The sequence below is a fragment of the Oncorhynchus keta genome, chromosome 15, assembly GCF_023373465.1.
Source record: "Oncorhynchus keta strain PuntledgeMale-10-30-2019 chromosome 15, Oket_V2, whole genome shotgun sequence".
Taxonomy (NCBI): Eukaryota; Metazoa; Chordata; class Actinopteri; order Salmoniformes; family Salmonidae; genus Oncorhynchus; species Oncorhynchus keta.
The window spans coordinates 25848640-25920728 of record NC_068435.1 but is presented as its reverse complement, the minus strand read 5'-3'; the positions used below and the strand labels follow the sequence as shown (position 1 = coordinate 25920728).

General features: G+C 45.9%; 2 protein-coding genes across 3 annotated transcripts; one reads left to right on the top strand and one right to left on the bottom strand.

Moving 5' to 3' along the window:
- Positions 1–7173: 7173 nt before the first annotated feature.
- LOC118394667 (uroporphyrinogen decarboxylase) lies at positions 7174–14832 on the top strand. Its single transcript, XM_035788106.2, has 10 exons — positions 7174–7522; positions 8130–8242; positions 9753–9832; positions 9924–9986; positions 10207–10404; positions 10630–10791; positions 11095–11229; positions 11648–11748; positions 11992–12058; positions 14063–14832. The coding sequence occupies exons 1-10, from the start codon at positions 7500–7502 to the stop codon at positions 14225–14227; spliced, it is 1107 nt and encodes a 368-aa protein (XP_035643999.1). The 5' UTR covers positions 7174–7499; the 3' UTR covers positions 14228–14832.
- A 4213-nt stretch (positions 14833–19045) lies between these two features.
- LOC118394666 (zinc finger SWIM domain-containing protein 5-like) lies at positions 19046–70400 on the bottom strand. Of its 2 annotated transcripts, none has more exons than XM_052463760.1 (13): positions 69874–70400; positions 35137–35493; positions 33498–33646; positions 31049–31199; positions 29420–29545; positions 28929–29105; positions 28385–28531; positions 28064–28201; positions 26648–26905; positions 25841–25976; positions 24791–24948; positions 24458–24621; positions 19046–24310 (listed from the first exon to the last, which is right to left on the bottom strand). In XM_052463760.1, exons 1-13 carry the CDS (start codon positions 70361–70363, stop codon positions 23366–23368), a joined length of 3396 nt encoding a protein of 1131 aa, XP_052319720.1. In that variant the 5' UTR covers positions 70364–70400; the 3' UTR covers positions 19046–23365. The 2 variants fall into 2 exon arrangements, with proteins under 2 accessions (XP_052319720.1, XP_052319719.1); XM_052463759.1 differs by having other exon boundaries at positions 29369–29545; positions 69874–70399.
- Between the last annotated feature and the right edge of the window lie 1689 nt (positions 70401–72089).

The following is a 72089-nucleotide window of genomic DNA, read 5'->3' as shown; positions in this document are numbered from 1 at the left end:
GAGATCATATCAGTCAGTTAACATGACCTTTATGAATTATGAAGACTGTGCGCTTTGTGTGCTTGTTTTGATTACATAAATGAAGATCATTTCATAGAACAAAATATATAAGATTTCCTAAGCCTGTCTTTACCACAGACCTTTTTTCCTGAGTTTAAATGAAACCATGCAACAAAAAACATTTCCCCATAGGCTTTGGCCAACGAGCCATGGCGAAGTCAGCTTCTGTTAGTGCCCACAAAAAGACGCCATTTCTATTGCTCTCTCTAGAGGCCATCTTCATTTTTAAGAAGTCAATGTTATTTTCTACTGCTTCTATGAGTTGGTAAACAAACTGAAAGGTTGTATACTGCCCCCTGGAGTGTGTTGTTTGAACAGGTATAAAGCCAAGGTCGGAGATTTACTGCCCCCTGGAGTGTGTTGTTTGAACAGGTATAAAGCCAAGGTCGGAGATTTACTGCCACCTGCAGTTATGGAATGTTTGCTCAAACTAGTATAATTAATTGTCGGATTCCTCCTGATGACCTGGATGGAATCATGTGTTCCTTCCATAACCCATAGGAAGTCCCACCCAGTTGACTACTTCAAAATGGTCAAAGTCCTTAATGGTGCTGCCCATGCTAAAATAGGCTTTTGGGCAATAATGCCCTCTATTATTCTCTATGGGAAAAAAAGTAGGGTGAATTCGGAATAAGGGGGACACTTTTGCATTTTCTTTTGTAGTCTCTTGACATCTAACCAACATATTAGTCAAACACATGATACATTTCTGAAATCGTCAAGATGTTTTCCTAATCACACACAAAACATTTATATCATATTCACAGGAGGCATGACATGTCCACTGAGTCAAAACCAGATTTTCAGTTTGCATTTGGTAGACTGGGACAGCAGGTTAGATAAACTGGAACACCATTATTACAGTCCTAATTGTACCCCAATGACAATTATATTCAATTTTGTGTGATTAGGAAACATCTGAGAATTTCAGAATTGTATCATGTGTTGGGCTAATATGTTGGATAGATGTCTGAAGAGGTTACAGGAGACCGAAATATAAAGAGTGTCCCACTTTTTCTGAATTCACTCCAATAACAGTACTACGATCACAAATGTATGGGATATAGTACTACAATAACCAGAGCCCTGTCTTACCTAAGAGGAGAGGGAGGGCCCCTATTGTAAACTGGATCTCTTTCCTCCACTGGAAAAGCCTCTAAGACTGTCCCATTTTAGCTGCTCCATGCTGTCCTACTTTAGCTATCAGCTTTGGTTGGTAAAGCGGGACAAACAAAAAGAAACTGAATTTCAAAATTGAAACATAATATTGGCAACTTTTTAGGTATTTTGATGCACCAGTACATAGTATGCACATTTACATCACATTATTTATGACAGTTTCATAACCTCAACCACAGATGTTCCATTATACTGACCAGATATTCCATTGGCCACTATGACAATGAAAATCAATGTTTTCAAAAAGGCAGTTGGGGGGTGCAAGATCAGCTGGGACCATTCTAGCCAACGAGAAGCCAGAGACGCGTGTGAACAATCACAACGGTCAATGGTATCCGGGATCCTTTGGACTTCTCTACCCCCATTAAGGCTGACATTTAAAATGGTTAGCCAGTTAAGGTGACAACCGCTTTGCACTGGACCGTTTGTTTCCGTTTGTTTCCGATACCTGGAGGGGGTCGTAAGAAGAGCGGACCGGGCTCTCTTCCAGGTATGCTGACAGCGGCAGACGAACATCTGGGCCGAGGGTATGCTGACTTCCTCTTGCTCAGGGAAGAGCAGAGGCTCGTAACCCAGGGAACACTCAAAAGGGCAAGAGACCAGTGGCCGAGCAAGGAAGTGTGTTGCGGGTGTACTCCACCCACACGAGTTGCTGGCTCCAGGTGGTGGGGGTTGGCAGAGACAAGGCAACGAATAGTCATCTCCAGGTCCTGATTGGCTCGCTCCGACTGGCCGTTAGATTGGGTATGAAATCCGGAGGACAGGCTGGCCGATGACCCAATGAGGGTGCAGAACGCCTTCCAGAATTGGGACGTGAACTGAAGACCACGATCGGAGACCATGTTGACCGGAAGTCCATGGATCCGGTAGACATGCTGTACCATGAACTGGACCGTTTCCTTGGCTGAGGGTAACTTGGGAAGGGGAATGAAAAGGGCGGCTTTGGAAAACCTATCCACTCCGTAAGGATGGTGGTGTTGCTATCGGACGGAGGGAGACCAGTGACAAAGTTCAGGTATATATGGGACCAAGGGTGGAACAGAGAGTGGTTGAAGGAGGCCTGCTGCAACTTGCTGCAGAGTCTTACTCTGTGAGCACACAGTGCAGGCGGCGATGAACGTGGAGATATCAGGAACCATAATGGGCCACTAAAACAGTTGTCGGAGGAAAGCCACGGTCTGGTGGGAGCCGGGATGGCAGATAAGGATAGAGGAATGAGCCCATTCCAGGACCGGGGACCGGGCAGATTCTGGGACAACCGGTTAGCAGCCCCCCTCCCCCCCGGTGCCCAGTCGATCAGGGGGTTGTGACTTTGGAGCCATGACAATCCCAAAACCACAAGACTCAATGAGCAGAAACTTAATTGATTCACTGTGCTTACCTGACACTCACTGGGGTTACCTGACACTCGCAGGTTGATGGGAACCGTATTGTGACCCTACCAATAGATTGTCCGTCCAATGCTCTGGCATCCATGTGAATGGAGAGGGGTTGTGTGGAGATGCCCAGCTCCGGCACCAGGGTAGCATCCATAAAGCTCCCATTGGCCCCAGAGTCCATGAGCACCCAGAGAGATTTAAACAGGTCACCCCACAGCAGGATAGCATGGAGAGGAGTGTGAGTAATAGGAGATGGGAGCCTGGTATTTTACTGGACAGGTGGATATGTAATGTCCTGAAGTACCACAATACAGACAACTTTTGGAGCTCAGTTTGCGTAAACGTTCCTCAGGAGATAATCTAGCCCTGCATGGGCTCCGGAAAAGGCGAGGCGACAGTCTTCAATGATTCCCGGGGGAACTCGGGTGACATCAGATTCTCTCTGGAGTGCAGGCGCCGGGGACTTCCTGGATTCTTTGGAGGCGAGGGGGAACCTGTGGACGAGTGCGTGTCTCCGGGAACAGACCTCTCTCTCCCTGCTGCGTTCCCGTAACCGCCGATCGATCCTTATGGTCAGGGCTATGAGGGAGTCGAGGTCCACGTTCAGCTCCCGGGCTGCGAGCTCATCTTTAATTTCCTCAGATAATCGATGAAGGAAGGTGTCAAACACTAATTGAGTTGTTTAAATGTAATGTTGAGCGCTCTTTGTGTTTTTGTGCATACCCATTAACAAGAGTTATGTCCGTGGTGCTGAATGCACAGTGTACTTTTCCCTCCGTGTAGTTCATTGAATGTTTAATAATGAAAATACCTACCAAAATGAGAACATGGATGTGGTTTATTTCTGTGCATCTTAAAAAAAGTAAAATAAGTATCATATCTGGACATGATTTACAGTAGATATATCTGTCGCTCATACACATGATGTATAATCCTGTAATATGATTCTGGCCCGCGAAGGAAAATATATATTCTAACGTGGTCCACCATGGAAAATAATTGCCCAGGCCTGCTATAGAAGAACAGACTTATCGCCATGCACCTTTCTTTGCATTATAAATTACTTTCCTAGCCAGCACTGTTATGCTTACCAATTCTTCAAAGTTTTAAAAACATTATCACGATCATTCATGGCCTTATTACATGCTTCAGTCCACCAAGGAACTATCCCTCACTGGAGTAGCCAATAAGGCAGCATCTAACATAAATGAATTCACAGTCAGCACAGTCTTCTACTGACACCTCGATTGACAATTTATGATTCTCCTTCTCACACAAAGTGTAAAAAGTTTCCCAGTATGCCTGGTCAAATCACCAATTTATAATCAGTTCCCTTTTCTGAAAACATACGTCAAGATCTATGTTGCACATGACTGGGAAATGATCACTACCTATTGTGGATTCTATCTTCACATTCCACTCACATATTCCAGCAATGGAGGAGGACACTAACGTAAAAATCTAAAAATGACGAAGTACCTCTAGTCACATTTAACCTTAATTTATACTAGCTAGTCCCCTTCGCTCCATAAAACTTTCAACCACTAAACCATTGGCATCTGTGGTATTGCTGCTCCAAAAGCTGAAATCCCCACACCATATCTCCTCATCACCTTCACTGAATTTCACAACTATATCTAATTCAGATACAGAGTTGGGTTTACAAGGATTATAGTAAAAAACAATGTGATATTACCCCGTTCTCTCCACTGCCACACGCTTATGTTCTTTGAAACCATGTCCTACACCTTCTTTGATAAATGTAGCACACCCACACCCAGAGATAAAACCAGGAATAATATAATCCAATTTAGTTTAAGCATTTTTCTTGTATACACACCACGTCCGGTAAAACATCTAAATCACGTTTAAACTTCTTATATTCTTGTCAATTGGCTATCAAACTCCTAGCATTCAATTTAAGTGATAATGCCCTTGAATTGACCCAAAACAAATCTAGGGTTGCTACCCAAGCCGGCTAGTCGTTTGTTCTATCGGTTCGGTTGCCAGAGTCGTTCAGTCTTTTTATTCTGCATCTATGTACGCGACACGTTCCATTGCCATACTGCCTGGCAACTGTGTGTGTGTGTGTGTGTGTGTGTGTGTGTGTGTGTTTGCGTGCGTGCGTGCGTGCGTGTGTGTGTGTGTATATATCTAAAAAATGCCAGGTGATTTATGATTTTGACTAGCTGAGAAACACTGCCTGCCTGTCTGTCTCATCTCGACACGTTCATTATGGGAGAGATGGAGATCAAATTGTAATATTGAAACAATGTTTCAAATGTCAGACAGCAAGGTATATTCAAATCTCTGCTGTTGAAAACTACATTTCATTCTAAAAGCTATGTGAGATCATGTCTAGATGCTTCTTATAGTGGAGATCAAGTTTCTAAATTACCTGGCTGGGCTGATGCCACAGATTGTAGTCAGATGGAACAGAGTAAATAGGCATCTTAACATCATAGATTCAGCCGGTGGTAACTTGTGGCATGGCAGAATGCATTTATTTAGTAAAACAACATTTTTAATTTAGATGTGTAGTTCCTTGCCTTACTGTGTTGGTAACCGGTTTATAAAATAAACAAGTCACCTCGGGGTTAGTGGTATATGGCCCATATAAATGAGATGTTCTTAACGCACAACCCTTAGCGAGGTATATTGGCCATATACCACAGCCCCTCGGGCCTTATTGCTTAAACACGGAACACCATAATACTATTTATTATCCTGATCATCATGTAAACTTTGGTTCAGCATCCAATGTATTAATTCTACTGTAACTTCAGAAATCTCCAGAATGTCTTTGGCTGCCTTCACTACTTATTATATTTGTGCAGCCCTGCTCTTATCCGGAGCAGTCATATTGATTGCCCTACACATGAAGGCCAAGAAGTCTACATGATCTACTACCATGGTTCTCTCTAATCAAGCATTTATGCTCGCATATCACATTAACAATCGGCTGAGGTTCCACTGCCATCCTCTGAGCAGCCACTAAGTTGTCTGGAGTATTTTGTATACTTGTTATTCACTTTCCGAACAGCCTCAGCATAGCATACATTGTCATTTTGTACTTCTGCACTTCCGTGGCTTTGTTGTACTTCACACCCTCCATACGCAGCACTACATTTACATTTACATTTAAGTCATTTAGCAGACGCTCTTATCCAGAGCGACTTACAAATGTTCTCAGTCACAACATTTAACTTTAGAGTCAGTCCCACAACTCCCATACTCATGATCCCCACCACACTCTGCACATCTCATTTTACCTTTGCACACATTAGCAACATGCCCCATCCGTTGGCACTTAAAGCACCGAAGTGGAGGCGGCACGTAATCTCTAACCTGATAAGTGAGTGACCCGAGCTGCACCCTATTCGGTCGATTCACCTCAAATTGTAAGAACACAGTTTTAGTGTCCACTTGGACTGCCACTCTTCTTGCTTTTCATCCTCTTCACATCGATAACTTTTCCTCCTTTAGGGCAAGCCTTAACGTCTTCCATGGTAATTTCTAATGGCATCCAATCAATTACTCCTGTCATTTTAATCATAGCACCTTGATTGTGACATTTCACCCGACCCCCATTTAGTGTGTTCAATTTCAAGACATTCTCCTGCTGAATTGTACTATTTGCAATGATCAGGACCTTCCCATGATCCATTGGTTTGGCATCCTTAGATCAACCCAATCTCTTCCCTAATTGCTTTTGTCAAATGCAAAGGATGGAAGTTACTTACTGGTTCTGGGAACACTACCATGACTGTATAACCATCTTCTCCAACCTCTTTGTCAAAGAGTGGTCCTGTTCTTTACTGGTCTAGTCTCAACACTACTCATGGTTTCCCCAGAAGTATTCATCAGGAGCACAACTTTCACTTGGGCCTTTCTGAAATTACATTTTAATTTCCACCCACTTTTATAATTGGAATGTGATACAAAATGGGGCAACTGTGTGCTTTAGGACCATGCGGGGGTAGGCTGTTTGGAGTGTTTATCCAACTGAAGAAAAAAATAAAAAAGTTCCCAAACCAAAGTTGCGCCCCTGGTATTAATTTCTCTGTCATGTCATTGCGATCTCTTACTCATGTTACTCCTATTTACAACATATGTAAATAGCTGATCGTCACTGGTTTTATCATTATCAATAACCCTAATGCTACCATCTGCCTTTTTTAAAACCTTTATTTAACTAAGCAAATCAGTTAAGAACAAATTGTTATTTTCAATGACGGCCTCGGAGCAAGTAACTGCCTTGTTCAGGGGCAGAACGACACATTTTTACCTTGTCAGCTCAGGGATTCGATCTTTCGGTTACTAGTCTAACGCTCTAACCACCTGTCGTCCCGAACCAAGTACAGTTATGCCAAATAACTAACTAACTAACGAACTAACAAACAAACAAACAAATTACAACTTCTTCACACTTTCGGGATACAACACCCGGCTGAGGAACGCTCCGCTGTCCTTTAAATATGTCACTCATTGCTTCAAGCCACACCCGGCCACACCCAGCAAACGAACCTCAATGTCTGTTCAAGAACGTTGAAGAACGTTTTGGGGTAACGTGTCGTTCAGAACAATCCGTCACTCAACGTTGCAGACGTTTAATCGAATATAACGCACCCCAGGATGACCGATGACATTGCGCAAAATATGAACGCGAGTTGAGAAGACTACCTGCTCTGGAACGTACCAAAAGTATAGCTGTCAGTGGTCGGTCACATGACTTTCTGAAGCTGGCCGCGCCCTGTAGGGGGCTCGTACAACATTCTGGATGACAGTCAATAAGGAACCAGGCAGCAGTGTGCCACTGACGTCTAGGACAAGTGAACAGCATCTCTGAACTTATTCTTCCATTATAACATCAGCCCCATCATGGACAAGGACGATTTAATACTGTATGTATATTATCTGACTGTATACCTCGCTAGCTACTACTGTCTATGTAGCTAACGTTAAACCGACTAGCTAGCTAACTATTTAGTTCGTAACGTTACAAAAAAATGTAATCTACCATGAGGACGCGTGTATTGTGTTGTTTGTGAATATCATGCTTGATATGTGATATGAGCTAGTTAGTTACCTACCAATGACCACGAGCAGCGGCATTTCTGTCAAATTAAAGTATTGACAAGTGATGAAGATTATGTCAGGGTTCATAAATGGAAGCTACTACATAAAGCATTTATGTGACTGGCACCATGATGTTGCTTGAGAAAGATCTCACGATCATTTCACCAGCATCTCATTCAACCGTTGTTCCACTGTGTGCAGCTGATAACAGAAAGAGGGACTTATCTTCTGTGATCACCTGCTCCTGTACAGAACACTGTAGTGTGCCCAACATGATACCGTGGGAGGGGAGGAGTAGCCCTACCCCTGATAAGAACTAATTGTTAAAATTAGGAAGAATGTTACCTACTTAATGTGTCATTATGTGGGTTATGGCTTTTGTTTATATCAATTTCTAAAACATCAATCTTTACCATTTCATTTCAATTTTAGCCCTAAAGACTTCCCCAAGCTGAAGAATGATGCATTCCTTCTTGCATGCCGAGGACAAGAAACCCCTCATGTGCCTGTGTGGTGTATGAGACAGGCTGGACGTTACCTGCCAGGTGGGCCTCACACTCTCATTAGTCTCTGTAGACACCCGGGTTGCCTCCCACCATTTTCAAATGGTCTGGCTTAATAAGTCTGTATGTAATAGAATGTCAGTTTGGCATACAGGAACTACATCACTGCCTGGTTTTCTATGTTTACCAATGACCTGCCACTGGCATTAAACAAAGCATGTGTGTCCATGTATGCTGATGATTCAACCATATATACATCAACAACCACAGATAATGAAGTCACTGAAACCCTTAACAAAGAGTTTCAGTCTGTTTAGGAATGGGTGGCCAGTAATAAACCGTCCCTGAACATCTCTAAAACTAGTAGCATTGTATTTGGTTCAAATCATTCCATAAATTCTAGGCCTCAGTTGAATCTGGTAATGAATGGTGTGGCTGTTGAACAAGTTGAGGAGACTAAATTACTTGGTGTTACCTTAGACTGTAAACTGTCATGGTCAAAATATATAGATGAAATGGTTGGAAATATGGGAAGAGGTCTCTAAGTTCTGCAGGTTCTAGTTCTGTCTAATCTTGATTATTGTCCAGTCGTGTGGTCCAGTGCTGCAAGGAAAGACCTAGTTAAGCTGCAACTGGCCCAGAACAGAGCGGCATGTCTTGCTCTTCATTGTAATCAGAGGGCTGATATAAATACTATGCCTGCCAGTCTCTCTTGGCTTAGAATTGAGGAGAGACTGACTGCATCACTTCTTCTTTTTATAGGAAACGTGTTGAAAATCCCAAATTGCTCACCAGACATGCCATCAGGTGTCTTTTCACATTCCCCAATGTACAGTATTATATAGAGCCATTATTGCATGGAACTCCGTTCCACCTCACATTTCTCAAATGAACAGCAAACCTGGTTTCAAAAACAGATAAAGCAACACCTCACGGCACAACGCCTCTCCCCTATTTGACCTAGATATTGTGTGTATGTATTGATATGTAGGCTACGTGTGCCTTTCCATTTTTTTGAAAAATGTAGTTCTGTTCTTGTCTTAATGTTCTGTATTATGTCCTGTTTCATGTTGTTTGGACCCCAGGAAGAGTAGCTGCTGCTTTTGCAAAAGCTAATGTGGATCCTAATAAAATACCAAATCCGTCTTTATCCGCTTCAATAAAATACATAATTGTAGCTAGCGAGATGGAGATCAGAGGTTGTTTTTGCATTAGTTAGTTTGCATCAACTACCTTGACTTAAACCACTTTGAATTGGAATTGCAACATTCTGGCATGTCTGCCTCGTGAGTCGTCTGTCTGAGGTGGACCCACCCCTGATTTATTTATATTTTTTATTGAAGTTGCCGAAAGGGTTTGTCATAGAAACCGGATCCTCGTCACTACTGTTGCCTAGGGTCGTATCTTCGAGATTACACTCATGTACTTCACAGGCCTAAGAAACACACATTGAACTAACACTACAAATATCAGTAGGTTTTTGTTGTTGAATGGACCTATCCATCTCTTCGTCTGTTGGTATTCACATGTAAGCTAACCTATTTGTTTGTAGAGTTCCGTGAGTCCAGAGCGGGAAAGGACTTCTTTGCAACATGTCGATCACCTTCAGCCTGCTGTGAACTCACTCTCCAGGTAATCATTGCCTATGTTAAACCAGCGCGTTTTACTACTAAACATCTTAGCATAGATTGAGAACACTCACTTCATTTTTTTCTCCTTACAGCCATTGAGACGTTTCCCATTTGATGCTGCCATCATCTTCTCAGACATCCTGGTTATCCCACAGGTAAGAGATGTCCTGTCTGAGGCAGATCTTTCTTTGCCTTTAGTTCAATCACAAGTGTTGTGCTTCCTCTCTGCATACTAAACAAAGAGATAACCTGCTGGCAAGAAGGTCATCTATTTGTGTAGTATATTGATAGGAGGAAGCACATAACTCAGAGACCGTATACGTTATGCTTTTAACCGGTTAATGACTCTGTGTGTGTGTGTGTACCTGCTCCCAGGCCATGGGTATGGATGTCCAGATGGTGGCAGGAAAGGGCCCTACTTTCCCAGAGCCCTTAAAGGAGCCAGAGGACCTGCTGCTCCTGCAGTCCAAGGTGGATGTCAACAAGGAGCTGGATTACGTCTTCAAGGCCATTACACTGACGCGCCACAAACTGGAAGGCAAGGTCCCTCTCATCGGCTTCACTGGTGCCCCGGTGAGATGGAACACACACACACACACACACACACACACACACACACACACACACACACACACACACACACACACACATGGTGAGAGAGAACACTTTTCAATACAGATTGTATTGGTTACTTCAATAGTCAAAATACACTTTTTTTCGGCCTTGTGTCATATCTTGGTGTTCTTAGACTAGAGGCTTCAGTAAAGTGACCCATATCATCATCTGTTTCTCCTGTAGTGGACCCTGATGGCCTATATGATTGAGGGGGGAGGCTCGACAACCCAATCCAAGGCTAAGCGCTGGCTGTACCGTCACCCTGAAGCCAGCCACCAGCTGTTAAAGATGCTGACTGACATCATAGTGGAGTACCTGCTGGGACAGGTGGCTGCTGGAGCACAGGTAAGCAAGGCACCATGGGAGATTGTGTTCCAGCTGTATCTTACTGCTAGCCCAGAGTGCTTGCTCATGGGGAAATGATCAGGTGAATAGAGGGTAGATCAGTTTATTTACAGCACTTAATTGGACAAGGAGAAGATGTTCATGAATGGCATGAATGATCTAGGAACTGCTAGAATGTTGATTTATTCATGTAGGTATCTTTTAGGGCCCCTATCATAGACACATTATACAGGAGACACAGTCCTGTCTAGATACATGGCACATTATTGTCCAGTCTGTTCCACCTTCCCTGTGTTTCCCCAGGCCTTGCAGGTGTTTGAGTCCCATGCTGGCTGTCTGGGCCCAGCGGAGTTCCAGGAGTTCTCACTGCCCTACCTTCGAGACATCGCCCGTAAGGTCAAGGACCAGCTGAAGGAGTCAGGCCAGGATGTCCCCATGGTGAGCCCACATAGACTGTCCCTTCTTCATGTTCACACAACACCGACATCCTCATCCTTTTGTTTGTGGATTTCATGTCACTAGATTTTCAAGACAAGCTTTTGTTCATCATTATGCTTAAAAAAAGCTTACTTGTCTTGTGGTGTGATAACATGTGGCCAGTGTATTGTGATATTTTTCACCAGTAGATGGCACTATACTGTCAAATATTTTCCTCTACAGACTTGTCATCTGGAGTAGTCAGAAATACATTTGAGGTTTTTTTTTATGCCTTGAATCATTGTATGGCGTGTCATCGGTCTCCAATGTTGACATCGGTCAATATTTAACAATTGTTTTGTAATTAGTTTTTCACTGCAGCGTGTCTTTAAAGTTCCCTGGACTGTATCTCCCTCATGTCCTTTATGCTCTGTCACAGATTGTGTTTGCCAAGGACGGCCACTATGGTCTGGAGGACCTCTCTCAGTCCCACTATGAGGTTGTTGGTTTGGATTGGACCATTGACCCTCGCTCAGCGCGGTAACGAACATTAACCCTTTTCACAGAAATCAGATCATGAGCCATTTCCCTAGACAGTCAGTGACCGAGCCAACATTTGCTAAAGGTATTGTGTCATATGTTGAAATTGGATTGGATTCACACTCTTTTGTGAAAGGTTATATTTATCTTGTCAACAATAAAAACAGGTGGTTCGGTCCACTGTTGATTGAACTCCAGGTTAATACACCTTTGGGAATAAAGCCCTTGTCTCTGTGGTTTCAGGGAGCGAACTGGAGGAAAGGTTAGCCTCCAGGGGAACATGGACCCCTGTGCGCTATATGCCCCCAAAGTACGTTTTTTTTGCGATCCAAGAAATAAATATTATATATATATATATATATATATAATGTTTCAGTACAAAGGTACTGTACAGTAAAAGCACATTAACCAGCAACTGTTGTTGTTGTGCCAGGCACTTGCTGCTATAACTTACACACGATACAGTGCCTTCAGAAAGTATTCAGACCACTTGACCTCTTCCACAATTTGTTATGTTACAGACTTATTCTAAATTGGATTAAATAAAACAATTTCCTTAGCAATCTACACACAGTACCCCATAATGACAAAGCGAAAATCGGCTTTTAGAAATGTTTGCAAATGTATTAGAAATACAAAACAGATACCTTATTGATATAAGTATTCAGACCCTTTGCTATGAGACTTGAAATTGAGCTCAGATGCATCCTGTTTCCATTGATCATCCTTGGGATGTTTCTACAACTTGATTGGAGTCTACCTGTGGTCAATTCAATTGATTGGACATGATTTGGAAAGGCACACACCTGTCTATATAAGGTCCCACAGTTGACAGTGCATATCAGAGCAAAAACCAAGCCATGAGGTTGGAGGAATTGTCCGTCGAGCTCCGAGACAAGATGGTGACGAGGCACAGATCTGGGGAAGAGTACCAAAAAATGTCCACAGCCTTGAAGGTCCCCAAGAACACAGTGGCCTCCATCATTCTTAAATGGAAGAAGTTTGGTACCACCAACACAATTCCAAGAGCTGGCCGCCCGGCCAAACTGAACAGTCGTGGCGAGAAGAGCCTTGATCAGGGAGGTGAACAAGAACCTGATGGTCACTTTGACAGAGCTCTATTGTTCCTCTGTGGAGATGGGAGAACCTTCCAGAAGGACAACCATCTCTGCAGCACTCCACCAATCAGGCCTTCATGGTAGAGTGGCCAGACGGAAGCCACTCCTCTGTAAAATGCACATGACAGCCCGCTTGGAGTTTGCCAAAAGGCACCTAAAGACTCTCATACCATGAGAAACAAGATTCTCTGGTCTGATGAAACCAAGATTCAACTCTTTGGCATGAATGCCAAGCGGGACGTCTCGAGGAAACCTGGCACCATCCCTACGGTGAAGCATGGTGGTGGCAGCATCATGCTGTGGGGATGTTTTTCAGTGGCATGGACTGGGAGACTAGTCAGGATCGAGGCAAGAGATGAGCGGAGCAAAGTACAGAGAGATCCTTGAAAACCTGCTCCAGAGTGCTTAGGACCTCAGACTGGGGTGAAGGTTCACCTTCCAACAAGACAACGACCCTAAGCACACAGCCAAGACAACACATGAGTGGCTTCGGGCAAGTCTCTGAATTTCCTTGAGTGGCCCAGCCAGAGCCAGGACTTGAACCCGATCGAACATCTCTGGAGACCTGAAAATAGCTGTGCAGCGACGCTCCACATCCAACCTGACAGAGTTTGAGTGGATCTGCAGAGAAGAATGAGAGAAACTCCCCAAATACAGGTGTGCCAAGCTTGTAGCGTCATACCCAAGAAGACTCAATGCTGTTATTTTTACCTTTATTTAACCAGGCAAGTCAGTTAAGAACAAATTCTTATTTTCAATGACGGCCTAGGAACAGTGGGTTAACTATATTGCTGCCTGTTCAGGGGCAGAACCACAGATTTGTACCTTGTCAGCTCTGGGATTTGAACTTGCAACCTTTCGGTTACTAGTCCAACACTCTAACCACTAGGCTACTCTGCCACCCCATTGCCGCCCTATTGATGCCAAAGGTGCTTCAACAAAGTACTGAGTAAAGACTGAATACCTATCAAAATATGTTATTTCAGGATTATTTTGTTGATAAATTAGTGTTTTTGTCTTATCATTATGGGGTATTGTGTGTTGATTAATGAGGGAAAACATCTATTTAATCAATTTTGGAATAAGGCTGTAACATAACAAAATGTGTAAAAAGTCAAGGGGTCTGAATACTTTCCGAAGGCACCATACTTTCAAAAGTGATGCTTATTTGTCTCTGTCTATCTCTACCTATGCAGGAGCGTATATATGAGATAGTGAAAAAGATGCTGGAAGGCTTTGGCACCAGAGGGTACATTGCCAACCTGGGCCACGGGCTGTACCCTGACATGGACCCGGAGAACGTGGGTGCCTTCGTAGAAGCTGTCCACGCTCACTCTCGCCAACTCCTCAACCTCAAGTAACACCCCCGTCATCTGGAAACATTGACCACAATCATCAAACTAGCAGCGAAGCAGCACCCAAAAACCAAAGCAACATTGGCTTGGATTGTAGAGACTATATAATGTATTCACAGTAATCTGATAAACCACCAGGTCTTATCAAGTATGGAATCCCAGGACAGATGAAGACGGATCTTGTCCAATTCTGGATGTTTTTCTCTTTCTGAAGAGAATACTTCATGATGTTCTATAGATAATCCTAAAACAAACAAAACACATTGCCACAGTGCAAGACCTTGTAATATTTCATATTATTCATGTGTACCACTGATCTGTTTTATTCAGATGTAATGCACCTAAAATTGAAGAAACAAGTGTACCTTATCAAAACAACACTAGTGAAGGAGATTCAATGTGATTATCCTCAATGGTTGTGAGATAGCCTCAGTCCAATCGTTGTTGTTTAGGCTGTTGTACTGCAATTATGACTGTGACTGATGTACTAAAGCCTAAGCATTAGTGTGTATATTTTGCTCTTAGTTTTTTATTCAGTCAAATAAAAATACAAATATATTTTAGTTGGACCTGTATTTCAAATTAATAAAATAAATTATATTGGATTTCTATTGGATGTGTTTTGCCTCTAACACACCCTAATCGGGAACTATTGGCTCATCTTATTGTGCCCTCTAGATATTGCGCTCTGCAGTTCACTCCAGGTTTTCTCTAACCAGCAATCTTCCATCTACACATCGACGGCAATACCACTGGTGCTTGCGATTACTATGGAAACCCTTCAATTACAAATGAGATGTAGTGAGGGAGTGAGGGTCAGGTGTGGCTGGCATACTGTACATGATTTTGTTCAAACCAGTTTAGTGCCAGAACTAATCTGTCCGGACTTAATTTGTTTCCACGTTGAACAAACACATAGTTGAAATTGGGAAAAGGCTCTATTTTATTACTGCTTTTGGCTTAAAGGGAAGTGATTATCATTACAGACTGCATTTTACACAAGGCATAAAAGTAGTTAATCCCCATGGGTGTTTTTCTATGAAAGGCAGCTAAGTAGTAGAGAGAAGTAGATCCGTACAAATCCATTTGTTTTTGTTGTTGGAATGGTGGGAATAGGATTCCACAAAAACATTTCGTCACGTGATGTTTTGAGTATTGGACTGTTTTTCTCCTTGTACGTATGCTCCTCTGTGGTAGGTTGAATTTAGCATTTTCCCTACGTATGGTTAAGGTCAGGATTGGGAGAAGGGAAGCTGATCCTCCATCTGAACCTAGAGGAAACTTGTGTGAAACATGGCTTGGGGAAGCGGTTCAGGAGGCTCCTGGTTGGAAGGACGACACTCAGCAGCTGTCGTGGCGGCGGTGCTCTCCTTCTCATTTGGACACAGACGACACGTTGTTTTCAAAAATGCAGGATTAGACTGACTTTGATTGTGTTGTGAGGGGCTGTTGCCTGTAAACCGCTGGGAAAGTAAAGACAAATAAAATATATATTAAGGCCATAGGACTCGAGATGCTGTCACTCAACGCTTCGTTGTTTAAGGACAAATAGCAAGGCTATGGTTTCTTGTTTCTTCTAGAAGTGTGTATATGTTTTGTATGTATTTGTATAAAGGTGTGTATATGTTTTTGTGTGTGTGTTACCTCATGGGGTTTTCAGGCATTATTTTTAATTGCAACAATGAATCTTGTGCTCAAAAAAAAAAGCTCAATCCCCCAAGGTCTCCTTACGAAGAGGACCGGGGGGATGGGTTGAGGTGGGGGGACTCAGGCTCAATCTCACAGCAAATCAGCAGACCTGAAAATCCAATCTTCTCCTGGAGACAGCTGGCTTTACATCATTTGTCAGGGACTGGTACTATCAGAGCTTTATCAGATGGGAGGGTATGGGCTGCCTTTGTGATTGATTTGAAATATTAACATAAGGCAATGGAGAAACTCAAACCAGACTTCTGACTGTATGTAGGTGAGGAGTCGCAGGCTGGCACCAATGTTACTGTAGCCGCTGTAGAAAAAGTGAAGACAGCATTTCGTGGCAATGCAATGGGATGGTGACACTGCCTCTGTACTGCCCTGTGGATTCCATCTTGGGACCAGTGCTTTTGAAAATCCACTGACATGTATAGTTCATTGTGTCAAGGTCACTGTGCCTTGTAAACGGTAGACTAATGAGTAATATACCAAGCAGTGTCAGAGGAAGCCCCCAAAAATTGTCAAAGACTTCAGCCACCCAAGTCATAGACTGTTCTCTCTGCTACCGCAAGCGGTACCGGAGCGCCAAGTATGGGACCAAAAGGATCCTGAACAGCTTCTACGCCCAAGTCATAAGAATGCTGAACAATTCATCAAATGGCCACCCGGACTATTTACATTGACACCCTTTTGTTGTTGTTGCACCCACCCTATACACACTCACTGGACTGATACCCCAACACACACAACAGTCACACACACACACAAAACACACACATGCATATTGATGCCAGACACACACACTTTCACTCTTCACACATGCTGCTGTTAGTCTGTTTATTATATATCCTCATTGCCTAGTTACTTTTACCCCTACCCACATGTACATACTGAATTACCTCGACTACCTCGTACCCCTGCACATTGACTCCTTACTGGTACTCCTTGTATACAGCCTCGTTGTTACCTCGACTACCTCGTACCCCTGCACATTGACTCCTTACTGGTACTCCTTGTATACAGCCTCGTTGTTACCTCGACTACCTCGGACCCCTGCACATTGACTCCTTACTGGTACTCCTTGTATACAGCCTCGTTATTGTTTTTATTGTGTCACTATTTCCTTTTTTATTTCTATTTTTCTTACTTTTTAACTCTGCATAGTTGGGAAAGGGCTCGTAAGTCTACACCTGTTGTATTCAATGACAAATATAATCCGATTTGAATAGATCCACACTGTTTGAATCGTGCCGTTACACAAAGTGGGTGATGAAAAAAAATATGCTTGTCAGTCAGTCACCCTAGCTTTAGAGACCAGAAAGCCCGAAATAGGTCAGAGTGTATATGTGCTGTTTGCTCCAGTCACATTATCAGTACATGGAGGTAGATGTGTCTGTGGAATCCATCTCCACTATCACAGGGAGCCTAACTCCCTGTGCTCCAGCCTTGACTCATCCATCACCATCATCTCTATTGTTCGGAAGACACATTTCAGTTGAATGAATTCAGTTGAACAACTGACTAGGTAACCCTCATTCCCTTTCCACAGCTGAGACCACAGGGATCTCCCCCCACACCCCGACATTTCTCATTATAGAATTCAATCCAATCCAAAATGATGCAAAGAATAGTCTGGAATGGATGGAATCACAGGGCTATTGCAGTTCCTCCCCCCTTTCTGTTAGCTCTCCCCCAAACTCCCCCCAAACCTTTCCTCACCCCACTAATCCTCCCTGCCCAGCTCCTCACACACCCAAATGACTGAGGGATTCTGGGAAGTCAGAGTGGCAGAACAAAGCTCTCCAAATCAGCTCCCTGAAGAACGAGATGTCTGATAACGCTGACAGCACAACCTGCCATCCAAGGTGCAGAGAGATAACTTTTTAACAGACAACTGCCAACCAGTTGGTACACAGAGTGCTCTCAGGGCATGAGTTTGTGCATATTTGGAGGTGGACTTGACCATCGGGGCAATTTCCTCACCCTGTCGGTCCTTGCTGGGGTCGACCAATTGTCTACTAATGAACATACAGCTCAGCCCTATTGTTCGAACGAAGCACCTGCCTTCAGGACCACATAAGCAATCTGGTGCTCTGTCTGTGCAGTCCAGTGTTCGTCTCACCTCAATGCCTGCTCTCTCTCTCCCCCAGCTGACAGCCTCAGCAGTAACCACACAGCAAGGTGGGGAAGCCAATTACTCATCTGTCTCTTCCATACATGCCACTTCAGCTAAATCAGCCCCCTCTACAGGAACACAAATACTCCCCAATGGAGCCAGGCCCATCCGCTCCACATTTCATCCACTCTGCTGTGCTGGCCTGCCAGGCAAGGCAGCCGCTCTCTTCCTCTCGCTCTCTGGCTGCTTCTCTCAAGAGTGAACCCGCTCTGTGCTCCCTGTCCAAAACACAACGACGGAGCCCATCTGTGAAGCACTGCCCCCTGGATAATGCAGGGGAGAAGCTGTGTAGTTTGGTCTTCATGGTGTTTGCAGTGTAACAGATTGGCTCCTACAGCAGCAGAAAGCCAGAGGAGAAAAAAACACAATCCTCTAGAATAGATTGTTAGGTTAACAGTAGAGCTATACGAACCGGTCAGTCATCACGTTCAATATCAGTCCGGATAAACCTAAAAGGGATTAATGGAATTCAGTCAGTCCTATTCCATATGTAGGAGGGGGGGCGTGAGGTGCAGTAATTGAACAGATTGTGGTAGTGTTGGGGTGTTATATTGAGAATAGAATGTGAATCAGACAGTGGTGAGCCGTCTGCTGCGATAATTAATAAGCTCATTTACGGAGGCAATCAATCTGGGCTGGAGATGTGCTGCCTGTCTCTCACATGCACACTTAGGATTCTTTATGACCTGATTCACAGGTTTAGCTCTGTGAATTCCCTAACGATTGAGAATTGCAATGAGCTGAGAAAGTGTCTTAGAGAAATCAGAGCGACACATAAACAGTGATAATTGTATCTGATCCCTTCTCAGAACAGTGTTGTTGTGAAGTCTGGTAAACTACATGTGTGGCATTACTAATTGGATAACCTACCTGAAGTGATCCCTTCTTATGCATTATTGATATACTAATTGAGCAACATCTAAGAGAAGCCAGTTCTCAGAGAGCAGGAGTCAATATACGTGTTTCACACTTTATTCATAGAAAAGCACTGAGATTCCAACACAAATGATATAAAATGGTAGTAGCGTTACATAAATAGTCATACATTTTTGTTTGAAAGACATTTGCTCAAGAGGTTGCACAAACAAAAAGTGTTGATGAACTATACTTTTGTGGCAACAAATACTGGATACCTTTTATATAAATCAGTAGCACAAAGAGGCAACAAACACTTTCCCTTAAATCAAAATCAAACAGTAGATGAACTAGCGAACAAGCTCTACCAGCGATTATTATTTCCTTCTAAATTCTAGGGACAGGTGAAAACACTGGTACAGTTAACACATATAGACAACGAGTATGGGAAAGAAAGAAATTAAGCCAGAGGAGTTTTTTCTCCATTTTTTTTCTTATTTTTTTTTGCAATGCCGTAGGACCAACTACTTCAGCGATAGGACAATGCTTGTTGTTTGAAGTGTGTATATAAACAGGCAGCTTTACATTAACCTGCAATAGTCTGTAAAAATGCAAGCATCTCCATCACATTTGAAAAACAAATGCTTGTTTTGTCCTCTCCTGTCCTCTCAGGTTCAAGTAGTGTGGTAGCTAGTGAATGAAAAAACAGAGGATGCTGCAAAAGCGAGAGAAAAATATATTTTAAAAAGGAATTAAGACCAGAAATGGAAGCAAGGATGGAGCAGAATAACTTGACTGCTCAATAGGCTTAAAATCATGAAGAAATATAAGAGAGGATGTTTTGGGGGGGGCACACAGACACCCATTCATATTATCTGCCAGTTCCTTCCTTGGTGTAGGGCATGCAGGGTTTTTATTTTCATTTCTTTTGGACTGTTGTTCTCCCTAAACTCTCATTGCCGTGTCAGGCCCTGACACAGGTACTGTGAGAAGACACTAAAGGCTTAAGTCCAAAGAAAGTCATCGTACATTGATCGGTCAAAGGCAAAGTCTGTCCCAAATTGCAGCATGTGCAGGCTCGGTACAAATACAAACATGCCGTGTCGTGCCTTGTCTGTCCCCTCTAGGATAGTGGCTAGCCCCCCTCAGACATTCGTCTGGGTGACTCCGGAGAAGGGGACCAAACCATCAAGTGGTTTCTGCATAGTCAGGTTGCTTTCTGTACACAATGGTATGCCTTCTTTTTTTCCCCAAATTTAGAAATGACGTGCTTCCTCTTAGAAAACACGTTGCAAAAACTAAACCAAACATACAAATAAAACATTGAAACAAAAATTCTGAAAAATGTACACAGGAGCACCTGAGAAATGTCTTGAAGTCTTTTAGTCTTACTGTCATCACATTCCCAGCCCACAACAAATTCAAGTATCCCAAAAAACTAAAACATACAGTTATCATAAATAATTATAACTTTACAATTTTCTGAATTGACACCTTTATATTTACAATATCTTAAATGCTTATGCTACTACTTTTTTGTTTTTGTTTCTTGAAGTGATTCCCTGAGAACTGAGTTTAGCATCTCGTCTCTTTTATTTAGTTTTTCCTCATCCTTTCTTGACCATATTACTTCCAACCCCAGCTCCAGACAGACAGTGCATCTGCGGCCCCAGACCACCTGCCGAGCTTTGTAGAGGTGGCAACAATGGAATGTGGAAGCTGACATGGAACGGCTTTCATAGTCTCAAAATGTGTCTTCTGTCTAATAATCCTATTTTTGTATATTAAATATAATTATATGCTGTCTATGTCTGTATTAATAGTATTCATTCACACACAGATTATTTTAATGATCGATAAATAATTGCTCAAGCAGACAGAATGGTGTTGAGTACATGAAATGTGTCAATTGCTTGTATAACAATAGTACTACTGCTAAATGTCAAGCGGTCACTGCCATATCAAAAGCACTTTCCCACAGGGTCTGAGAGGTTGATACGTATAGTTAAGGTTGTATGTGGAATACTAAACACCAACTGTCTACACCAACACATGTTGTTTAAAAGCACGCGTTCATACACGCTTTGCTATGAAAGATACAGGATGTTTTTCAGCAATGGTATTTCAACATGTATGTTACAACCCCAAATCCCGACAACACCAGGCACTCCACCTCACAGTCTAAGATCCACAGTGGCCGTATCGTTCTCAGGCAACAAGGCCAGTCAATCAATCTCGCCATGATCTAATACCAATCTGAAGCAACACGGCTCTCTCTCTCGCTCTGTACGCTTCGCTCTTTTTGAAAGGTACCTTCGCTAGAAATAATACAAGATACCAGACAAATCGATCAGGCTACACCCAAGGAAAGAGGAGAATACATGTGGGGGAGGGTGGAGAGGCTTGGTCAAGTCTGAGGACTCTGTATGTGCCTGATGAATCTGGTAGATTTAGACTTAGGGCACTGAGCCATGGGATACACATTCCACCTCCTCCAAACATAGTGCCTTGAAACGAGGCCTTTTAACAGGGAAAGTTTAAAGCTGGTCCTTGGAATACGATCGAGGTATGACAGTAAGTTAACACTATGTGCTTCAGTGTTTCTGGCAGAGATGGGACCAAGTCACAAGTCCTAAGCAAGTCTCAAGTCTTAACCTTAGAGTCAAGTCACAAATAATAATGGGCAAGTTCCACAGCTCAGGTCCCCAATTTGGGGTTTTGAGTCTTTTAATCAATTATTAAGTGGTTTATCCCAATTTCATTGCAACTGCATCAGTGAGATTGGACCCACATGCAATGATGTTTGTGACCTATTAGGCCCTGATGCAGAGGCGCACCACAGGTCCCAGAGTGGTGGGGCAGATTATTTTCCCTGGGGCTTGGAGTTTTTCCTAATCTGGTCATCTAACCAGGTATAAACCAGGACCCTGACAGTGGCTGAAAGTGATTCATTAGTAGTTGTAAAAAGGTATTCATATGGAAGTGGGACCATTTCTGTCATTTAGCAGACCATCTTATACAGAGCAATTAGGGTTAAGTGCCTTGTTGAAGGGCACATCAACAGATTTTTCACCTAGTCAGCTCAGGGATTCAAACCAATGACCTTTCAGTTTATGGCCCAACGCGCTTAACCACTAGGCTACCTGCCACCTAGTTATACAGATATGTTCTAAACAGGCCACAGGGTTTGAACATTTCTGGAAAAACACCTGGCTCTAGGGAGGATGAAAACCCTGTCAAACTGCAGCAACCTTGTACTTGTTTGATTTGACAATGTTCCTTTACACAGACACAACCACTGCAATTGGACACTAGAATATCACAGGCCTGAGCTTGCTTTATGCAGGTTTGCATCGTATAGGCCTAAGCAACTGCAATTAAAAAGTAACTCACGCAGTATATTTATGTAATCAGTATTGTGTTGTTTGATTCATTTCAGGTAATCCTTTTGGATTGAAAAGGTCAAGGTAGCCTAGCCAGCCAACCCAAGTTTGAATATAGCCTAAACCAAATTTGATCACATTCACATTTTCTTTTAACATAAATAAGCAGGCTATACATAGGCTACATAACTTAACCACTTTGTTTACCCTGGCCAGAGGGCAAAGGGGTAGAGGGCACATTGGCTGTAGCCTATGCAGCTGCGCTTGTTATCAGTAGCCAAGTTGATCAGGCTCATTTTCATCCCATACAGTTTAGGTGTAGGCTGCAGCAACATTTCTGTGAAGAGTTCTTGCTTGTGTATGTCAGGAGTGATGCGTTGTCACGTTTGCTAAATAAATATCGGAGGACAGAGGAGCGGCGCGAGCTTTGCTAGAGGAAGTGCTTCGTGCCCGGCCTACGCAACCTGTGATTTCCGTGAATCTGATTGGTCAAGACACAGAACCTGCAGCACTCCGATATAAAGGACAGAGAGCCTAACATAGGGGGTGAGATGACAAATCTAGCCTCTCGAGTCACGAGTCATAGACGTTCCAGTCGAAGTCGAGTGGCAAGTATTTTTTCTTTTTGTCAAGTCTCAAGTCGCAAAATGTGTGACTAGAGTAGTACAACAGTCCCAAGTCCTGTGACTCAAGTCCACATCTCTAGTTTTTGGAATGACAAGTTATCTCTCCTTCAAACCCCACTAGTAACTCCCCACAGCAGACAGCAGACATTCCCTGGCTCAAAACACCCCGTACATCATTTGGTTTTTCATTATGTGCCACCTCAACGATTTTATCATCATCATCATCATCACAATCTTTTTCATACTAAAACAAACAGTGGTTGCTGCTCACGAGAAAATAAAAAGATATAAACAAAAACAGACATACAGAATTTGCCACAAGAATTACAAAAAAAGAGAAAATGTATGAAAACTTAAATAAATGAGTAAGTAGTGCTAAAAGTAGATCCTATATTGCCCGTCCTGTTGGGGTTCAGCCGAAGCGTTCTCGTACCAACATCATGAGTTTCTTCTTGCCCTTGTAGATCTGTTTGAGGTTGTCTATAAACTGGGCAAACTGGATGTGTCCGTCCTGGGCCAGTAGGAAGGTCTCTCTGGCCTTACTGAGGAACTCTATGAACTCTCCGTAGTGTCTGGGGCTGATGTGAGTGAGCCGGGAGTGGGTTGTGTTGATGTAGGCGCTGATAGTGGCGTCCAGCAGCTGCCGGAGCGGAGCCTTGTCCGTGGACATGAGCTTCCCAGAGTTCCGTCGCCCGGGGATACCGGCCAGGCCCGGGGCCGTCATGGTGCAGCGACGCAGGATGTCCGAGAGCACGGTGGCGCAGTGCACGCTCTTCACCACCAGGGGGATGATGGCAGCCAGCTCATTCTTGCCCAGCGAGTGGGACAGGGCGCAGGCCCAGAGCACGTCATTAATGGCCGGGTGGGTGTCCTGGTTGTAAGCCAGGTTGAGGTGGGTCATGGCCAGCGAGGCCAGCTTGAAGGCTCGGAGTGGGTAGCCGCGGTGCTCCATGTAGCGGGCGATGGTGAACAGCTGAGAGTACGTCATGCCTGTGGAGGCGGCGTCGATGACGATCTGGTAGGCCGTCTCGAAGGCGATGTGGTCCTTCTCGCAGAGCGTGAGGGCCGAGAGGGCACAGTTCTGGGGGTCCTTCATGGAACACTGCAGGGCCAGGGTCCGGGCGCAGCTTGCCAGCTCCTCTCTCTGGGGGTAGTCCAGGCTGAGGCGCAGGATGGTGTTGTGGGACATGACGGTGGCTGCTACGATGCTGGTGGCCTCGGTGGGAGTGAACAGGGTGTACCAGCTCTGGAGGATGCTCACCAGCGCTCGCAGACCCACCTCTGTAGCACAGGTGACCAGCCAGCGCACCATCTCCCTGCGTCTCCAGTTCAGAGTGGAGAGGGTCATCCTCATCACCTGCAGAGAGAGAGAGCATGTTAGAAAAGGCAGACCGCACAGCAATTCAACACGTACCCACCAGCACATTTCATCCAAGACATCCCTGCGCACATGCACACCCCCCCACGCCCCACACCCCAGACCCTACTAGCTATCCCTCAGTACCTGCAAGCCCAGCTCCAGAGCTACATTGAGCAGGGTGATGTCTGGGGGGTTGTCAGCCGGAGTGGCAATCTTGAAGGCATCCTGGGCCAGTTTAAAGATGAGGGAGGAGGAGTGGATGTTCTTCTGGATGGCCTCCAGCACCGTCCGCAATCTCAACATATCTCCTGGAGGTACAAACAACACAACATTAGGTCCAAAAACATTTCTCATCCAACAGTTTGTATGTGGTGTTCTGTAGTGGTGGAGAAGGGCATAGGGGCGTTTCTCTGATAGTGGTGTGGTTGTGCGTTTCGGCTGATGGGGTGTGTCTGTGTTTATGTAAGTAGAGCTGACCTTTGGCTGCGGTGAGCATGGTAGAGGCCAGTTCACACTGCTGAGACTCCAGGTGGCCCAGGGTGAACCAGCGGGGATATCGGCTGGGCACGATGCTGATGCCATGGTGGGGGTGACCCAAGTCTCCCGAGGGCGCCATCGACTCTAACACAGGGAGCCTAGAGGGTACAGACAGACAATGAGAGAAGAGATACAGAGTTATGACTACTAAGAAAATGTTTTCTATTCAAAATGGGCAACTGGTGGCCCGCACCCCTTTCGTAGGCCCACGGATCAACCCCGACTGAGTTTTTTTTAGGAACTCAGTCAGGGTCTCAACTTACCGCTGAGTTAGAATAGCAGAATACACAATTTGATTGTGCATCAGCAGTTTTTCTCTTGCTATCTCAGTCACTGACAGTCATTAATTAGCCCATGCCAGATTGCATTTTTTTTGTTATTATTGAATAAATGAGTCTAGCCAGCTATCAACATTTCAATTTATGCCCCCCAAAAGGCTAGGGCTGGCTCTGACTGCACGTGTGTGTATGGATGTGGGTACCCGCGAGGCACTGCACCCCCCCCATGATGACTTCAGTTTTGTTGTGGCCCCCACCCTCGTCACAGTTGCCCATCCCTGGTCTACAGCATGATTATAGGTATCATCCTCAGATTAACGCTGGCTCATCCAATCTCAAGGCTGTATAGCTGCATTAGTTCTCTGCTCGCGAAGTCTACATGTGCAGCTCCGAGCCGTGTTATCGATTGTGTATTAGCCGGGACCCTGAGGAGCCTCAGTGGGATAATGACTCTGCAAGGCAAATGGGGATTATGCAGTCATAGGGATTCATCCTTCAAAACAAGGTACAAATAGAGCCTTTTCTCAGACACACACTGTTGCAGCAAGATAGGAGGATCACACTATTTTGATCATAAAATGTGATAAAAGCCTGAATGTTGTAAAATTATATTCAATTCAATATTATTTTACAACTTACAGTACGTTCAACCTTCAGGATTCATATGTTCTGTTTTTGGAATACATGCTAGAAGGGTTTTATGGGATCTCACCTCATGGCCTTCAATGCTAGTTTGTAGGCCAGGTCTGCGTCGTGGGGCAGCAAGGCTGAGAACAGGTACTTGGCAAAGGTGTGCATGGGAACACTCTCCCTGTGGATGACATCACCAAGGCCACTGAAGGGACCTCCTGAACAGAGACGGGCGGACAGACACGATACATCAGAATTGTCCAGCTCCATACACACACCGGAACAGGGAATCTTCCCTTTCTGATTTGGCTCCGTTTCTTGGTGAATAGTCAAAGTCTACCGGTTTCAACAAACCATGCCTCAAAGTAACAGCAAAATATACCTCTCTCAACCTGATGGGGGCGAGAGCAAACCGGAAACCACACACTCACTGCCCATTGGGCATTAACCAAATCTCTCGTCCCTAGCAGCGAGACAGATGTCTGCTCTAGGGTTACACAGCTAACGTTCCCCAAAGCCCAAGATGGGGGTGGGCTATAGCATAGCTACCATGGGGAAAGGGGCGGAAGGGGATAGACATGGTAAAGGCCAGGGTTGAGATCCATTTTCAGCCGAGTGTTGCGAGGCAGGATCTGTGGAAGGGAGAGAGGTGGGAGAGAGGGATGGGATGGGAGAGCTAAAGAGATAGGGTGAGAGGAAAAGGGAGAAAGGGAGGCAGCAAGCAGGGCAGATAGAGAGAGGGAGACGGAGGGTGAAAGAAGAGAACAGGAGAGTGAGGGAGGATAAGTGAGACAAAGAGGGGGGGGTGCGATTGAAGGGAACAGAAAGGGGATAGAGGATGAAATGAGATGAGCAGAGGACAATAATAAAATTAAACTAGTCTTCATACCTTCCAGTAGGAGGATAGCCTGTTTCCTCAGCGTCTGGACCAGCAGATCATCCAGCTCCATCTCCTGCAGCTTGGCCACGATCTGCTCCTCATTCCGACACACCTTGTCCTGGGCATAGAGGCCTTCGGGCATCACCCTCTGCTGCCCCATGCCCATCAGGGCCACCTCCAGGGCCAGCGCCAGGTAGGACTCCCCACCATCTGGGCAACCCCACACAGGCACGTGGTGGTATACCGGGGGCTTGTGCTCTCCAGAGTCTGATGAAGAGAGGTTTTTAAGTTTACAGGGATGGTCATGGAAGTGAGATTCCATTCCATTTTATTAAACCTTATTAAAACTTTATTCAAACGGTTTGCAATGGCGGTCGAGCAGGATTATGAGATATTGCTAGATGCTAACAATAATCCAAAATGGCTGCCTAGTTTATTTTCATTGGGGGTGGGGCTGAAAGGTGCTGGTTATGGAGAGCAGCTGACACAGACAGGAGCCTCTCTCTCTAGCTCCCAGTCTCCCACACAGGCAGCTGTGGATGCCAGGCAGCACCAGAGAGAGAGAAGTGTCCCTGAGGTCCCGGAAAAACACTAACATCTGCTGACAAGGACTCAGACCCAACCCACGGGAGGCTCACACTTAAATCCCCCTGGCAAATTATTCCTCCCTCTCTACAACAATCCTGTTTATTACGGGGGCGTCCATTGGATGTAAGCCTTGGGCTTCTAGGCTTTTTGGCATGTGTGAGATCAGCTCCAAGGTGGATTTAACCATGTGGAATCCTTTTGCTGCCCGGGTTAGTTCTCATACTGTAACCATGATTGCCTCCATGTTTTCCCCTTTCCACTGTTATGGCTCTGGCTCTTCTGACCAGCTGCAGCTGCTGCTGTTGGTTCTGATGTGTAAAGACCCCTGATTGGTCAGAATTCAAGCTAAACCCTGCCCCCTACCAGATGTTTCCAGCTGCTCACCAGAGTCAAACAAAGGACTGTGAGGATGACCCTATAAATTATAATCCACACACACTCTCCCTCTCTCTCTGTGTCTCTCTAACACACCCTCTCTCTCTGTCTCTCTCTCTCTAGCCCCCTCACCGTACCACTCGCCAGTATTGTTTTCGGCACACAATGCCTCCCTGTAGGTTTGTAAGTATAGGCGGTACCAAATTCCTGATCTGTGTTTGGCTGGGCTATTGGACGTATGGGATGCAAATGGTGATTGATTTTAGTCATGTTAAGAGTGAAAGAGTGAAATCGGTGCGTGTTGCCGTGGCCTCTACCAAATTGTATGGGACTGTTCTATATGGGTGACTTTGCCAGGGGACGGCCTTGATCAGCGGTGGTTGTTGGAATGACCTAATTTTTACCAGTTTGATTGACGAGGACTGTAAATGTTGCCTAGACAGGGCTTGTCCAGATGCGTACCTCCAGTGTCCATAGCGTTGTCGTCCTCCACCCGGCAGGTCTCAGTGAGGGTGGTGAAGAGACAGCCGATGGGATCCAGGGGGTGTCCCACCCAGCCCTCCAGGTTAGTTGTGCTGGTTGTCCCCCTCTGAAGCAGCTCTGACACACACAGGAACACAGCAGGGTTACAACAAGATCAAACACTGTATTAAAAAATTGAACGTATTCGTTCTGTTACGTAGGGCTCAGAGTTTTTCCCTCATCAGGTCACATAACCAGGAAAAACACTGGGCCCTACTAATGAGAACAGTGAACTGCCTCCAGGCAGACAGGGGGCGCTACCTTTCTTCTGGTGCTTGTAGATGTCCAGCTGGCGGTGCTGCTGCAGCCGGAGGGTGTTGATGATGGCCACGCCCAACCGCAGCGCCTCGCGGGGGTAACCATGGGAACGCAGGGCATCGACCCGCGCACACGCTGTGGGGACGTGATCTACGACACAAGGCACATGACATTGGCTCAGCAACACCACACCCATGCCGGCAGCCTCAGCAGAAGACACCCACTCCCTCTATCCGGGCTTAAGTTGTGCAGAATGAGGACAAATCTTCCCCCAGAAGATGTTTACTCCAGCTCCAGGGTTCAGTGGAAGTGGAATTAAAGGAGGCTTATGACACAAATAATGTGGTGGTGTTACAGATAGGAAAACACACCAGCATCATGGCTTTAACTCCTGCCAGGAGCTGGGCCAGCGTGTGTGCGTGCGTCCGTATATGCGTCTGTGTACGTGGTGTTAATAAATATACTGAGATGGCCTCCCGATATCATCTTGAATTAATATAATATCTAGTGCTGAGAGTGTGTACTGAGCAGGCCATTTCATTCTCACCTAGCCATAGAGGCAGGCCCTGGGGGTTGAAGAGCAGACTCTCTCCCTCTCTCTGGTAGGCTGGGGACATGTAGTAGTCACAGCTGATGATCCTCTGCAGGTGGCTGTCCTGCCAGTGGAGATCACAGGCCTCCATGGCCCGCGTGAACACTGTCCGTCTGGGCCGGGCCAGGGAGTCTGGAGGGGGACACACAGGGAGGGACAGAAGGGGAAATTAGACCTCAGTCCGTTGGACATACTGTATAGTATCACTCAGCAATGGAGATCTATCGATGAGTACTTTGAGTACAATATACTCAGGATTACTACGATAACTACAGTCAACTTTCACCACTGTATCAGAATCATGGTTTGGGAAATAACATTTTACAGGCCCAGTGTGTGTATATAACAGTATACATGTGTATTCTATATGTATGTGACTCCAGACTGCGACTGACCCTGGGCGAAGTTGCTCTGTGGCAGAGCGTTGGTAATGTTGGGCAACTCACTGCCGTAGTTGCCGTCCTCCAGGGGACAGATGTCCATGTCGCCCCACTTCTTCAGCTGCTTCAGCCAGCCGCTCTTCTCCTCGCTCTTACAGTGCGGGTTCAGCACGATGCACACCCACAGGGCACCTGGGGAAGGATAAAGGTCCAGGGGTAAAGGTCAATGGGCGGAATAACCAATAACGTTAGACTATTTAGGTGTGGAGGAGAGGGTCCATAGAAAGATCATGTCCTTCTATGGAAATATTGTGAACGTGTCATAAAAGTTAACCGTGTATGTTGTGGTCCGGGTTGGACTGTATTAAAGTCACATCTTTAAAACAAAGGCACTGGGTCGACAGATCCTTAGTAGTAAAGACTCGGGGAACTGAACTAGTTTACCCCTCACATCCCTTCCTATCATAAAGGTAACAAATTACCAGTATTCACCCCCTGCTTCTCACTACCTTTTAAACCCTCGTTTCAGAGCACTTTGTTAGCTCACTTCTGACCACACGGACAGCTTCTGGTACTAACAGCCTACGAGAGTGCAGCACGGTTGCTTTAAAGCACCCCCCCAACAATAGCACATTTGATTGGCCGCTTTGGTGATCATCCTGTGGCAGTCCTAGCCAATCAGAGAGCCCTGTCCTGTCGCTCCCCGGTAACTAAACATTACCCCTGAGCCAGGGTTCTGCTGTTCTGTTGTGTGTCCCTGAAGAGGGAGAGAGGCACAGCAAACCTCTCGCTGCTCTGCTGTTGCTCTCCAATGAACCTCCTCAGGATCTGCAGTCATCGACCCCTTTTAAATGCTCCGATCAATACCGGGGAGGTTGAAAACCCCATTGATCCCGGGCCCGTTTCATGCAATCCCAATAGAGGTGAGTGCCTGACCCTAATGTATGCACTGCTGGACTGCTGCACAATCACACCCACTGGCTCCAGCACTGACTGATCCACTGCTATGGCAGCATGCATGGGGCGAGAGAGATCCCTCACACTACGCGTATCATGGTGGCTTTCCAGTTAGGTAACAGTTACATAGCTGTGCTGACTGAAGTGGTGAGGCCACATTCTGTTTGGAATTGCTCTTGGAGCCGAAAGGTTTTTCAGATGTACCTTTACTACCTGCTACCTAAGCGACTGACCAACTGTGAACGACACACACTGCTTTGGACAAGGGCATCTTTTTTTTCAACTGACCCAAATCAATAACATCCAAGCAGCAATGAGACAGTTGGTCAGAAACAGTTCCTATCAATACCCTGTTCATAATGCATTATGTATGCATTTATAGCCTTCTGCAATGCATTATAATCCACAACATACACGCTAATAGCAACTCACAATCAACAGTGTTACCTCATATTACCCCGACTAACCGTTGCCCCCACACATTAACTCTGTACCGGTACCCCCTGTATATAGTGTCCTCTATTGTTATTTTACTGCTGCTCTTTAATTATTTTGTTTACTTTTTTTGTTACTTTTATTTCTTATTTTTACACATATTTTTCTTAAAACTGCATTGTTGGTTAAGGGCTTGAAAGTAAGCATTTTACTGTATTCGGCGCATGTGATAAATCAAAATTGATTTGTTTTGTGCAAATTGGTGCTCTACGCTGTATATTTAAGGAAGTGAGAGGGACTTACCCAGTTCGTCCCATAGCTGCCGACACTTGTCCGTCATGCCAGTCCCCTGCTGCCGCCACAGAGAGAGGCGAGGGTCGGCCATGAACTGTTCCGTGATCAGTGTCAACATCCTGGCACCGTTAGAGTCACGCATCCGCAGCATTTCTCGCACCTACAGAAAACATTCATTAACTTCTTCCAGATAGGGGGCGCTCTTTTAATTTTTGGATAAAAAACGTTCCCGTTTTAACCTGTTAGTCCACTAGGGGCATTATTTCATTTTTGGATAAAAACACGTGCCCGTTTTAAGCGCAATATTTTGTCACGAAAAGATGCTCGACTATGCTTGGAATTTTCCAGAAGTTTCCAGAACTGCAAAGATTTTCACTGTGAGTGCCATATAACTAAAGCTACAGGCAAAACCAAGATGTTTGAGCGACCAGGAAATGAACTGGATTTTTGAGGGTACGTTTTCCATGATCGCCTTATATGGCTGTGAATGCGACAGGAATGAACGGACACTTTCTAGCGTTTCCCCAAGGTGTCTGCAGCATTGTGACGTATTTGTAGGCATATCATTGGAAGATTGACCATAAGAGACTACATTTACCAGGGGTCCCGCACGGTGTCTGTGTGGAAATTGGTGCGCAAAAGTCCCCTACCAGTATTTTTCCATCCGAATCAGAGAAGAATGCAGGCTTCTAGGACTGGCATTTCAATGAAGAGATATATGACAAAACACCTTGAGGATTGATTCAAACAACGTTTTCCATGTTTCAGTCGATATTATGGAGTTAATTCGGAAAAAAGTTTGACGTGTAGGTGACTGAATTTTCGGTTAGTTTCGGTAGCCAAATGCATAGTAACAAACGGAACGTTGTGTCCTACACAAGATTCTTTCAGGAAAAACTGGACATCTGCTATGTAACTGAGAGTCTCCTCATTGAAACATCTGAAGTTCTTCAAAGGTAAATTATTTTATTTGATCCCTTTGCTGGTTTTTGTGAATATGTTGCGTGCTAAATGCTAACGCTAAATGCTAAGCTAGCTATCACCACTCTTACACAAATTATTGATTTTCTCTGGTTCTAAAGCATATTTTGAAAATCTGAGACGACAGGATTGTTAAGAAAAGGATAAGCTTGAGAGCAGGCATATTTATTTAATTTCATTTGCAATTTTTAGAAATCGCTAATGTTGCGTTATGGTAATGAGCTTGAGGCTGTAGTCACGATCCCGCATGCGGGATGGGGCGGACTAAGAGGTTTTAAACAAGATATTTGGTCACGAAAAGATGCTCGACTATGCATGTAATTGACAGCTTTGGAAAGAAAAAACTCTGACCTTTCCAAAACTGCAAAGATATTATCTGTGAGTGCCCCAGAACTAATGCTACAGGCGAAACCAAGATGAAATTTCATACAGGAAATGGTCCAGATTTTGAATGCGCTGTGTTCCAATGTCGCCTTATATGGCTGTGAATGCGCCAGGAATGAGCCTGCACTTTCTGTCGTTTCCCCAAGGTGTCTGCAGCATTGTGACGTATTTGTAGGTATATCATTGGAAGATTGACCATAAGAGACTACATTTACCAGGTGTCCGCCCGGTGTCCTCCGTCAAAATTATTGCGTAATCTCCAGCTCCATGCGCGTTTCCATTTTCTTCAGAGGAGAAAGTCAACTGCCACGAATGATTTATCATCGATAGATGTGAAAAACACCTTGAGGATTGATTCTAAACAATGTTTGCCATGTTTCTGTCGATATTATGGAGTTAATTTGGAAAAAAGTAAGCGTTGTAATGACTTAATTTTCGGGGTTTTTCTTACCCAAACGTGATGAACAAAACGGAGCGATTTGTCCTACACAAATAATCTTTTTGGAAAAACTGAACATTTGCTATCTAACTGAGAGTCTCCTCATTGAAAGCATCTGAAGTTCTTCAAAGGTAAATGCTTTTATTTGAATGCTTTTCTTGTTTTTGTGAAAATGTTGCATGCTGAATGCTAGGCTTAATGCTATGCTAGCTATCAATACTCTTACACAAATGCTTGTTTAGCTATGGTTCAAAAGCATATTTTGAAAATCTGAGATGACAGTGTTGTTAACAAAAGGCTAAGCTTGAGAGCAAATATATGTATTTCATTTCATTTGCGATTTTCATGAATAGTTAACGTTGCGTTATGGTAATGAGCTTGAGGCTATAAATAGGATCCCGGATACGGGATTGCTCGTCGCAACAGGTAAGTACAGTAAGTCATCCGGGATGGATTTTGATACTGAACATTCATGTATGCAGAGACAGACAGACAGGCAGACAGGGCAGACAGGGCAGACAGACAGACAGACAGGCAGGCAGACAGGGCAGACAGAGAGACAGACAGACAGGCAGACAGGGCAGACAGAGAGACAGACAGACAGGACAGACAGGTAGACAGGACAGACAGGGTAGACAGGGCAGACGTATGTACCTTGGCAAACATGGAGTTGAGCTGCTTCCCGGAGCCGTAGTACCCTCCCTGGGACAGGAACAGTTTGACCTGCTCCCTGACCTGCTCCTCATCCAGGTGCCAGCAGTTGTCGTCATCAATGCTGGCCCCTGCCGTGGGGTCCGGGGCCCCTGGGAACACAAACAGAAAGAGACTATGTCAGACCAAGGATGAATTAAAAACCACAACTAAAGCTAGCAGGCCCCAAAACATGCATTATATCAATAATCACTGCCAGACACACCTCAAATCTAACCTCATAATACGTTTGTTCCTTAAATATTTTTCTAATTAAGCAAACAGCTAAAAAAACTTAAACAATGTGTGACCCCAGGTATGTAAACCCAGGTATGTAAACCCAGGTATGTAAACCCAGGTATGTAAACCCAGGTATGTAAACCCAGGTAGGTGTCCTTTAGGAATCACCAACACCCAGTAGAACCAACTGAAGTCCTGCCATGTCACTGTTGTATCCGAACGTTCACATTCCACAATCAAACCCTCAAACAAATCCTGCTTCTTCATTGTTAAGGGGGCTCCCACTTCAACACACCGACAGCAAACACCAGGAGACTGGGCGATGGACTTCCTTGTTAAGGGGGCTCCCACTTCAACACACCGACAGCAAACACCAGGAGACTGGGCGATGGACTTCCTTGTCAAGGGGGCTCCCACTTCAACACACCGACAGCAAACACCAGGAGACTGGGCGATGGACTTCCTTGTTAAGGGGGCTCCCACTTCAACACACCGACAGCAAACACCAGGAGACTGGGCGATGGACTTCCTTGTCAAGGGGGCTCCCACTTCAACACACCGACAGCAAACACCAGGAGACTGGGCGATGGACTTCCTTGTTAAGGGGGCTCCCACTTCAACACACCGACAGCAAACACCAGGAGACTGGGCGATGGACTTCCTTGTTAAGGGGGCTCCCACTTCAACACACCGACAGCAAACACCAGGAGACTGGGCGATGGACTTCCTTGTTAAGCGGCTGGGGTGGATAAATATTTTGATAGTGATGTGGACAGATAAGAAGCTGCAGAGTTCCCCTGTATTCATCCAAAACTGCACCTATTTCTTATATAGTGTACTACTTTTGCCCAGAGTATGGGCCCTGGTCAAAAGTAGTGCACTATATAGGGAATAGGGTGCCATTGAAGACACAAACTCTGTTTTCCAGACTAGAGGGATAACTGCCTGCTCTGGTGCCGAGCAGTTAGAAACGTTTGAACGCTGACGTCTGACTTTCTTTTTTACTTTCAGAAATGGAAAGCACCAACAGGCCGGGAGACTGGCATCAAACGAGTTGTTTAATGCCTCCGAGTCCAGGCTGCTGCTTTGGTACCGCAATCAGTACTCTGTCAGGACTCAACATCACACCTTGCTCTTCAAGCCCACCAAAGGAAGATTGGGGTAGAAACTAAGGAATGTAAGGGACTGGCAGAGGCTCTGGGTAAAGCACAATACCTGGTCATCTGGTGGCAGGTATAGAATGTAAAAGCTTGTTCTGTGCTAAACATGAATCAACTGTTCACCAAATGCAAACTTTATGTGAACATGGGGACCTTACGTTATGTCCAGCAACTGAAGTCCTGGTGTTGTGTGTCTTTCTTACCATGGACCTGGTTGATCTCAGAATTGGACGAAAGGATCTCGTCGGCTAGTTTCTGGGCTGTGGGCAGCACCTCTGTGTGGTGTGCTGTGATGAGGTACTGGACCAGCTTCTGTAGCTGGTCTCTGTTCATCTGGAACAGGGTCTCTGAGATGGGCAGCCGCAGCTTGACCTGCTCTGGCTTCCTGATGCGGTACAGGGACAGTGCCACCACGTGGGCGCAGTAGAAGATGTCTCGGTTGCCGCAGCCGCAGGTGACCGAGGTGATCTTGCAGCGGTCGAAGCTGATGGCCACCTTGTGGGTGACCTCGGGCTCCGACTGGGAGGCGGGCTCCGTGACTGTGCCACTGAGGTGGAAACCTGGAGAGACAGAGAGAGGGAGAGAAGACCGGTGTCAGCAGACTTAATCAACATTGAAATTACTGCTGTGATTTTACATCTTCCCCTTTAGCAGTACATTCAGCTGAAGAATAGTTGGGACTCAGCACTATAAAAGTCACAAGTCACACAACTAATGAAGGGGCTGTCAAAACATACTGGCAATGTACACACAAAGAATCCTGCAAACTAACATGTGATTAAGTTAACCTTTACAAAGAGAGCACCAGTTTGCAAAAGAAAAAAGGTAATCTACTCCCAAAGCACTCTGGGATTGAGCTAGCAGTATCATAATCAGTTCAAGGGAAGCTATAAGTTCGAGCCACGTAGTACACGGTCTTAAAATAATACAACTGAGGGCAGGCTTCAGCTCATATAAACCACGTTTGTAGATTAGTTAGCTGATAAGATGTGTAATACAAAAGGAGTAGATAAGATAGTGAAGGAAAAAGTGGATACTGGTTAAATACGTCTGGACCAGATGAAACTGTTTCTTCACAGGAAATGCTCCTGCCTGCTTGCGAGGTTCTGGCATATTTGAGGTTTTGGAAGTCAGTCAGTCAGTTGTTGAGGGGCAAAGGGTGTGGGGAGAGGAGAGAGCGCATGCAGCAAGAGGGATGGTAAAGGGGTGTGGGGAGAGGAGAGAGCGCATGCAGCAAGAGGGATGGTAAAGGGGTGTGGGGAGAGGAGAGAGCGCATGCAGCAAGAGGGATGGTAAAGGGGGGTGGGGAGAGGAGAGAGCGCATGCAGCAAGAGGGATGGCAAAGGGGGGTGGGAGAGGAGAGATCGCATGCAGTAAGAGGGATGGTAAAGGGGGCTGGGGAGAGGAGAGAGCGCATGCAGCAAGAGGGATGGTAAAGGGGTGTGGGGAGAGGAGAGAGTGCATGCAGCAAGAGGGATGGTAAAGGGGGTGGGGAGAGGAGAGAGCGCATGCAGCAAGAGGGATGGCAAAGGGGGGTGGGAGAGGAGAGATCGCATGCAGCAAGAGGGATGGTAAAGGGGGCTGGGGAGAGGAGAGAGCGCATGCAGCAAGAGGGATGGTAAAGGGGGTGGGGAGAGGAGAGAGCGCATGCAGCAAGAGGGATGGTAAAGGGGTGTGGGGAGAGGAGAGAGCGCATGCAGCAAGAGGGATGGTAAAGGGGGGTGGGGAGAGGAGAGAGCGCATGCAGCAAGAGGGATGGTAAAGGGGGGTGGGGAGAGGAGAGAGCGCATGCAGCAAGAGGGATGGTAAAGGGGGGTGGGGAGAGGAGAGAGCGCATGCAGCAAGAGGGATGGTAAAGGGGGCTGGGGAGAGGAGAGAGCGCATGCAGCAAGAGGGATGGTAAAGGGGTGTGGGGAGAGGAGAGAGCGCATGCAGCAAGAGGGATGGTAAAGGGGGTGGGGAGAGGAGAGAGCGCATGCAGCAAGAGGGATGGTAAAGGGGGGTGGGGAGAGGAGAGAGCGCATGCAGCAAGAGGGATGGTAAAGGGGGTGGGGAGAGGAGAGAGCGCATGCAGCAAGAGGGATGGTAAAGGGGGGTGGGGAGAGGAGAGAGCGCATGCAGCAAGAGGGATGGTAAAGGGGGGTGGGGAGAGGAGAGAGCGCATGTAGCAAGAGGGATGGTAAAGGGGGGTGGGGAGAGGAGAGAGCGCATGCAGCAAGAGGGATGGTAAAGGGGGGTGGGGAGAGGAGAGAGCGCATGCAGCAAGAGGGATGGTAAAGGGGTGTGGGGAGAGGAGAGAGCGCATGCAGCAAGAGGGATGGTAAAGGGGGGTGTGTGTGTCTGATAGAAAGTCTGGCAGCTCACTTTGACTGGTAAATTATTAATGCTGGAGGGAGGCTCAGAGAGGGGGCTGGGAGAACAGAACTAAATGACTATATCACAGTACCCCACCAAACCATAGCAACCAGGCCTGCTCCCTGAACTTAAACACATTCTATTTATTTCATTTCTATGCTCCCTGGCTGCCAGGTGACCCATGATAGCAGATTGAATGTGAATAAAGAGTTGTAGGACCTGACCTCTGGCTACCCATAGTACACACTGAACATAGGTACACTACACCCCATAGAGTGGTATATAAAAAGCCCAACCTACAAACCTTCAATGTAGAAAGCTCAGCTAACCAAGGCTAACCTAATAAACACCAACCTGTCTGGTGAACTGTAATAGACCTGGAATGCCTAACACACACACGCAAGCTCACTCCCACACGCAAGCTCACAAGCAAGTTCACTCTCACACACAAGATCACAAATACACAATTAATTCTAGGGTTAGACTAGTGAGACAGGGGAGTAAAGCCTGCCGTTCTCTTGCCAAATCCCACAAAAGCCTTTTCCAGATGAGCTCTTCTGAGAAACAAGCCCCCTTCTTCCCCAGTTCCCTTTTTCTTGGGGGGGTGGTCAACGTCCAATTTACTGCCAAACCCTTTCAGGCTGAGACAAAACCACAGACCCATCTGATTAAGGAGAGTTTATGGTGATGTCTGTTTTCCTTTTGATAAAAGAAACAGAGAGGGGCTAGCCCTATGTGTTGCAAATGACTTGCAGCACAACACAGAGTTCAAAGTGAATTTGGTGAAAGACAAAGATGCATGGAAACCTTGTGGAGAAAATGGCAGACTTGTGTGTTTACTGCGCCCATTTTTCTTCCCTTCAGTCATCAAATCTTGTACTGTACAGGTACGGTCTTGGTCTATTTCCAAGGAAGTCTTGTAAAACGGGTATATCAATATGACAGAAACAAGGGAACAAACTAGAAAATGAGTAAGATGTGGGATAAGGGTCATTACACGGTAACAGAGTTATGCTGAGACTCAGAATCTTCACTTTAAAATGTGTCGAACAAAAAACAATGACTGCAAAATGAATCTAGAAAACTCTACGCACAAGGCCTACTTGGTAACAATTTCCACAGATTAATAATAATACAAATCTAATTAAATGGTTGAAGAACAGTCAGTAGACACAAATGGAGAATTATAGTTTCAGGAATAATCCTTATCCTATATATGTAATATGTTATCCGGTTGTTGTTCAAGTCAGTTCGTGTCATTTGATGTATTTAGCCAGGATAGTCCACTCACCCTACCTAATAAATGTAGAAATGTATCAAACAATCCAATCCAAAAAGGTTTCTCAACTCGGTTGCTGCTCACCACCATGTTCGTCTATGGCAGCTTGCTCTGTGTGATGTGACAGTGAGCCAATAAAGTGGACGACACAGAGGAGATAGAGGTGACTACTGCGTTCTAAAATCAGAGAGAGGTGGTAACACAGGCACACGACTGTAGATGACGATACCATCCTTACTCAAACACCCGAACTCCACAATGGAAAGAGAAGAAGTGCACTGTACATGATGCCGCTCATACTACCTCCATCCTTACCGTTCCACTAATCCGATGACAGAGTACATGTACACTCAGTACCAGGGAGAAGCCTTCTGCCATACACCTCTGAGGTTATCTGAAAGGGATCTAGCCCCCAGTCTACAGAGAGGGAAGAACTGCTGCACTGAAAGGTTGTTTACAGAATTTTTAAAAAGTGATCTTGTAAATTGAAACACATATGTAGAGTGCTGCTGCGTCTTTTCTGTATGGTAATAATAATAATTGTATTTCATAAAGTGGTTTCTTGCATCGTACAACACAATACAATGCAATTTACAGCCACCTATTTAGCCCCTGATGTTACAGACCAAGTTAAAAAAATCATGAATGAATATCAAGCCCTTCATAATGTAAAAACGTTTTTAAAAGTCTCATGCAATGTAGGCCTGTACTGAACACCAGATATAGGTTACTGTAGGCTATATCATAGAAATCAAAAGCTATTTCCATGTGAAAATGTTATGAGATTTGCTCCATTGGTTTTGTTGGTAGGTCTACTTTATGCTCAAATAGCCACAATAGCCTATTGGCAACCATCTAAAACTGTAAGTTGCACAAAATTCTCACAATGTTCAAGTGTCCGCTCACAAGACCTAAAAATGTGCAAGGGCCCCCAAAAATCTGACGGAACATTGCCACAACAATGTGCTACCTATGCATATGCAGTCAGACCGAGGAGCCTCGCTCACCTCTGCGGTCAGTCACAGTATGTAGAGTGGCTGCAGACTGCAGTATGGGACGTGTGCTCGGTGTAAGGGTGACTATGAGGCCCTATCTCCGTGCTGCAGCGTGGTGTGGGTCTGAATCTGACAGTTGCTGCAATGCCACAGCCTGCTGCTGGTTAAAGAGGGGAAGGCTGGGTAAGGTGGCTCCTCATCTCCTTTCACAGTGTTCCCTACAGTAGAGAGCCAGGCATCTGCCGCTGATGGACATGAAGGGCCCTCCTCGTCTTTCAGCCAGGGGCTCCCGTTTCCCCCCAGTCACCCCAACCCCTGCCCCGTCTTTTGTTGGCAGGCCGTGTCGCTGAATGTGATCCTGCAGTCCCTTTCTGCTGCTCTTTTCTTTTCGGTCTCTCTATAAGCTCAAGGCAATACAATCCCCCTCTTCGTTGAACCCTCCTTCCTTCCTCATGGTGTGTGTGTCCTTTCTGGGCCTGGTCTAGAACCTGCAAACAGTGATGCTCTTCTAGATGAGGGAGGGGTGTCTGGGAGTCCTGAGGAGGAGGAGGGTCTGGGTGTCGTCAGCAGGTGGTATGGAGGTGTCAGTTCAGTCACAATGCAAGATGCTGCTGCTGTTGCTGGGAGGGATGGTGGGAGGGATGTGGGATGGATGGTGGGAGGGGTGGTGAGATGGCTGGAGGGAGGGAGGGAGGGAGGGAGGGAGGGAGGGAGGGAGGGAGGGAGGGAGGGAGGGAGGAATAATCAACACAACACTCTGCCACAGCTAATATGGGTCAGGCCAGCACTCCACACACTCTGTGGCAACTCTCAATTGTCTCCAGGAAGAGTCCAAGAAGGTTGCCATGGCCAGCCAGGCATAGAGGAGGAGAGGACAGCTGATTGGGGAGGGGGCGGACGGACCATGTGGCAAACACGGCTGGCTTATTTAGCGTACACAAGCTTGCGGCAATACAAAACGCTGTGCGTCAGAGACCGGGTCAGGGGTAGCGGACGCCAGAGACAGGGTCAGGGGTAGCGGACGCCAGAGACAGGGTCAGGGGTAGTGGACATCAGACACCGGGTCAGGGGTAGCGGACGTCAGAGACCGGGTCAGGGGTAGAGGACGTCAGAGACCGGGTCAGGGGTAGCGGACGTCAGAGACCGGGTCAGGGGTAGCGGACGCCAGAGACCGGGTCAGGGGTAGCGGACGCCAGAGACCGGGTCAGGGGTAGCGGACGCCAGAGACCGGGTCAGGGGTAGCGGACGCCAGAGACCGGGTCAGGGGTAGCGGACGCCAGAGACCGGGTCAGGGGTAGCGGACGCCAGAGACCGGGTCAGAGGTAGCGGACGCCAGAGACCGGGTCAGGGGTAGCGGACGCCAGAGACCGGGTCAGAGGTAGCGGACGCCAGAGATCGGGTCAGGGGTAGCGGACGCCAGAGACCGGGTCAGGGGTAGCAGAGTGAAGATTAATCAGTGTGTCGCCAGTTCTAGTCACAGCAGCACTAACCACAGTAGGAGGCTCTTGACACTGCAGCATAAATCACTTCCCATCGGGTGGCCAGCTCTGAAGGAGGCCAAGGAGGCCAGCTCTGAAGGAGGCCAGCTCTGAAGGAGGCCAGCTCTGAAGGAGGCTAGCTCTGAAGGAGGCCAGCTCTGAAGGAGGCCAGCTCTGAAGGAGGCCAGCTCTGAAGGAGGCCAGCTCTGGAGGAGGCTAGCTCTGATGGAGGCCAGCTCTGAAGGAGGATAGCTCTGAAGGAGGCCAGCTCTGAAGGAGGCCAGCTCTGAAGGAGGCCAGTTCTGAAGGAGACCAGCTCTGAAGGAGGATAGCTCTGAAGGAGGCCAGCTCTGAAGGAGGCCAGTTCTGAAGGAGGCCAGCTCTGAAGGAGGCCAGTTCTGAAGGAGACCAGCTATCAGCTATAGGGGTCAGATCTAAAAGCAGCAGCTGAAGCTCCCTTGTCTCTTCTCCAGACCACTCCTTAACACTCTGGGGCTGTGATGTCACACATTAAGAGGTCCCTATCCTTCTCACAGCGCTGGCTTTGTTCACTCTTACAGAGATATGCAAAACCATCGTCACAACCATTAGATATAGCATTTTCCCCCAGTTATTCCCCATACTGTTGTAATCAAGGGGCCAGGGTAAAGCCCTAAACAGATGAATTTCTAACAAAGGTGAAATTAATGTTTGGTTCTGGGAGCCCTGCCAGCCCCACAAAGCTGATTTGATCCTGAGCAGAAGCACATGGCCGTCTGTCTCTGGGGAAGAGCTGTGCGGTGGGGGAGGAGCCTGGATGGATGCAGCATGCATGGATGCTACATGAACAATATGACTGAGCCAGGGGAGGGAGGGGGTTTGTTTCAGTAGGCTTACTCTTACTCTACACCATCCTGTCCGTCCGTCCTCCATCCATCCATAGCACCAAGTGACTGGGTTTATGCCTACAGTGTATAGGTATAAGTAGGCGTTAGGAGGAGAGAGGCAGTAAGACATTGAGACATTTGAGTCCAGCTCATTGATCCGTCTGCTGCAGTGTCTAATAGTCATAATAATTCATCTGGGGTTGATGCTTCTAATGCAGCTCCTCCAGCCTGGACCAATTTACTCTGCTGAGGCTGAGTCCACCAACCATCTGTCTACTGCAGCAATGGCTTGCTGTATGCAGTGGTGAGGTTGGGGTTATATGTGTAGGCCTTCCATAGCCGGTGAGTGGGAAGAGCTGAGCATAGGAGAGACAACTTCCTTCATTCATTTGCTCCCTCCTCTCCTCCCTCCCTCGTTCACCGCTCCACTCCCTCACTGGGCCTGCACCATCTGCCACTCCGCCGGCCCGCCCACATGGGCCCCACCAGCCAATCAGAAGGAAGTCCCTCCCCGCTTCTAAACCATTAACCTCTAATCAGCCATGGAGGCTGAGCTGGAGATCTGTATGCAAAGGAAGGCAGGGAGCTGGGCCAACACAGCACGCACAGTACAGCCTCCACAGCCTAGGACCCCCCCTCTCTCTCTGCCCATTCCACCCAAACTACAGCCACATACCAGCCCACCTTCCATCTGTTCTAGCAGCATGGAGGTTAACACAGCACCCCAGTCCCCCTTCCATCTGTTCCAGCAGCATGGAGGTTAACACAGCACCCCAGTCCCCCTTCCATCTGTTCTAGCAGCATGGAGGTTAACACAGCACCCCAGTCCCCCTTCCATCTGTTCCAGCAGCATGGAGGTTAACACAGCACCCCAGTCCCCCTTCCATCTGTGCTAGCAGCATGGAGGTTAACACAGCACCCCAGTCCCCCTTCCATCTGTTCTAGCAGCATGGAGGTTAACACAGCACCCCAGTCCACCTTCCATCTGTTCTAGCAGCATGGAGGTTAACACAGCACCCCAGCCCCCCTCCATCTGTTCTAGCAGCATGGAGGTTAACACAGCACCCCAGTCCCCCTTCCATCTGTTCTAGCAGCATGGAGGTTAACACAGCACCCCAGTCCACCTTCCATCTGTTCTAGCAGCATGGAGGTTAACACAGCACCCCAGTCCCCCTTCCATCTGTTCTAGCAGCATGGAGGTTAACACAGCACCCCAGTCCACCTTCCATCTGTTCTAGCAGCATGGAGGTGAACACAGCACCCCAGTCCACCTTCCATCTGTTCTAGCAGCATGGAGGTTAACACAGCACCCCAGTCCCCCTTCCATCTGTTCCAGTAGCATGGAGGTTAACACAGCACCCCAGTCCCCCTTCCATCTGTTCTAGCAGCATGGAGGTTAACACAGCACCCCAGTCCCCCTTCCATCTGTTCTAGCAGCATGGAGGTTAACACAGCACCCCAGTCCACCTTCCATCTGTTCTAGCAGCATGGAGGTTAACACAGCACCCCAGTCCCCCTTCCATCTGTTCTAGCAGCATGGAGGTTAACACAGCACCCCAGTCCCCCTTCCATCTGTTCTAGCAGCATGGAGGTGAACACAGCACCCCAGTCCCCTTCCATCTGTTCTAGCAGCATGGAGGTTAACACAGCACCCCAGTCCACCTTCCATCTGTTCTAGCAGCATGGAGGTTAACACAGCACCCCAGTCCCCCTTCCATCTGTTCCAGTAGCATGGAGGTTAACACGGCACCCCAGTCCCCCTTCCATCTGTTCTAGCAGCATGGAGGTTAGCACAGCACCCCAGTCCCCCTTCCATCTGTTCTAGCAGCTTGGAGGTTAACACAGCACCCCTGCCTACCACCCATCTATCTCTACACAACAGACATGCATATGCACAGACACAGCAGTGCATTCAGCATCACACAAGGCCCAGGGCCCGCTGATCTGATAAAGGCCTGATTGATTCATTTGTGATTTCCTAACGGCGCCATCATGGCCCCAGCACTGGGAGCCATTTGTCACGATCACATTCAATTGATTTCTGATTCGCTTGAATTCTATGCGACGGCATAGAGGGGGGAAAAGCTTTAATCAACTCCCTTTCACTGGGCCTCCCTTAAAACACAGGCACGGACGTCTACGGAACTGTAAGATAAGATGTGTTTTGAGCTTGTAGGCCTGTCGTTGAGTTGGGGAGGTGATACAAATCTGAGCTATAGCTAGCAACGCCGCACTGGGGGAGATCAAAACAATCATTTAGCACCCGGTGCAAACCAGACGTGGCTGAAGTGCCTTTATTCTGCTGCTGATCATTCATAGATTCAGGTGGGAGAGCAGTCTTAGTGGAAGAGATAAATATGAACGAGAGAGTGAGAGAGAGCAGGCTGAAAGGAGAAGATGAATCGTAGCACGTTGGGACGGGCCGTAATCACATACAGATGTCCTGCTTGAGATAAAAGAACGCCAGCTCTTCAAATGGAGGCTGACAGAATGGGAGGGGGATATCCCCTCATTGTTATTTGGGCTCAAGGTCTTCATGGCTGCCATACTAAAAGCAGAGCTGAGAAAGCATATTCCGTTTCCCTGATCAATTCAAGACATTGTAGGAGGCAACAGTGAATGCTCCATGTGCGTGGAAGGTACACTTAAATTCCCCTTGAATGGCGCTGTGCAATGTGTAGCAAGAGAAAACAAATGCAGAATCTCCAATGTTCCTCACAAACAAAACACCTGGGCTGTTCCAGTCAGTACACAGTACTGCAGTCAAAGGGCCTTGGTTGATGTGTAGAGAAAACGGGCCAGCCTTCTCCTCCTCTCCTGTGTGCGAGCAAACCTCTTACCCAAGGCTACACAAAAAGATTGAGATCTGGGTTTTCGCTGCTCTTATTTGCTGTGTTTGCGTGCCTTGCATTGTTCCTTGGCCTTGTGTGTCGAGGGAGGAGCTGCAGGTAGAGAGGGAGGAGCTGCAGGTAGAGGGTTAGCTGCTAGCTGAGGGGCAGCCAGGGTGCATAAGAGAAGCTGACAGCTCCCAAAGGTCACCAGGCTGCATTTATCCCCCAATTACTGACAGATCAGGTCAGCTCCTCAATGCCTAGCGATGCTCTTATCAACCCCCTCTAGTCTCTCTACAGCCATGGCCTCTAATGCACCCATCTAACGATGGTCTTTCATTATGTGTGCCCTTAAAATGTACAGATTCCTGTTTAATATGCAAGCAACCATCTGCCACCGTCTTGTTGCGATTGACAAGGAGCAGTCAGGGCAGCAAAATGCCTCGTGAGGCGTTTGTTCTTGAAGCACAGTCGGCGGTGCTTGATAAGTGCGCATTAAGAGGCTTATATTTCATAAAACTCACAAAAGCAAAAAATGCTGCCGTCGACGATGAGAAAATATGCAAAGAATAGCAAGTGGCTAAAGACAGAAACAGGCTCTGAAGTTAGCATTTGTTCTGTTGACAAAGAGAAAAATGTGTAGCGCAAATCTAATCGCCACTTTTGGCATAACTTATTAACCCCTTCAGTTGTAAACCAGTCTCAGATGGAAATAAACAAAAACAATGAATCTTCAAGGAAGAAGACACTGTGAGCGTGTCAGACACAAAACTCCTCCTCCCCCACAAACCAAACCATTGCCATAATGCGGAAGCTATGAGTAAATGTACAGCTGAGGCGAGATGAACTGACATCTCCATTGGTCCATTAACAAGATAGCAATCCCTGATCTGCAATTGGGCTTCTGGTTGACTTCATTAAATGCTCATCAAGCCAAGCTAAGCATCTGGACCAGAAAAAAAAGAGGTCCTGACACAAAGGATGGGCCTGACGTGAAGCCTCGTCTTGCATGCATTTTGATGCTGCTTGGGACCCTGAAAGTGTGTTGTATTCTGTAAAGACAGGCTTCAGATCAGCTGATGCAAAGGCAATGTAATGGCGGCAACTGAAATGACCACTCCTCCCCTTCCCTCTTCCAACTCCCAAACTCCTCATTATCTAGGCCTATCCCCCTCCTCCCTCCCAAAGTCCTCATTATCTAGGCCTATCCCCCCTCCTCCCCCCTCCCAAACTCCTCATGATCTAGGCCTATCCCCCTCCTCCCCTCCTCTTCCCTCCCAAACTCCTCATGATCTAGGCCTATCCCCCCCCCTCCCTCCCAAACTCCTCATTATCTAGGCCTATCCCCTCCTCCTCCCTCCCAAAGTCCTCATTATCTAGGCCTATCCCCCCTCCTCCCTCCCAAACTCCTCATTATCCAGGCCTATCCCCTCCTCCTCCCTTCCTCCTCCCCCCCTCCCTTCCTCCTCATCATCTAGGCCTATCCCCCCCCCCTCCTCCTCCAACTCCCAAACTCCTCATTATCTAGGCCTATCCCCTCCTCCTCCCTTCCTCCTCCCCCCTCCCAAACTCCTCATTATCTAGGCCTATCCCCTCCTCCTCCAACTCCCAAACTCCTCCTTCTCAAGGACTATCCCCTCTACTTCTGTTTGCCTTGTGAGCTGGTATGCACCCTGAAAAAGCCCAATGATGCGCCAGCGCCCCGCTCCCCTCCGCATGCACACAGTACAGTCTTAATCTCGCCGTGACCTGCTTTATTCACCCTGAACCGGCTGCCCACTGGGCCCAGGATTCACAGGAGCTCTTTGTTCTCGCCGGGTCTGTCTAGGCCTCAGGCAAGGGCCTGGCTCACCACAAAGCTTAAACAGCGGTTAGCAGGCGTCAGCTTGGAAGCAGGGTCCTGGACACCACTGCCGCTGCCACTGAGATGCTGCATGCAGAAGAAAGATGAGGATAAAGAGAAGGAGGAGAAAGAGAGCGGAGGAGAAAGAGAGAGGAGGAGATGTGTGGAGAACAGAAAGGAGATCCGGAGACAACAGGGGGTGCCAAAAGGCATTGATGGCGCTCGGAACACACTCGCTCCCGGTTACCTAGCACTGCGGTGAAACAGGATGTTATTTAGTCAGAGGGTGAGACAGGCTTTCTCAGTGCTGGCTCTGGCTGGGACCTTTGAATGGGTAATGTGTGCTGGGGAGTGTTAGGATTGGAATAGGCTCCTCCAAAAGACAGACAGAATCCCAAGTCCCTGGTTAGATTACATCACCCATGTTATTCCTTTCTTTCAATCACTGAAGCACAGGAGCATTGCAATGAAGGAGAAATGCTATAACTGTGGCTGTGGTAAAGTAGCCATTTCAACAATGCAATGGTAATTTCACAGTCCCTTTGTGATATTTGCCACCGGATTCAGTAAGTGAAATATCAGTCTCTCTCTCCAGCAGAAAACCCCAACATGTGGCGTTCATATTATAAAGATTATAACAGGGGATTTGTCTTTGCTGTCAGTTTATTTCAGAGCACAAAAACAAGTGAACTCAATAACCTGGGGGACAGGATAAAACTGACACCAGCCCATTCAGGCCCGCACCAAATAACGTCACGCGTTCACACATGCGCATGCAGACAGAATAAAAGGCTCAGTAAACAATACCACACAATGCACTTTGGCTCTGTTCTGTTTACAAAGAAAAGGCCTTATCGCTCGAGAGCCGTTCATTCACATGGCCCTGACACTCTGAAAAAGAGCAGCTCACCAGTGACAGCCCCTCTAAGGGAAGCACTGATGGACGCAAAGCTAGCCTGCTCAATGGACCCAAAGCTAGCCCGCTCAATGGACCCAAAGCTAGCCCACTCAATGGACCCAAAGCTAGCCCGCTCAATGGACCCAAAGCTAGCCCGCTCAATGGACCCAAAACTAGCCCGCTCAATGGACCCAAAGCTAGCCCGCTCAAAGGACCCAAAGCTAGCCCGCTCAATGGACCCAAAGCTAGCCCGCTCAATGGACCCAAAGCTAGCCCGCTCAATGGACCAAAAGCTAGCCCGCTCAATGGACCCAAAGCTAGCCCGCTCAATGGACCCAAAGCTAGCCCGCTCAATGGACCCAAGGCTAGCCCGCTCAATGGACCCAAAGCTAGCCCGCTCAATGGACCCAAAGCTAGCCCGCTCAATGGACCCAAGGCTAGCCCGCTCAATGGACCCAAAGCTAGCCCGCTCAATGGACCCAAAGCTAGCCCGCTCAATGGACCCAAAGCTAGCCTGCTCAATGGACCCAAAGCTAGCCCGCTCAATGGACCCAAAGCTAGCCCGCTCAATGGACCCAAACCTAGCCCGCTAAATGGACCCAAAGCTAGCCCGCTCAATGGGCCCAAAGCTAGCCCGCTCAATGGACCCAAGGCTAGCCCGCTCAATGGACCCAAGGCTAGCCCACTCAATGGACCCAAAGCTAGCCCGCTCAATGGACCCAAGGCTAGCCCACTCAATGGACCCAAAGCTAGCCCGCTCAATGGACCCAAAGCTAGCCCGCTCAATGGACCCAAAGCTAGCCCGCTCAATGGACCCAAAGCTAGCCCGCTCAATGGACCCAAAGCTAGCCCGCTCAATGGACCCAAAGCTAGCCCGCTCAATGGACCCAAAGCTAGCCCGCTCAATGGACCCAAACCTAGCCCGCTAAATGGACCCAAAGCTAGCCCGCTCAATGGGCCCAAAGCTAGCCCGCTCAATGGACCCAAGGCTAGCCCGCTCAATGGACCCAAGGCTAGCCCACTCAATGGACCCAAAGCTAGCCCGCTCAATGGACCCAAGGCTAGCCCACTCAATGGACCCAAAGCTAGCCCGCTCAATGGACCCAAAGCTAGCCCGCTCAATGGACCCAAAAATGGACCCAAAGCTAGCCCGCTCAATGGACCCAAAGCTAGCCTGCTCAATGGACCCAAAGCTAGCCCGCTCAATGGACCCAAGGCAAGCCCACTCAATGGACCCAAAGCTAGCCCGCTCAATGGACCCAAAGCTAGCCCGCTCAATGGACCCAAAGCTAGCCCGCTCAATGGACCCAAAGCTAGCCCGCTCAATGGACCCACTGGGCCACCATTCTATAGTACCAGATTCCACACAGACAGAAGGAACATCATTAGTAGAAACTACCCTGCATGGAGACGACGTAGTTCTCGGTCTCACAATAAGCTACCAGGCACATGAGCCTGAGCCGTAATAGGAGCGTTGTATGAACCCAGGGTGGTATGTTCCCTTGTTCTGCTTACTATTTCTTTCTCTTCCTCTCGTTCCACATAGATGGCTCTGCATTGTATGCCATGTCTATGGGTAAATACAAGCTTTCCATGGCGCTCCATTCAGGGTAGACAGAGGCCATGTCATCGGGGTGGCAGATCAGAGAGTCGGGGGGGCGGCATATGCATTCAGTGCCCTTTAGGCTGCGATGCCTGTATTGATAGACACCCCCCCCAAAAACAATCAAAACAATAAGCCAGATAAGTTGTCTTTCTCCTCTGGCCTGAGACTAAACCAACAATGATGCAAGCTTCACACTTCTGGATGTGTAGACAATGGGTTCTAGTAAAAACAAGCATGGCCCGTGTGGAAATCCAAGAGCTGATCTGTGGGTGTCATGCTGCAGTGCCGGAGAGAACCGGAAACACCAACTATCATTAGACAAGCTAGAACTCTTACATGTGAGTCATTCAAATATACACTCCACTACATACACCTATTACCTATCATTCGCCCCACAGCTTTCCCCCCTGTACTCCAATGCTTCTCATTTAAGCTCTACTTGAAGAGAATGGACATTGATACAAGTGCTTTAAAAATGACCTGCGCCTTCATTCCAGCAGGAGCGTTTGAGTAGCTTTTGGACCAGCCGTAGCGTTCTCTCACAAAGAGAGCTTGATTAATAAGCATGGCTCCTTTTCTGGAGAGCGACAGAAAGGAAAAGGCCATCTGAAAGGCACTTAAAGACAAATTATGTAGATTTAAACACTGCTTTGGTCACCGGGGATGCTGTGGTGAATATTCATAAAGCAGCACTCCAGACTGGTTAAAGAGCCTCACCTATGAGAGGTCACCACAGAGAGACAGCCAGCAAATCAACTTCTCTGATTTGGCTTGAACCCGCCTCCTCTCCACCGATTAATGAAACAGAGAAACTTTTCCCGACATTCGGCCTTCTGTCGCATAAAGACCCATGACTATCCTACTGCAGTGAATGGAGATGTTTTCCATGCAGAGTCACACAGACCCAGACTTAGACCCAATGGTAAAGGGCAGTGACAACGGCTGAGGACTAGCTCGTTTTTTTTTTTATACAGAGATCCAATAAATGAGCTACTTTCTGATTGGATACTACATGTCATTCTATGCTAGTAATAACCTGAACTAACTTCAGACAGTGGCAACTTGGTTTTCTTTCAGGTTCCATTAACCACAGTGGCACAGTCATCTCAACTACATGGCTCCTCCCAGTCCCTCCCTCTTCACATTACGGTCGCTGCCATCACAAAAAGACACCAAGCCCTAACAACAACGTACGCTGTGGACTGGGCAAGCGCCAGTTGGACTCGCCTGACTTGGCACACGCCGGTGATCGTCCTTGGGGGAGTTAGCTGTTAGCTGGGGGATACAGCGAAGCAGAAAAGCCTGATTTCAACAGGGTCCATACTCAAACTACTTTCTCTTCCTTCCTTGTGAGAAGTGGGGATGTTTTTCAAATTTTGTTTTCTTTCTTCTTTTTTTTCTTCACCAAAGTGGATAAATGGGAGGAATGGGCAAAGAAAAGCTCTAGGCTGGCTAGCTGCCCTCTACCACCTTGTTATTAAAACGTTGTTTTTTACCTGATTACAGACCTGACTAGGACCGGGCAGGCTGTTAGACAAACACTGGCCACTCCAGTAACAACAAACACCTCTATTAGTACTACAGTACACTACCAGCACCAGGCAATTAAATGCACGTACACACAGACACAGACACAGACACAGACACAGACACAGACACAGACACAGACACAGACACAGACACAGACACAGACACAGACACAGACACACACAGACACAGACACAGACACAGACACACACACACACACACACACAGACACACACACACACACACACACACACACACACACACACACACACACACACACACACACACACACACACACAGACACACACACACACACAGACACACACACACACACACAGACACACACACAGACACAGACACAGACACAGACACAGACACAGACACAGACACACACACACACACACACACACACACACACACACACACACACACACACACACACACACACAGGCACACACATTTAGTTGAGGGCCGGGCACCCTTCTACTATGTATCTCTCTCTCAAATCTCAGCTTAGAGCTTCTTCCTGTATCGGCAGGCAGCGACCGGCCGCGCTACACTGCTCAGCCTAAACCCACACATGGAAGAGGATCATACACCACTATGCTCAGGAATGTGGATGTGAATGTGGATTGTGAAACCCCCTTTATGCTGTGGGGTATCGAAAGCCAGGAAGCTCCCCCTTGAATTGTTTCTGTCTGTTCAGACATATCGCCTGGAGAGGAGAGCCAGGGAAGGGGAGGGCTACTATGTGAAATGAGGGGGAGAAAGCCGATCCCACAACTAGATTAAACGTAGGTATTTTGCAAAAATAATTAACTCATGGAGGAGGAAGCAAAAAAATAATTTGCTCAAGGGGGAGGGAGAGAAAGTCTTGGAACTCCCACACCACATGGGTGTGGTAATGAAAGTTCCCCCCATAGCCCTCCAGAATATTAAATCATGGGTATGGTTGTAGAAGTGGGCAGCTGCCTATCAATTTAGCCTGGATACAGACAGAGAGCAGGAGAGAGGCTCCGTTCCTTACTCAGCAGGAGCTGTCTGCCAAGGCACAGTGGAGTCAGGCAGGGGGTAGAGGGGATGCAGGGTGGTGGCACACCCCCTACCCAGGGCCACGTGCCAAACACAATGACCCACGGAGCTGCCAGGGCACTGTGTATGCTGGGCTGGGCGCGCGCGTGCGTGTGTGTGTGTGTGCGTGCATGCGTGTAGGAATGTGCATGTTTGCATTCCAAAGTGACATGCTGCCTCCCTCGCCACAGCAACAGCAAGAGGAGAGGAAGGGCAGGAAGGGAAGGAGGGAAGGAGAGAGCGAGCGAGGAGACAGGGCGGACCAAGGAGGGAGGGGAAAGCAACATCAATAGATGAAACTGGGCACCGAGCCAAGCTCCGGCATTACAATACAAAGAAGAAAAAAACTGAAAATTTAAGGAGAGAGAGAAAGAGAGAGAGAAAGAGAGAGAGAAAGAGAGAGAGAAAGAGAGAGAGAAAGAGAGAGAGAAAGAGAGAGAGAAAGGGCAGGGCAAGGAAGGAGAACGGGACAAGAGACAGTGTGCTAGTCTGTCGTGTATCTGGGTGTGAGGCCAACTCTATTATCACTAGTCGGAGGGTAAAGGAAGGAGCGTCGTCCGGGTTTGGCCGGTGTCGGCCATCATTGTAAATAAGAATTTGTTCTTAACTGACTTGCCTAGTTAAATAAAGGTTAAAACAATCAAATAATAACACAGCCAGGCCACGACTGGAATAGGAACAAGAGAATCACGAGGAGGAAAAGCTGTTGATATTCTGGAAAAGAAGAAAATACTTTCTTCCTTCTAACAGTGTAGAGAGCAACATTCAAAACTTCCTTGCAACACAACATAATGCTTTTCAGTATTTTGAACCAAACTCCCTTGTGAAAGCACAGCGAAGATAATCAGCTCAGCCCATCTCCATGCTCCACCAGGCAGACAGACAGTTAGCCTCATGCTCCAGTAACAAGGTGTTGCAGTAGCTATTAATTGGCTGCTCCTCCCCCGTGCCAGGCATTAGCAGGCAGGGAGCAGGCAGCGAGCAGGCGGGGAGCAGGCAGCGAGCAGGCGGGGAGCAGTGCTAGCCAGACTGGGTTTCATTAGCCTAGCCTCTGCAGTACCTGACATCAAAACAAAGGGGTTGGCTACAGCTGCCTGCCAGGCACGGGCAGCAGCACACAGAACTAGATTAGAGGCAGGTGGGGTTAGTAGATCACGGAGTGGCTCTATCTGCTGCAATCAGGACAACTCTGGCTGACACACTGAAGACACATAGATGCACGAGCATGTGCACACACACGGACGCATTCCACAGGCCCAACTAAAACCAGTTTAACTAGTTTAAAACCTCACCGTGTTGTCCCTCTTCCCCTTTCTGGACAGACAGACGGACGGAGGGCGAGTGCTGTTCAGATCACTAGACTCCGACACGTATCGACATATAGATTTGGAGGAGGATTAGCCGGCCTACTACTGGGCCCTTCAGCAACTCAGCCCAAACAAAGAGAATCTAAGTAGGCCTTCTTAGAATGGGCCAATGTCTAAGATTAAGCATTATCCTGCGAAGTGCAAAGCACCCGCCAAAAATAGGTGACATTGCATGACTATTTGGGTTGGGCCTTGTGTTGATAACATTATCAGGCCTCACTCTGTCTACTAGGTCGGCCTATTCTTTGACCGTATGGCTAATCAGCCACAAGCAGGGGCTGGCGTACTATATCCTGAAATGATATGCATTGGAGCTGGCTAACACAGAGGGCTAGTATCCAAGCCGCGCTAGAAGGATTACACTTGGCCCAATGAGAAAGCTTGTCTCCTCCCACACTCCTAAAGGAAGGAGGAGATCTCGTCTCATGGCTGGCAGCTCAAGTCCCATCTGGCCTGTACACACACCCACACACAGGAGACTCTTCCTTCTCCTATAGCACTGGCCTCATTTAGTAGCCACACACACACACACACACACAGTCTGCAGGAGGGAGCTTCACTGTTACAGTGGTAGGAGGGGAGGGACTCTCTACACATACCCAAATACTAAGAAGACTAATCCTGTTATACACGTCCTAATAAGAAATGAATGAATGAAAAGCCAGCTTCTTCACAGAAGGGGAGCAGGCAGCAGTGGGGCTGGGGTTGGGCTAAGTGGGCCCAGGGGGTTGGGGTACAGTCATTGGTGGCCAGGCTACTTTAGCAACCCAGTGTGCTCTAGGTCTAAGTCTAATTTGTGCAGTTGTTCCTTTAAAGTGGCCCCGGGGCCTCTGGGAAGGTTCTAATCAGTGTGTGAAGGCAGATCCATCAGATATGCTAATCAGAGATCTTACCTGAACAAATACCCTCAAGAGCAGTCTCATCCATCTTAATTGGGAGAGGGCTTGTTAATAATGCAGGCTAGGCAGGGAGGGAGGGGAGGCTGAGGGGAGCTCTGCAGATATTAATAGAGGGATTTGATGAGAGGGGGATTTTTTTCATCCAATCATCAAGGACAGAACACAAATCAGACAGGGGAAAAAAAGCCCCCCGGGGACAAATTCCCTGGTGCACTTCAGAGTGGCTGTGACCTAGCGGTCTGTTGAAAGACATTCTAGTTCTGTAACTACCTGAAATCCACAACAGTCATATCATGAAACAACAGTAGCCTATGTCTAAAAATGGAGACTGGAGTTGAATGCTCAGTGGGATGACTAACTGGTGAAGGTGGAAAATAGCCAAGCAGCATCAAAAGGCCAGTTAGTAAATCTCCACTGTTATGTTATAAACCATTGACATGACTTGAATAGGTATCCAGTGTTCCATGACTGGAGTGAGACTGTATACTTTGACGTTGGGACTGTGGCACAAAGGCTGCTTGATATACAAGAGAGGCCTCTAGGTTTGCAAACTGGGGGAACTTGAGAGGCAGGCGACCATTGTAGGAGCTCAATTGACTTCAAAGCTCAGGGAGTGTTTATGACACATGTGCGCCATTTGAGGCGGGTTTAACCCCTATGGCGCGTGAGGACCCGAGGGAGAGCAGGGAGACAGGGAGGGACAACCCCTTTTCCCCAGAAAGACATGACCAGGAGGACTACTGGGAATACGAGAGAGGCTAAGAGATTAACTCACGCATTAGCTTTGTCTTACTTCTACCTCAGGTATAGCGTCCACTGTCAGACAGTGGTACTGAATGGAAATATGAGCTTGTTGTATAGTCTTCTATGTCAAAGACATTCTTTAAAGCTTGAATCACTAACCAAGGCTAGCAGTAGCAGGACAACCCTCTTTTTACTAGTACTGGCCTCAAAGTCACCTAGCAACAGACAAAGACTATTCTACTGTACTTTACTAGGTCAATTCCAGTAGTAATGAGGAGAGATGAGGTTAGTAGCACAATTAGCTAGGTGTTTGGCTGGCCCAATTATGTTGGACTTGACAGAAAGGCAGGGAGGGAGGAAGGGGGGGGGACTGGACAATTGAGCAGGTCTGATGGTAGTTCTTGGAGCATATGTTTCAAAGCACCACTACTGGTCTCCTTACTGCATTACCCGGGGGAGTTCCCAGCATGACTGCTGTGGATAGCATGGCACACTTTCAAAGCGGAGGAAGACTGTTCTGACACACAAAAGGACACCACACTAAAATAGGACGGGATTATCCATAATTAGACAAACATATGTGTTGTTGTTTTGCTTGTTGAGCGTGTTAATGAGGAGATAAAACAACTTACAATTGAGCATAATAATAGCCTTGTTTCCTCAAGTGCATGGGTACGTGTGACAAATAGGACAAAAGTAGAGGGAAAACAGGTGAAATCACAAGGACACCACATAGGAAGTCATGCTTAATGGCTTCCGTTAATATGGTCAAAATAATGTTTAAAATGCTTTTCACAGAAGACAGTTATCGGAAACCTATCATTCTGAAAGCAGGAAAGCAGTGAAAATACCCCCTCATCAACTCTAACTGACACCATTATGCCCAAGGTGAGGTCCAGCATCACCATCAGGGTGCAAAGGCTCCTGCTACCTCTAATGGCAGAGACCAGCCGTGATGGACAGAATAAAGGAGGTGACTAGGGAAGGAAGATGAGAGGACAAAAGGGCCAGGGAGAGGGCTGTGGTGTGAAGCGGCTCCAAAGAGACAGAGAGAGAGAGAGTCAGGGGCCTTCCTTCTCCTCTCTGTGTTGGGCAGGGTCAGTAATGACAGCCTGAGACTCCAATCAAACTGAATTATCCAGGAAAGGCCTCTTCAATCACTCACTGATTTACTTGAGGTTTTTCCTTTTTTCTCTCTCACTCTCTCCTTTTCACAGCCCCCAGAATCAAGAGATGATGAAAGGTAGCGGTCATGAATATTTCCGTCAATGTTTTTTTTCTCTCTCTTTCAGTGCGAAACCTCGTCTCCTCAGCCCCATGTAGCCATGGTCGGTCAGGGAGGGACACCTGTTTTCAGCCAGGTTCAGTTGTGTGTGTCTGTGTGTGTGATGAGCAAGGGCACAGCCATAGCCTTTCATCAGCCAGCCTTTGTGTGGCTCTAGGATAATGCGGCATTTACTGTTGATGAAAACAAATGGTGTACGGGGCTGCCAGATTGGATCACTTGAGTATACTGAATGTACTGCCATAGAAATCTATCATTCTAAACCTCAATGTACTGCCATAGAAATCTATCCTTCTGCTATGTTCTCTGCATAGATCCAGTTTCCATGAGGACTAAAATCACATTTGAGTCAAAGTAATAGTTTATCATTTGACATAAAGGTAAGAGATTGGTAAGAGTTAAGAGATTGCGGAACAATTGTAAAAACACACACACACACACACACCCTTCACGTTGAAAGTTCTTATCTGGCCTTCACAGCATCAGAGGGAGTCGTAAAAAGGGAAATGATTGGTTCAGACATGGTGTCTGAATTGACATTAATGCAGTCTCTTTATCACTGCAATACTATTGTCATCCAGCCAGCATGAAATATGTTCCAGAGCTCACAGCCTGGTCCCTTCATCAAGCCATGTGTCTACCTGTCAGAAACCTTACAGATTACGACCCACTACTACCCCTATGGCTCAAGAGGATATGAAAGACTGTATTAGGAGAGGGAACTTCAGAAATAAAGTGGCTTTGAGGGAATCTGATCGCATAATGTTTAATTGCTTCTTTCGCCGGTTGTGCTGTAATCCTATTGGTGCAGCAGGCAGTTCCATCCCCAAGATAACGCACAACACTTTCAACACTGATTTACACCGTTCAGACACACACACTGGCTGCTTCAGTCTGCTGCCGCAGCACAAAAAGTGCTTAGCGTGCCACACCCCTCTTTTCTGAGGCAAAATGAAACTAGGTGAAAATGTGAATTTTAAATCGATAGTGGTGGTGGGGGGCGTCCAATATATGATGCCAGAGAGAAGATATCGCTTCCTTTCTACCCTCAACCCCACCACAGCAACAGTGTCAACAGGACAAGTTGAACTGTATTTAGCTAGCCACTTACACGCCCTGACAAAACTAAAACTAACATGCCATTCAGTGCTCACGTGGCACCATTGATTCAAATGACCTGCCTGGCCTAATTGTTGAAATGTTTCTACAGCTGTGAGTAACTACTAATGGTAGATATTAACCACAAAAATCCATATTTGAAATTTCAATAAGTGCCTGTTGAGGAGTGCTGATGAATGATTGACCAGTCAGCCGCGCCGGCCTGGCTGCCTCTGCATTACTTACTGCATAAACCTTACCTGTGGGTTACCAGTCAGTCAATAACTGGGCTTTAATGTATATGCAGAATATAATGTAAAGTATAAACTGGATGGTTTGAACTCCAAATGCTGATTGGCTGGCTGACTGCCGTGGCATATCAGACGGGTATGACAAAACTTTTATTTCTACTGCTCTAGTTACGCTCGTAACCAGCTTATAATAGCAATAAGGCACCCCGGGGGGTTTGTGGTATATGGCCAATATGCCACAGCTAAGGGCTGTATCCAGGCACTCCACAATGCGTCATGCCTAAGGGCCTAACAGCCCTTAGCCGTGGTATATTGGCTATATACACCACACCTCCTCGGGCCTTATTGCTTAAATGTAGTAACCATGCTTATAAACAGCCTTACTACTGCTTTATAATAATTATGTGCTCAGTAAGAGGATTTTAGGGATTGAGGTGGTGGTAGTGGGTGTGGGCATTACAGGCTGGGGTGGGTTCCCCCCTTTTAGGAGCTTTATCTCTGAAGGGAGTCATGCTCTGGAGATAGTGGGGCCTCTGCCCAGCCCACTGAGGTACAGCAGCCAAGGTCAGGCAGCCATTCCTACTAACAGCTCCACAGTGGCCCAGTATGGGGAAGGCTGGAGCTCTAGGGGCGCTGGGGTGGAGGCCAACTGATCCTGTTACACCATGACAACTATCAGAATCCCCTCCATTGAACCACACACACACACACACACACACACACACACACACACACACACACACACACACACACACACACACACACACTCACCCGGGTGGAGGAGAGGGAGTATGGTCTCAAGTACCGGTTCGGTATAAATGACAGGGGAATACCAGTACCATTTATAAATGCCCAGAGGAGTCACTATAATGTACTTCCTGAGCTGAGCTTATACAGCCAACTTTGTGGTTTGGTTTCATAATGGGGGGCTGTAGTTCATCTGAAATGGTTGGACTGAGCCGAGCCAATGGCTCCGTCTGAAACAGCACACTATTCCCTATATAAAGCACTACTTTTGACCAGGACATATAGGCCCTGGTCAAAAGTAGTGTACTACATAGGGAATCAGGTGCTATTTCTGACACATCCAGTAAGTTCCACCACTGTCTCCTTCCACTGCCGGGCATCAGCCAGAGGCCATGTTGGATTACATTTCCAGACTGCGCCGCAGCACCTTTGTTTTGGAGCCGAGTGACCGGGCGAAGCCGGGAAGTTGGAGGGGAAGAGGTGCAACTTGGGGTTAGGGGCTGGTAAAAAGAGAGCGAGGGGGCTAGGGGTCCAGACAAAGCCCTGCAGATGTTTCCCACATGAATCATGTTGCGGGGTGGGGAAAGAGGGGCGAGCGGAGAGGGGAGCTGGCTGTCCTGTCCACTCTCTCCCTCTGCATGTTAGCGTGTCTGTCTGCTGCTGCACTTTGCATGGTGTGGTACTTCCTCCCTCCTGTGCAGAGTCTCAGGGTGAGCTGGGGGAGCCTAATGAGGCGTCTCTGTTGCCAGCTTCCTTCGCCGGGGCACTTTAGCTGTTTTTGTCATCACTTGTGGGGGAGGTGACAGGTTGCTTATTTACTCTGCCTTTCATATTTGCCTTTTAGTTATTTTTTCTTCCCCTCTCTCCCCACTCCTCCTCTGCCCTCCACCCCTTTTTCCGCAGTCATCTGTTCATTCAGATGCCTGCCTGCGAGAACCAAGTGCCTAATGGGCCAAATCAGCAGAGCCACTGCAGGGAAACACAGGCCTGTCATTAGCCCATATTGAAAAAGAGAGCCGGTAGGCAGAAGAGAGAGTGAGAGAGGCAAGTGTTTAGCTTGAGGAGGCTATTAATATTTAATAGGGAGTGCCATTTTTCTAAGCAAAAACAGGAACTGGCTTTAACTACTCTGAATCACCTAGACCTAGATATTCACTCCCCCGTCTCTGGCGTCGACCTAAAAACTGACAACAGAGCGATGCTAGCGTAGAGTTGCTAGCAGACTCTAAAGCTCTACGATAATAGGCTGTTTTCATCTGTAAAACACCTCACTCACATGAACACCTATGAATTCAGAGAGGACACGGTCGGCTTGGACATATTACCATTAAACTCAAGACCACAGAGGTGGAATCCACACAATTCACATTGCCATTTTATTATCTTTTCTCTCACTTAACTATCAGCAATTGTGATGCTGAAGCACTTAAGAGACATTTCCTATGACAACTGGAAAAGGCTTTACAGAACATCATGCTGATGCGCTCCACAATGAATTGCCATGGGCTGCAGTTTCTGTCTTGTTTATAGTAATAGCACTGCATTGTCAAGAACCTCAGTGCACCACATGTGACCATTGCAATAGTAACTGCCTGTTTTGTAAGACAAAATGTTAAAGGGAAACAGTCTGTTTCTAATCAAAATCGGTTCAAATTACTGCAAATAGCATTACTCATTGCCTTTCAGGTCTGGGGGGAAATTGTTTCATTTCTATTGAAAGGTTGAAGAGTTAGAACTGTAGCAGCCCCTGGTCTGTGACATTGACATTTGTGTAAATCCGTATGAGTTCAATCACTTTTTGCCAGAATCACTTTAGATTTAAACAAAACTTTCCATACACGTTTGCTCATGGAAAGAGTGCTCAGAAAGAGACTTCCTGGACCTGAATGCCAAAACATTCAGGAGATGGCTCAAAGCTGACCCATTTTGCATATCATACCATAAGGCATCCGTGTCTTCATCACTGGAAAAGATCAAACGGTTGAGTATGATATCATTTAAAAGCTTAAAAACGGTTAGAATTTCAAGATTGAAAAATATATATACAAATGTACCTTTTTTTTAAACGTTTAACCCGAAATGATCTAAAAAGTGTATTTATTTTTTCTGTGTGTTAACGAACATGTGCTGGAATTAGAAAGCACAGTTGTGAATGAGAGAACCGGAGGGCCACGATCATCAACGCCATCAAATTGGATTTTTTAAATCATGGCTACGTGATGCAAATAGACTGCTTGTGCATTGTTACATCTGCAATTGTGAAATGTATAGTTTAAAAAAGTGTATATTTAGTGTAGTTTAGTGCCAATAATACATATTTGAAAACAATAATGATATGCCTACCGGTGTTGATTTCGATCACAGGCATATAGCCTAGGCAGGCTATGGCTGGGAAACTCGATGAAGTCCAATTTCAAGAGAGAATACTGTTATGTAGAAAGAACGAGACTAGTTACATTCTTTATAAACTGCTCGGGTGTATTAGGTGGCTCCTATAGGACATGTCTTTTTTTTCACCTTTATTTAACCAGGTAAGCCAGTTGAGAACAAGTTCTCATTTACAACTGCGGCCTGGCCAAGATAAAGCAAATCAGTGCAACACAAACAACACAGAGTTACACATGGAATAAACAAACATACAGTCAATAACACAATAGAAAAGTCCATATACAGTGTGTGCAAATGTAGTAAGATTAGGGAGGTAAGGCAATAAATAGGCCATATAATTACAATTTAGCATTAACACTGGAGTGGTAGATGTGCAGAAGATGAATGTGTAAGTAGAGATACTGGGGTGCAAAGGAGCAAAAAAAGAAATAACAATATGGGGATGAGGTAGTTGGGTGGGCTATTTACAGATGGGCTGTATACAGGTGCAATGATCAGTAAACTGCTCTGACAGCTGATGTTTAAAGTTAGTGAGGGAGATATAAGACTCCAGCTTCAGTGATTTTTGCGATTCATTCGAGTCACTGGCAGCAGAGAACTGGAAGGAAAGGCGGCCAAAGGAGGAGTTGGCTTTGGGGGTGACCAGTGAAATATACCTGCTGGAGCGCGTGTTACGGGCGAGTCAAAAGGAACACACAACAATAATTCGCAAGGGCTACATAGCGAACATAACAAATACAACTATTTATCACTGGTGGAAAAAGTATCCAATTGTCATACTTGAGTAAAAGTATAGACAGTTTTACTTCTATGTAAGTAAAAGTCTAAAAGTCTTTGGTTTTAAATATACTTAAGTATCAAAAGTAAATGTAAATTGCACAAATATAATTAAGTATCAAAAGTAGAAGCAAAAAGTATACATAATTTCAAATTCCTTATATTAAGCAAAGCAGACAGCACCATTTTCTTATTTTGAAAATGTAGGGATAGTCAGGGGCGTACTCCAACACTCAGACATTATTTACAAAAGATGCATGTGTGTTTGGTGAGTCCGCCAAACCATAGGCCGTAGGGATGACCACGCGTTTTCTTGATATGTGCGTCAATTTCACCATTTCCCTGTCCTGCTAAGCATTCTTTGGGTTGTCGGGGAAAATGTCAAAAGTAAAATATTTTCTTCGGGAATGTAGTGAAGTAAAAGTTGTGAAAAATATAAGTAGTAAAGTACAGATACTCCAAAGAACTAGTACTCTAAATGATTTTACTGAAGTACTTTGCACCACTGCTATTTATTATGGATTCTCATGACAGTTACGTTGGCATACGCTAACCAAGTGTATGTAAATTGACCCTGAGGATATGTAAACAGAGTTCACAGGTTTTTAGATAATTGACGTTTAAGATGACAAAATTACATTTTTTAAAAACTTTTTTTCTCAATAAATTTCCAAACAGCCCTGTTTGTAAGCTTTTAAAATATATAAAATCTCAGCTGTTTATCTTTTCCAGTGATGAAGATATGGATTTCTCATGGTATGGTGGGGTATACAAAATTGGTCAACATTGAGCACCTTTATCACATTAATGTTTTGGCATTCAGGCCCGAAAAGCCCCTTTCTGAGCACTTCTACAATGTCAATAGGTATGGAAGGTTTGGTTCCAATCAAAAGGGGTGCTGTCAAAAAGTGATTGAATTCAAATGGATTTACCCATTTGCTCTTCCTCACAGAACAAACAATGGTGACTGAACACAGCTCTAATGGACAGAGTTAAAAGGTCAAATCTAATTGGCTGAGAAAATCCTTGATGCTCATCTTGCAATCTGTACCTCATCCCAGGCATGCGCCCCAAATGGCACCCTATACCCTACATGGTGCAGTACTTTCGACCAGTGGCCATAATCAAAAGTAGTGCACTATATAGAGTATAGGGCACCATTTGGGGCACATACCTCAGTCTCTAGAGCAATCAAACTACAGAGACAGGGCCATAGTTTATCATTTATATGGACAGCCATTAGTAGAGATATCCTTGAACCATACCTTCAGCTTCCAGTAAAGACAACTAATTCAATCAATGAGGGGAATTTCAATAAGAAGCAATGAGGGGAATACTGACATTAAACTCAGACGGAATCTAATAAAAAAAAAGCCCAGACAGACAAATGGGCATCAAGTGGCTTTGGAAAACAAAATGTGTGCAAATGTGACCACTACTTTGTGGCCATACCATGCATGGAATCTGTTCGTTTTGATCAATATTCAGTAGAAACAGATGTAGCACATTCATTCAGTGAAACACTGGAAATGGATTGAGTCAATAAAATTAAGCAAGGATCTTAAAGTGCACCAAAAGCTAAAACATCTTAGCAACAATCCCTGTCTCCCCATCAGAAATGTGCTAAGTGGCGGCAGGTAGCCTAGTGGTTAGAGCGTTGGGCCAGTAACCGAAAGGTTGCTGGGTCAAATCCCTGAGCTGACAAGGTAAAAATATGTAATTCTGCCCCTGAACAAGGCAGTTAACCCATTGTTCACCTGTAGGCTGTCATTGTAAATAAGAATTTGTTCTTAACTGGGAGCACAAGCTTCTTAACTGACTTAAATAAAGTTTTTTTTAAGTGTTTCACACATAGCTGACTGCACAGAGGCCTGTGTGGCTCCTTTTTCTTTGTGTCTTCTACCCTTTGGCAGGAGAGTTGACCCTTTCTTCAATACATTATCCTTCCCTGCAGTCCAGACAGAGAAAATTAAGTTTCCATGTGAACTGGCCACAAAACCCCCCAGCAAAACAAAAACTCAGCTGGATAAAAGGCTTGTATGGGAGAAGCTGGTTGCTCTGTGGCTGCATTTCCTCCTCTCACAGTTTTATGCTACATTCCCAGCTCAGATGCCACACTCTACGGCAAAATGTGAAGACTGGGACAGAAAGGAAGGCATTGGGATTTTTTTTGCTTGGCTACGCACAATCTTATAGCAGCCCAGGATATAAGTTGATAATGTCTCCCTACTCTCTATTCAATTTAAGTGTGTATCCCAACTGCTTTTTCCATTCCTTGACTTTTTGTTACCCCTGGTGTTCTTTTGCATTTGTTAGGCAATTACAACCAAATGAGGCCACAACAGACCTGTCTGAGGGCTTACTCTTTCAAGTCTAGCAGCTTTCCCTGTATGCTCATCTTACAATGACAGCGATACACCACAGCCAAACGTGAATACAAAATAAAAATCCATAATCAAACATTATTACACATTTGTCTCTCGTCCAGGAACGGGCAGGAAAGCTTTTGGCTCCATGTAGACATAATAAAACGTGGCCGGCGGTTGAGGTTGAATGTAGCTCAATAATAATCTCTAAACTGGTCACAATGAGTCACATTGCAGCAGCAGTCACCTTGTGATAACTGGACAATACATACCTGCTGGTGTGAGAACAAACAGCTCACCATAGAGGCATGACGACTTCAATAGGAACTTTTACACTTATTTTCTCGAGCCTGTGTCTTGTATTTGATCAGGGAACAGTGCATGTGTGCGCTACGGCAAGCTGTTAGCTCCAATAAAACACATAAAGGCGGCATGTTTAGTGACTGACACACGACACATCAGCAGGTATGTGCATGGGGCCCGGCCACGGCAGCCAGAGAGGAGTGGAGAAGAGGTGATATCTAAACCTTACCCCTGGCTAGGAGGTAGAGCCAGCCTAGCAATGTGGTGGAAGCTACAAATCAGTGACAGACAGTGGAATGAATAACCCCATTGCTCCCTGTAGCTCCATGTTCTACCACGCTTACACAAGTCAGGCCCGTAAAGCCTATAACAGCTCCTACCCCCAAGCCATTAGACTGCTAAACAATTAATAAAATGGCTACGTAGACTATTTGCATTGACCCCTTTTTTACGCTGCTGCTACTCACTGTTTATTATCTATGCGTAGTCACTTTATCCCTACCTACATACACATTACCTCGACTAACCTATACCCCCTGTACATAGCCTGATTGTTGGCATTTTAGTGTGTTACTTTTTTTAGCAAATATTTTTGTACTTACTTTTTTTAAAATGCAGCATTGTTGGTTAAGGGCTTGTAAAGTAAGCATTTCCGGTAAGGTCTACCTGTTGTATTCAGCGCACGTGACAAATAAAATGTGATTTGATTTGAAGACACGTGGGATCTGTGCTGAGCAGTGTGTATTACCGATAAAGTCAATCAGAGGGTATCGCCAGGCAGGCGGTGGGCATCAACAGCAAAGGCAAGGTCGCTTATTATTGATTTTTAGTATGTGAGAATGTACAGAGCCCAAGGTAAATCGTTGCTATGAAACCACTACAGATAACACGTGTTAGATGAGAGGGGTGGAATGTGGATGGTGCTGTAGCTGGTTATCATTTAGTTCCACTGTAACACATGGAAACAAGAAGCAGTGCTGGGGGCCCTGGGGGAGAATATATGTGGCATGTAAGAGGATAGCTATAGTCAACATGGTCCCTCTTCTACATGGTCTGTACTCCGTGTCAGACACTACAGCTCACATAACACATTCCTACAACTTCATAACAACATTGTGTAGGCCTAGCTACTATAGAGTCTGTGTGTGTGTTCACCTTTCTCTATCAGAATGAACATTTTGTGCTCTCTCCTGATTAAAGCATTTACATACTTAAGCCCCCCCTCCCTCCCCCTCCCCAGACCAAATTAATTTCCTCCTTTGACAGAGACAGAAAAGGCTTTTAATGACTGTGTCCTTCAAACCTGAGACTGCTAATAACTGTAAAGAGCAGATTTGTTTTACTGATTTTCTTTGAAACTTGCATGCATGGAATTAATTGTCTTGATTAAATATTGTCTGTCTGGGCGTTGAGAGACGGCTCAGAATTAGTGGTTCCTTGTTAAACTTGTATAGGTTCTGAGTAAGATTTGGCCCAGAATACAAAGATGACAGTTTTCACGCTGGGAAGACAAAGGGCTTCAGATATATGGGGCTAACTATGAGTAGTGACATCACTGTGGAGCAACAAATTAATATCTGCCTCAAAACCGACAAGAACTAGAAACATTAGGGCACTATAGAATAGGTGTCTGCATCTAAAACAAATAATGGATACTATATAGCTAAGTAAAAGCTAAGTAACGTCCAATATGACAGGCACCGATTTACAAACTTGGCTGTAAGATAAGCATGTCCATCAAACAACGCAGGCACTATGGGCTCATCATTAGTAAAATGGGTAGAGTTTCCATTTTGTAGAAGGGAAGTAAAAGTGCCAGAATGTAACAGAACGGGACAGAGAAAAAAAGACAGACTGCTGTCTCCCCACAGCATTTAACATGGAATCGACTTGTTCAAAACAAATTATTTTGCAATGTCTCATTTCTAAAGAAGTCACAAACCACCCAAAAAGGCACGATCAAATTTGGCCTGCACCCTGCCACACAAAAACCCAAGAGGGGGAGTGACTCCTGTTTGAGTCATGGCCGAGGTGCATCATCAATGACTAGGAATGGACCTGGCTACGTTCAGTCACCTCCTTTTACTGAAACCCTCTCTACAGACCAGAAGCCACACACGGATTCGCAGGAATCTCAAGAGCTAAATTGTTGAAGCATAATCCTGCAGAAACTTTGCTTCGCCTCGTTCTCTCCCCCTTTTCGTGATATCCATTTGTGATCTTGTCTCATCACTGCAACTCCGCAACGAGCTCGGAAGGTGAAGGTCGAGTCATGCGTCCTCCAAAACATGACCCTTCGGTGCTTCTTAACACCTGCCCACTTAAACCGGAAGCCAGCTGCGCCAACGTGTCGGCGGAAACACTGTTCAGCTGACGACTGAAGTCAGCCTGCAGGCGCCCGTCCCACCACAAGGAGTCACTAGAGCACGATGAGCCAAGTAAAGCCCCCCACGACAAACCCTCCCCTAACCTGGACGACGCTGGGCCAATTGTGCGCCGCCCTAAGGGACTCCCGGTCACGGCCAGTTGTGTCACAGCCTGGGATCAAACCCAGATCCGTAGTGATGCCTCAAGCACTGCGATGCAGTGCCTTAGACCTACGCGCCACCCGGGATGCCCAGCGTCTCTAGTTTTTAGTTTTGTACTGTCTCCATGGACACCCAAAGGACTCTACACACTCACGCACACTGACACTCCAACACACACATAACATGCACACACATTTATACTGATTCTACACACATGCACTCACATACAATCTTCATTTACGCTGCTTCTCTGCTTTTCCATGCATCCCGATGCCTAGCCACCTCACCCATACACATACAGTATCTACCACTCGGTATCCCTGCACATTGTAAATATGGTATTGAAACTGAACCTGTATATAGCTTTACTTTCTTGTGTACTTATTTGTATTTCCTGTGTGTTTATTGTTCTACCTTGTGTTATTTTTAGTACTACACTGATATTGATTACTGTATTGTGGGGTTTAGAGTTTGCAACAAAGACATTTCACGGTACTTGTGCGCGTGACATTAAAACTTGAAGTCAGTGAAGCTTCAAAGGGGACCTATTAGGGCTTTATGCAACAACATGGTGAGGTAGAGAGAGGACCGTGCTTATAGCATTCACCACCCCACCACACACCCTCCCTCCTCCCCCTTCTGTGAACAAGTGCTTTTCTACAGCTGGGTAACAAAGCATGACCCAATAATCCTGAAGCCTGACTCAAAGCTGGAACCTCCTCTCTGAGGACTTTATCAGACTGCCTGGCATGGGGGGGGTGATGAGGAGGCTGCTTAGGCATGTGCGGGGGATGGGGGGGATTACACACACAACTATCTGTGATTATTCTAATTATGACTAAAGCCCTGACTGAGTAGATTATGAGCACAGGCCAATATATGCAATATGATGAGTTTACATGCAATAATGGACTTTACCATGAACCATACAAAGGCATGTATCTGGGCCAAACTGTTATTCTTGTCATCAGCTAAACACACCTATACTAACTCATTTCTCAAATACAAACACTGATCATTTATTTTGTGAGCCTTTGCATGCAAACTATCCTGACTGCAGAGGAGTTTGTGCCCATTAACACAAATAAAAACATGAAATGCACTGAGTAAGAACTTTGGGCTTACTGTTGCAGCATGCAAATAACAATTCTGGGGAGAAAGAGTGGTGGGCCAGCCAGACATGAGGCATCGCAGAGAGCTTGCAACAGGTCTGCTCCTGTCCTTGACAGTTGGTTAAACGTCTCAAGGCAGGTAACAAGGTTTTGGATTAGTATGAGTTGCGTATTCTGTCTGAGACATCAAACAAGCAAGGAAGAAGTCAGAAGAAATCCCAGTCGTCAAAGACTAACTGAGGATACTAAAAGGCCAAACAGAAATGGTCTGTGTTCCACGGAAGACATGTTTCTCCAAAGCTTCATATAAGCAGTTAGTATATAAACAGCCAACATGCCCCGCAAGTCGAGGCCTGGAGAACCAGGAACACTAGGAAAAATCAAAGTAAGTTTAGGTTTATACAGGGAACTGGTTAGGTCTGGCAGTCACATAGAGCAAGTAGAAAACTATCCTAAATATTTTGTAGACATAAGCAACCCACATCTGTAGCTGGTTATTACCATAGAAATGCATGCACTTCGTAGAAAGATTCGGTGCTGTAAACACTGTTAAAGTTAAGGTACCCCAAATATTTTGGGCATAAGTTAGAAACAAATATATCATGTTAGAGATACAAAAAGCACACAAAAACCAAGTGATAAAATAATCTGTCATAGAAATCACATTTACCTGCATTCCATTTGGTTAATAAAAAGGTAAACACAGGCCTGTATTGACCTTGAGGGGAAAATAATGATTTACTGCTATCTCTGTTAAGTGTCTCACATTATAGTTTATTTTAAAATGCCAAATCAGACTCCACCGTGCTGATATTGGTTGTGTTTTCACACTCTGCCACACATTTCCTTAGAGAAATCCCTTGAGTTCACAAATTGTCAGTCTCTTGTTGGACACACATTGTCTGCATAATTTAAGTGATTATTTATTTCTATAGGCTATCATATTTCTTTATACCTGGATGAACATTAGGCTTTATTAGAATTATTAGAATGGAATATCAATATGTTGTGTTTTTATTATTGTCAAGTAATACTGTACATAAACAATATGAAATCAAATAATTTCCACATTGAAGATCTGCTATAAACTATTGGCCAATAAAAACGTGGTTTTATTATTTTTCCAGTCCTCAGGATGTGTAAACCCACATGTTTATTGGGCTTAGTCCCTAAAACACATTTCAATCAAATCCTCCATTGGTTTAGAGTATAATGATCAATTCTTCATCATTTACATGTTATAGTGGCAGACACATGAATTAAACAATATTTCGTTGGAGAGAGGAGCCTCTGGAGTGTACCTTTGTCTAAAATAACCAGTGGTTGCCATTCTGCAGTGATCGCCTTGGAAATGCGAGACGGATATCGATCATCTCAACTGGAAAGCTATTGTGTAGTAGTGGGACTACAAATTTCCCGCTTCCCAGCACAAATATTATTTTGTGAAATTACAAATTGTACAATTTTAATGAATACTTCCAAACTTGGGTCCAATGCGTGGTTTACACTGCGTACATATTTTCCGTAGACCTACTATTGGCTATGAGTCCTTTGTCCTGTCCAACGAGCAAATAAACAAAAGATATAGGATTTGAATCGAGTCGGCTTACGTTGGTTTAATTATAATAAGATATTCAATACGCGTATTTGTCTTTCACATAAACTACCCTCTATCACAAATAAAGACATATAATCGAGTTGTAACATATGGAGTGTAAAACTGCCGCTAACAGAGATACGTTATGACCCCCCACCAGCGCAAGGAAAGGGTAGGTAGCCTTCCATAGCCCTTGACGAGGGAGGGAGAAAAAAAGTGCTGAAATGTTGCCAGCACATAGCTGGGTCGGCTCAATCGACTCAACAACGTAATGTGAAGCGAGTCAATGCTATATCGAGGCTATGGATATGTTACTTAGTTTTAAATCATGTGCGTAAAACCACAAAAATAGTTACAACTTAACGAACGGCTATAATATCTATCAACTGACAGCCCTTTAATTTTTTAACAGCTGAGCTGATACAGATCAACGTATCCGGCTTCCTAAAGAAACAGAGTAGCCTAGCCAGCCATCTGAATTTAATGTAGGCTTGATCACTCCGTTCACTTAATTCGATCCGAACCAAATTAATGTCGGCTTATGCTAAAATTGCTTCAACATAGACCAGTTTTTCCATACTTTTGTTTTCATGGAAAAACTTATACCATTACTAAATGCCAGCCTACCCTTCCTTGATCGAGTTAGGGCTTAGGGGCACAGACTAATTTGAAAAGCCGTGTAAGAGGAGAAGGGGGACAGGGGCAAAGTGCTGTGATTGTTCCACTTACCGACTTGTAAGACATTTTCCACACAACCAGTCTCTAAAAGCCGAATGCCCCGACGGAAAGGCAGTCCATCTCCGGTGCCCGCTGCCCCCGTCGTACTGGTAACCCCTCCAGGGACAGCCCCGGATCCAGCGGGAGCCCCTGTTCCTACCGCCGGACCCTCTTCGCCGGCGACGCGGCACTGAAACGACGAATACATACATATTTCCCTTTCGTTCCTCGGAAAAGACCAGTACACTATACGGCGCTGTACTGGCTCTGGGATCCGCTCGAATCGCTCCTCCACCCTCTCAAAGGCCCATTTCTCCGCTACAGCCTTTGCCGCACAGTCCAATAGAGATTCCGGGCAGCGAAACCGAGAGTTCGGAAAACCTGGACCAGGCCCTGGACCAGGCCCTCGGGGAGCCGGGCGCAAGCACAGTCGCTTGCTGGCCGGGGGTAAAGATAGATGAAGCGGCGGCTGAGGCGGTAGCTCTGCACGTCCCTCCGCCATGACGACCAGATAAACACTGAGGACCGGCGACCTGCTTCAGAATCGAGAGGAGGTCGTCACAAGTTACCACAGCCACATAGTTATAAACCCCGCCCATTTATACAATTTATCTTCTTAAATGTAATTTTAAACCTAACCCTAACATTAACCACACTGTTAACCATATGCCGAACCATAACCTTTAATTAAGGCCAAAAAAAGTCATGTTTGTTTTTCAGATTTTTCACGATAGCCAATTTTTACTTTGTGGCTGTGATATCTAGTGGAAACTGGAGAAGGGGTCTGGGTGTTGAGGGGTTTAACGTCACAACCAATAACAAACACTCCCCAATCACATGGCAATACCGCACTGACAACGCACCACTGCTACCCCGGTCTTTATATGTGTGTGTGTGTGTGTGTGTGTGTGTGTGTGTGTGTGTGTGTGTGTGTGTGTGTGTGTGTGTGTGTGTGTGTGTGTGTGTGTGTGTGTGTGTGTGTGTGTGTGTGTATGTGGTGTGTTGTGTGTCACCCAAATGTCCTGTGTGTAGGTGTGTTTTGTGAATGGCAGGACTTGTTTCAGGTCTTGTTGTTCAAATTATATGGACCTTAATGTTAGGTTTAGGGTTTTCACCCAAATGTCCTGGGGTAATAAACAGTAATAATTTTTGAATGGCAGGACTTGTTTCAGGTCTTGACAGTCATGGTTCAAATGCTATATTAAGCTTAAGGGTTGGTTTAGGGTTTTGGGGTTAAGGTTGGGGTTTACCAACTGGGTGAAGGTTGGGTTAAAAGTTAGGGGTAGGTTTAGAGGTTAGGGAAAATATGATTTGTAATGCGTGAAGTGTGTGTGTGTGTGTGTGTGTATTTATCTAATCTGCAACTCTTAAGACAGACACACACATCTTTACTCACCTCAACTTTAACCTTGACCTATAAAGTGGAAAAGATGACGATATTTTTTAAAATTTGTCTTAAAAAAATATTTTAAAAAAAATCTGAAATAAACATGACATGGAAATAAAATGAACACATCCAAGTAATAAAAACCCTTCCCTCCATTAAATCCATACCTTTACTGACTGAGATTAATTACAAAGACACAAACTGGAAAATTCAATCCACATCATTTACTTCAATGTTTCCAATCCAGCAAATATATATCCTCAGAATTCTCATTCATTATCAGATTTTGTATCAAATTGACACATTATAAGTCATACAGTACGTGTTGTGAGTAATGTAAAAAATAACATATGTAGTCTAATAACTCTTTAGCAGACTATCACCATTTTAGCACTTGTCAGCACTTGGATCCTTTTTAGCACTATTTTCTTTGAAAATTGAAAAACCTGGGGTCGTTCCACTTCAAAAAGCACAAGAAAGAGGATTTCGACACACTGAAATCGTTTATGTATTTAGGAACAGATATGATTAGCATTCCTAAAATATTATTTTGTTGAAATATAATTTTATCTCTGAGAAATTAAGCTAACTGATAGTACCCAAAGTGTCCATTTATATTTATAGAATTCAGAACATATTAAATACATATTCTACCCAACATCCAATTTGGACCAAACGTATTCCTACCAATGAGTAAAACATGAGGAATCCCTTCCAAAATAGTTTTTAAAACACCTGGACCCCACACCCAATGCCAATCCCACCCCAACAACCATTATACAGTATTACATTTACATTACATTTAAGTCATTTAGCAGACGCTCTTATCCAGAGCGACTTA

Coding starts and splice junctions, on each gene's coding strand:
- LOC118394667 (XM_035788106.2), top strand. CDS start 7,500: ATGGACAAGGACGATTTAATACT. Junction 8,243..9,752: donor GGCTGGACGTTACCTGCCAG/GTGGGCCTCACA, acceptor ATTTGTTTGTAG/AGTTCCGTGAGTCCAGAGCG. Junction 11,230..11,647: donor CAGGCCAGGATGTCCCCATG/GTGAGCCCACAT, acceptor GCTCTGTCACAG/ATTGTGTTTGCCAAGGACGG.
- LOC118394666 (XM_052463759.1), bottom strand. CDS start 70,363: ATGGCGGAGGGACGTGCAGAGCTACCGCCTCAGCCGCCGCTTCATCTA. Junction 33,647..35,136: donor TGAGATCAACCAGGTCCATG/GTAAGAAAGACA, acceptor TTGTGTTCCCAG/GGGCCCCGGACCCCACGGCA. Junction 29,546..31,048: donor GCAGCTATGGGACGAACTGG/GTAAGTCCCTCT, acceptor ATCCTTCCCCAG/GTGCCCTGTGGGTGTGCATC.